This window comes from Cicer arietinum, chromosome 2, assembly GCF_000331145.2.
Source record: "Cicer arietinum cultivar CDC Frontier isolate Library 1 chromosome 2, Cicar.CDCFrontier_v2.0, whole genome shotgun sequence".
NCBI classification, from domain to species: domain Eukaryota; kingdom Viridiplantae; phylum Streptophyta; class Magnoliopsida; order Fabales; family Fabaceae; genus Cicer; species Cicer arietinum.
In genome coordinates, this window is record NC_021161.2 from 39446908 (window position 1) to 39518996 (window position 72089).

Consider the following 72089-nt stretch of genomic DNA (forward strand, 5'->3'; position numbering starts at 1 on the left):
AAAGACCTAAGCCTTTTACAACGCTTTTTCAAATAAGCGTTGTAAAAGGTCTCCTTATTTTATTTTTAAAAGGCTCTTTTACAACGCTTGTAGAATAAGCGCTGTAAAAGACCTCTTTGTTTTCTTATGTTATATGACTGTGTTTTTTAAAGGCCTTTTACAACGCTTTTTCAAATAAGCGCTCTAAAAGACCTCCTTATTTTATTTTTAAAAGGCTCTTTTACAGCGCTTGTAGAGTAAGCGTTATAAAAGACCTCTTTACTTTCTTATGTTATATGACTGTGTTTTTTAAAGGCATTTTACAACGCTTTTTCAAATAAGCGCTCTAAAAGGCCTCCTTATTTTATTTTTCAACGGCTCTTTTACAACGCTTAGTCTATAAGCGCTGTAAAAGACCTTTTTGTTTTCTTATGTTATATGACTGTTTTTTTAAATGACCTTTTACAACATTTTTTCAAATAAGTGCTCTAAAAGGTCTCCTTATTTTATTTTCAATGGCTCTTTTACAGCGCTTATTCTATAACAAAGCTTTGTGACCTCCTTAGTTTATATTCAGTTTAGTTCATGTAAATTACCTATATTTTGATTTTTTTTTTTTTTTTTGTAGTTCAGTTCAGTTCATGTAAATGACTAGTTTATATTCAATTCAGTTCATGTAAATTACTAGTTTATATTAAATTACATGAACTTAGTATAAAACACTAAGATCAAGCTAAATATAAGCAGAAAATAAATATAAGCAGAAAATCAAATACATGGCTGCTTATATAAAACAATTAAACATGTTCAAACAAATAAATTACATGAACTCAGTTCAAATTACATGACTTATATAAAATAATTAAACATGTACATTAAGATGTCCTTCTTCTTTTCCTGGTGGGATTCACATTTGTTTGTCCATTATTAACGATACGAAACGATGGATTAATCCAAATTCCCTCATGATGATCATCTCTAAGATATAAACCATCATCTCTAAGATATAAACCATCTCTAAGATACCAACATCTTCATCATTATTGTTATCATCACTTATTTTATTGGTCGATAGGACAACAGACCATTTATCATCAGCAGGATCAGTGACATAAAACACTTGTTTAGTTTGCGACGCTAAAATAAAAGGCTCGTCTTTGTATTTCACCCTATTAAAATCGACAAGCAAGAACCCTGACTCATCAATCCGAATGCCATTATTATTATCGACCCACTTGCAACCAAATATGGGAACACGAAACATTGTGTAGTCTAACTCCCATATGCGCTCGATAACCCCAAAATATGATAGATTTGCATATATTGGGTTTTTGTCTTTTGCACTTGAGACATGCATCGCTTCAGCTACGAGAGTGACTCCACTATTTTGCATAGTGGTCTGATCATCTTGTTCTTTGGTATAAAATGTGTAGCCGTTAATAACATAACCAGGGTAAGAAAAGACATGTAAACTCGGACCATTTGCTAGCCACCTCAATCTCCGTGAAATTGATCCGGGGTCTATATCAAACTTTGACTTTATGTGATTATTTAACCATGTTATAAAACTTCGATTGTGCTCTTGAGTTATCCAATTTTGATTCCTATTCATGTTCAAACGAGATAACTGATCCATGTGTATTGTAACATACGGTTGAACCTCATCATCATTGTGCAGAACATACAATTGTGCCTGCTCCCATTCTGTCCTTGATATAGTCATTATTCTCCTTCCAATTATCCCTTCTCCTGATATTCTACACGAATGACGAGACATGGGAAGCCCTATGGATTCAACATTGGACAGATATTCAGTACAAAATTCAGCAGCTTCTTCAACAATGTACCATTCAACAATACAACCTTCTGGTCGACTTCTACTTTTTACGTACCCTTTTAATATTTTCATATATTGTTCTATCGGATACATCCATCTCATATAAGCTGGCCCACAAAGTTGTGTCTCCTTAACCAGATGAACACTAAGGTGAACCATTATATCAAAAAAACGAGGGTGGGAAATACATTTCAAGTTCACACAAAGTAACACTACAAGAAAAACTGTTATTACCTACGGCAAATTTTATCTTTACCCACGGACTGTCCATAGGTAACGTAAAATTACCCACGGATTACCCACGGACACGAGTTCCTAGCTAAATCGCTCGTAGGAAAATATTTACCGACGGACAAGCCGTGGGACACACTTATTTAGGGATTGTCCGTGGGTAATATGACCCACAGAGTCTCCGTGGGTAATGTTACTCATAGATTTGCCGTAGATAGTTAGTGACGGAAAGGTCGTAAGTTACATTACCCACGGACCATCCGTGACAAAGTCTACTATTTTATATTTGATATTGATAATTTTATCCATGAATTGTCCGTGGGTAATTCTATGCTCCTGTATTGGAATAATTTTATTGGTTACATATGTTTTTTGTCATTCAATTTGAATCAAGATCCTTTAACTCCTTTAACCCTTAGTTCAAACCTGTTGAACTATCCAACCCCCAGCCCTGATTGAAACATAGTTATCGTACTAAATTGTAGCTTATAAAAAACCAAAAAAAATTGTGATGGATTATACTAAACTTGCCTTCCATGAGAAGGTGACATGCTAGTGAAGAAGACTCTAGTCTTGTTAGATTTCATGTTCATTCTCACCCATCTAACCACACTTTTCATAGCCATGCGATAGGCTTCCACTGTTGACATCTCAATAATCTCTTTTGCTTCATCTTTAAATGAGCCAAGCCTAAAAATTTCAACCAAGCCTATGACACCTAAAAATTTCAGTAGACATTATGCTAGTGCTAGATTTTTTATTGTCCTCTTCATATTTCCAGTAAATCTTGGAGTTAATTGATCGATTAAAAGGTTTGTATTAAGGCAATCCAAAACAGTTAATAAAATTGGCCATAGAAATACTGAGTTGTCAACCAAAACCACACTTTCAAAATCATTGGAATAATGGAGCAGATTGACAACAAATCTATTTATACACAAGACGATAGAACAGAAAAATTTAGAAATCGTTAGCATGCTACTGCTACCATACAAACCTCCATCTCATCCACAATGGCAGGCTTTGTACGCTCTTGATGAAACTGTCCTTTCTCTATCACCACATGCTCAAGCTTCAACTTGCTGAAAGCTCTTTTTAACATTCGACCCTGTAAATAGACCATGTCATATCCATCTCAATATAATAAGCTACCAGTCATATGTCGTTACAATTGTACTTATTATATACATAATTTCCAAGTACCTCTACTGATTGAGCAGTTGCGAGCATGTAAACATGAACAGGCTTTGTTTGACCGATTCTATGACATTTATCCATGGCATGTAAATCCATTTGAGGATTATGTAGTACAATGAAGTCGTAAGCATAGTTTAAGTTAAATGTTGTGAAGCAAATAGATAAATGCCAAACAAGAAAAGTCAAAAGTACCCAGTCACTATCATAAAGAATGCAAGTGTCAGCTGCAGTGAGGTTAATTCCCAATCCACCAGCCCTAGTAGAAAGAAGGAAGATTCGGCAATTGTTGTTTGTATCATTGAAGACCTGGATCTGCTCATAGGCAGAATGAGAATAAACAAAACATTCAAAAATTTACAATATGATTTATGACTTTGAAGATCATGAAGGGTTATGCATTATAAACTAATTATCTTATTTAAACCTAAAGCAAAACACAATAACAAAAGCACAGATCAGAAAGAAAAAAAAAACTAATTATCTTATCAGAGTGGTGTTATCCATGCATTGGTACATACCTGCCGTTTCCTATCCTCCAGTTTCACTGAACCATCAATCCTGCAAACTTCGAAGCCTTTTTCACTGAAATAATAATCCATTATATCCAACACTCTAGTCCACTGACTGAAGATCAGAACCTAATAGAAATTGGCAAAGGCAAAGGCCAATGAGTTATCTCTAACAACTTGGCAGTAAAAAAGGAAGCACAGTCACAAAAACAGCACTGTAAAGCTTACTTTGTGATTTCGTGCAAATAGCCGTTCCAACAATCGGTTGAGCAAATGGACTTTTCCACATTGTTCAATGATCTCATTCACAGGAGGATAAAAATCTATCAAGAAAGCAAATTTCAGCATAGTTTAAGTATCACGGGTCATGAAATCCGTAAACCTATCAAATAACACGGTACTTACATGAACGATCAAAAGCCGATTCTAGGAGGTCAGGATACTTGTTTTATCACACTAGTATTAATACACACTTTTATTTGTGTAACTGTGCAATGCACATACTACTTTTGGATATATCTTGATCTATATATAAACTAATTGGATATATCACAAACACAAGAGAGAGTCCTTAAACAACTTCTAATTCAACCATGTTTTCTGATATTTAACTCTTTTCACTTCCAATCCAACTAGATCCTATAGATTTCTTATCTCAAAAATTTCAATGCAGAATCCACTATATTTATCATGAGTTTTGTTATGGCCATACTCAACCTTGATAAACTTGGAAAATGAGGTTCTGCTTCTAATTGCAATTTTCAATTGGTTTTGTTTAGGAGGCATGTTCCAGCCCTTTGGATCTATGTCCAAATTCTCAGGCCAGCGTACACCTTTGAGACATTTTCTTATCCAACTAGATCCTGGCATTTTCTTTACATTTCTTATCTCCATTAGTTCTCTCAGACTCACCATTAGTTCTCAGATTCAGCAGTTAACTCACATAACAACTAGATGTAAATAAACAATGAAACTGAACACAATACCTAATATCAAGATGTAAATAAACAATAAAAATGCAAGAGTTAAACATGAACAGAGTACCTAACTATCCTAATTGAACATGAACAGCAACCAAGTAACAGACATTGGTTCGAGAAAGAAGCAGCCATTGTACTCTATGGTTAGGGTTTTCAATACAAATTGGGGCTTTTTCAAATAGACTCCATTTCAGTAAAAATTGATTTCAGAAAATGAAAAGATATTAAAGGAAGATAACTTACATTAAGAGATAGCGATCATCACGGCGGAGCGAAGCAGGGATGCGGAGGGTTCGGACAAGAAGTAGGGTTCGGACAAGAAGAAGGGAAGCAGCTCGAATGACAAACCCAGCTCGAACGGGAAGCAGCTCGAACGACAAACCCAGCTCGAACGGGAAGCAGCTCAAACGACAAACCCAGCTCGAACAGGAAGCAGCTCGAACGAGAAACCCAGCTCCCTAACCTAATGCGGGACCGGGTTCGGACAAGAAGAAGGGAAGAAAGGCTTAGGGCTCATACAATTTCTGGGTATTGGTTTACCTTATACAATTTTTGGGTATTGGTTTACGTTATGGAAAGAGAAATTTGATACCTTTAAGAAATGGGGTTGGTCTGATCAAGATGTTCTTATGGAAGAAGAGTTGATACCTTATGGAAGAAGAGTTAACATCCATTGATAAAACTAATTTAGTGATGACCTTTTGGGTCAATCAGTTTGGGGACTTTTTTTAGAAAAATTCAATCGAATTTTTTTAAAAAAATAAGACATTACCTACGGATAGGTTGTAGGAAACATAATACGAAAAATTTTGGCAAAATTTAAGTTAGGATTGTATTTTTTTTTTATTACCTACGGATATTTTAATTTTACCTACGGAATTACAGTGGTAATTAATTAAAAAAAACTTTTATTTTATACAACAATACACACGGTTTTTCCGTAGATAACAATTAATTTACCCACGGATTACGATCCGTGGCTAATATTCCATAGGTATACAAATGTTTTCTTGTAGTGTAACAACAATTTTCCTCTGCAATGTCGGTAATTTCTGAGGATCGATCGCTTTACTACAAATTTCCCTGAAGAAGAAACATAATCTAGTTAAGGCTCGTCGAACTTTTTCAGGTAAAATGGAACGTATACCTATTGGTAGCAAATGCACCATTAGAATATGACACTCATGGGTCTTCAAACCTTTTAACTTGAGGTCTTTCATACAAACCAAATTTTTAATGTTTGAAGAGTATCCTTCTGGAACTTTAACTTTGTGTAGAAATTTACATAAAACAATTTTTTCATTTCTAGATAGAGTATGAGCGGCTGGAGGTAGATATGTTCGATTTCCTTTCTTTACGAGACCCAATTCATTTCTTAATCCCATATCAACCAAGTCCAATCTTGCATTGATGTCATCTTTAGACTTTCCTGGAATATTGAGTAACGTACCAATAACACTATCAAATACATTTTTTTCAATATGCATCACATCGAGGAAATATCTTACATACAATGACTTCCAATATGGCAATTCAAAGAAAATTGACTTTTTCTTCCACCCAGTTTTGACCAGCTCTCCCGCAAAAGGTTTGCCAAATTTATTGGTCAAACCTTGTACTTTTTCAAGTATTTGATATCTAGTCGGTGCTAAAGGAGCTTTACCTTCCTCTGATTTTCCATTGAATGCATTTCTCCACCCACGATACTGATGACTATAAGGTCAAAATCTACGATGCCCAAGAAATACATTCTTCTTACAATGTTTCAACTGCATCCAATCTGTACTCTCTTCACATATTGGACATGCACACTGACCTTTAATGCTATATCCTGATAAATTACCATATGCTGGAAAATTATTAATTGTGCCGAACAACATAGCCCTCAAATTGAAACATTCTTTCCTATACCTATCATAAACTTCCACACTTGTCTCCCACATAATTTTTATATCTTCAATTAAAGGAGTCAAGTATACGTCGATATCATTCCCTAGTTGTTTGGGTCCAGAAATTAACAGAGACAACATCATAAACTTACGCTTCATACATAACCATGGAAGTAGGTTATAAATCAACAAAATCACAGGTCACGTGTCGTGTGAGATGCTTTGAAGTACTTGTGGATTCATTACATCAGTAGAAAGTGCAAGTCTTAGATTTCTTGACCCTATCCCGAATTCAGGATACTAGTGATCAATTTTTGCCCATTGTGGGGAATCTCCAGGGTGTCGAAACTTTCCATCTCTAATTCTTTCATCTGCATGCCATGTCAAGTGTTTTGAATCTTCTTCACTGCGATACATGCGCCTAAACCTTGGTATTATAGGAAAATACCACACGAATTTTGCTGGAGTAGATTCTTTCTTCTTATATCGAGAGACATTGCATTTCGAACACGCCTTAAGTAATTCATATTCGTTTCGAAATAAAATGCAATCGTTAGGACACGCATGAATCCTTTCTTCTTCACTGCGATACATGCGCCTAAACCTTGGTATTATAGGAAAATACCACACGAATTTTGCTGGAGTAGATTCTTTCTTCTTATATCGAGAGACATTGCATTTCGAACACGCCTTAAGTAATTCATGTTCATTTCGAAATAAAATGCAATCGTTAGGACACGCATGAATCCTTTCGTAACTCATGCCAATAGAGCACAAAATCCGTTTAGCCTCGTAGGTTCGACTGGGAAGTTAATTATCATCTGGCAACATATCTTTTAGGAGTGTTAATAATTATGTGAAGCTTTTATCAGCCCATCCATTACTCGCTTTTAAGTTGTACAACTTTAATATCGCCAACAGTCTTGTGAATTTAGTACAACCATTATATAATGGTTTCTCTGCATCACTCAACATACTCTCAAACATTTTAGGACAATCCTGAAGATCTTCTTCAACTGCTTTTGCAATCTCCTCAACTCGGTCTGGCTCATATGTATCTGTATCGAAGTCAGTTGAAGCATATGTCGAACCATTCTCAAAATTAATGTTTCCTTTTTTTTTCTCACCATGTCTTATCCAACATGTATAGCTTTGATCAATTCCATTTCATACTAAATGTCATTCCAATTCAACTTCTCTAACGCGTTTTCCAAAACGACATTTTAAACAAGGACAAACGACTCTATTTGGATCTTTTGCATTCTTCGCTGCAACCTCAACAAACTCATTCACTCCATTTTCATACTCTTTTGACAATCGATTGGCAGACATCCATTTCTGATCCATATTATATGACCTATATAAATGTAGTTACAAAAATAATAAGCTACTGATAATATTATACCAATATATAGTACACTTATCTAATATTGGAAAATGGAAAACAAGGTCCATTATTATGTAACAATTTCAAAACAGAAAAGATTTCAAAATAGAAAAGATCAACAAATTTCAAAAAGAAAAGATTTATTATGTAACAATTTATTAGTTTTCGTGACAACAACAAATTAATAAATATCTGAGACAACGTATCCAATTTTTTTTAAAGGAGGAGCAGTAGATGGCCGCACAGTACATAGAGGAGATGAGGGTTCCCAGAGTAGAGGTGATGAGAGTTCGTAAATTTGTTTTTAATTTGTTTTTATTTATTTAAAGTAAATGATTTGTATTTAAAGTGAATAAGTGAATGATTTTACAGCCCATTTGTAGAATAAGCGCTCAAATAGGTCTTTCAATTATGTGGCCTTTTACAACGCTTGTACCAAAAGCGCTCTAATAGGTCATTTATTTATTTGAAAGCGCATGTCTTTTACGGCGCTTGTAAAAAAAAGCGCTGTAATATGTCATTTAATTATTTGAAAGTGCAAGTCTTTTACAACGCTTGTCAAAAAAGCGATGTAAAACATTATGTGAGGGCGCTTCATTATACAGCGCTTGTGTAAAAGCGTTGTAAACATTATGCGCAAACGCTATATGCCCTACAACAACGCTTTTTCCACAGCGCTGTTATATGCTCCGTTATTTTTAAAATATATTTACAACATCGTTTGTATTTAGTAAGCACTGTAAAAGGCGCGCTATAAAATGTCATTTTTGGCGTAGTGATTGATTTTAACATCGGCCCTCGACACTGATGATATTTAGCGTCGGCCAAACAAACACTAAATATGGTTGACGCTTGAATATTTTAATATTTTATTCAACTTGTTATATTTTTTTATTGGTAAAATTAAAAACATTTTTTTTTCCGTAGCACATATCCTAATTCTTTTCTTTTACCTCACTTGTATTTCCCCCTCACCCTCACTCACTCTTTTTCACTTACACGTTTGTTCCTACTCTCATTGACGGTGCCGACCATCACGATTCCTCTTATTTCCCTAACATTCCTCTCGTTTTCCCTCACACACCAGAAAACCCCCCACCACCAGTAAAAAACATCCATCTCGTTTTCCCTCAACACTTCCTCACTCACCAACCACTACCGCGAATCCATCACTGTTACCACCATCTGTATTTTTCCCAAACTCACCACAAATCTATTAATCCTTGGTATTCTATTTGTTGTTCTCATTTTATGATTTTTGTAAAAATAAATTTATGATGGATTTTTGTTTTCTCAATAGCAATTTCAGTTTGTGAATATAAATTTAAGTATTTGCCTTTTATCAATAAAAATTTAGGTTTTATTTTTCTTAAAAGCATTTTTTGTAGAAATTTAGGTTTCATATTATTATAGGGTTCGTTTTTTTTGAAATTTTTTTGTTTACTTAAGTCACGTGTGGTATGATTTTTTGGTTTATTGTTTGCTTATATTATGTGTATTTATACTTATTTCTAACAAAATATAACCATTCCCTTTTGCTTCTCTCTTTGTGTTTATATATTAGTTTGTCTTTGTTATGTTATTATGATAATAATGTGATCTTTAAAGGTGATATGATATTATATGTAAAGAAAGTTTTTTTTTTCCTGTAGTTATGGGAATTTTCAACTTATGTGGTCTTCATCATTGAATTAGTTGGCATTAGTAATTGTTATTAAACCATGAGAGAAATTGGTAATTAAACTCTAAAATATAAATATAAGCATAACATTTTTTATGTTTCATGATAAGTTGGCATAGCAATTTATGGAGAAGAAGATGAGTTGAAGAAGATGAAAAGGTAAATAGGTTTAAGAGAAAAAATAGACTAAAAAGACACAAATTTGTGCTTTAAATGAAGTATTTTAACTTTAACCATCTATTTTGATATAAAATTCAATAAATGTTTCTCATTCGCTTATAGAGATAACTAGTGTGTATATCCATGTGACTAAATTTTATTAACAATGACAACTAATACGAAGGTGAAGTCGTACAATAAATGTTTATTTCATTCAGCTATTGTCTATATTATACCTAAAATGCAACATCAACATAGAAAGTGAAGTTGTACAATATGATGTATATGAAAAACAAAAACAGTGTACATATAAATGAACAACGTACAACTAAAACTAAATTATAATGACATTTGAAATATAAATGTTCCCAAAAGTCTACAAATCATCAACTGCCACATAATAATAGGGGAAACAGATTCGCATTATACAACAATCCCGCTAAACATTTGGAGTATCGATACATGGATTTCCTTCATCATCCAAAATTAAAATCTTCCATCATTTCCTTGACTTTACCTTAATTGTTGATCGGTCTCTTTTGCTTGTTTGGTTATTTTTAATAAGTGATACAGTAGCCTCATCAATTTGTCAACATGCCAGCACGGTTACGCCATTAAATTGTGGACCATTTACGTTTTACAAATTTAATGGCACAGGGGTGGTTTTCAAAATTGGTGTCACAATAGTGGTGTTGACAGGATAGTAAATGTATTAATTTTATGTGTTAATGATCTTAAAATAATTTTTGAATTTGAATGTATAAAATTTGACTTTTTTTTCTTCATATTTCAAGAAAATTAATAGTATTAATAAGAATTATTGAAAAATAATAATAAATGTACGTAGTAAGTTGAAAGAGTATTTATTTTTAACAACAAATGTTTTTTAAGCTATAATTTTTATTCTTTTTTGCAAATAATCCTTATAATTTGGTATACGTACTATAATTAAAGAAATTGAGAGAATCTTAACTCACGAGACACTCTTAATTTTAGTTTAATATTATAATAATTTTTAATTGTGATTGGTTGATAAAAAAATGTTCAAAATGAATGTCTATTCTAGGGATTTGGTCGTCCAATTCTCTATGATATACTCATCTATCTTACAATGAATTTTTTTTTTGAAAAGATGTTTTGATATATATTATGAAATGTCATAATTAGAAGAAATAGAAAAATGACTTTTATGAAACTCCGCATCTAAACTATTATTAATGAAAAGTAGAATAATACAAAGTTTGTCTTAATAAATTATATGTCATTCTAACAAAATATATTTGTCTAAATTATATGTCATTTTATAATATCAATGAATCATAAATATTTATTTTATTATTATGTCATTTGTCATTCTAATCTTTCAATTCTTTTAATTTGTGTTTCTCATATCATTAATGGAAGATATTTTTGTAAAGTAATATATAATTTCTCTTTTTCATATTATATTAGCTATATTTCTTAATGTGTAAAATTTTCAAAGTCACTTACAATTTGACATGGATGGATTACTTTATAAGTTGTCTAAATTAAAATGACATTTATATATTTTTTTGTTAAATGACATTCACTGTGATGCGAATCACACACTCCAATTCTATTTATAAGCATTTGTTGAAAGAAAAATCTGTTCCTAAATATAAACATTATTTAAAATTATTAAATATATTTATTTTAAAAAAATTATATCTTATTAATATTATTAATTTATTTTTAAAAAATTTAAAGTAAATACATTATATATAAAGGATCTTTTGAAAACATCTACACAAACATTGACATATTAAATTCACTAATTACTTAATTAGAAAAGTAAGATGAATTCTTTGTTTTTTTTTTTATAAATACTAAGATGTGTTCTCAGCCTATGTAGTTGATCCAAACTTAAGCATTCCTTGTAGACATGTCTTCTGCTTCAATATTAACCATACTTGTTTTCCTTCTCTTCACTTTCATTTTCACATATCTTGTATTCAAACTTTTCTTACATCCAAAAGAAAAAAGCATAAACAATAAAAAGGCACCAGGTCCAGCAAAACTACCAATAATAGGAAATCTCAACTTATTAGGCACTCTTCCCCATCGATCTCTTCATTCACTTTCCATCAAATATGGTCCCATCATGTCCTTACAATTGGGCCAAGTCCCAACTATTATCGTTTCATCTTCAAAAGCAGCAGAATTATTCCTCAAAACTCATGATATTGTTTTTGCAAGTCGACCAAAGATTCAAGGAACTGAGCTCATCTCTTACGATTCCAAAGCGTTGGCTTTTTCTGAGTATGGTCCTTATTGGCGTAGTGTGAGGAAATTGTGCACTTTGAAACTTCTCAGTCCTTCCAAAGTTGAGATGTTTCGTCCTATTAGAAAGGAAGAGTTGGGTGTTTTGGTTAAGTCATTGGAGAAAGCTTCTATGGTGGGTGAAGTTGTGAATGTTAGTGAGGTTGTAGGGAACCTTATTGAGGAAATTATGTGTAAAATAATATTGGGTCGAAGTAAGTATGAGCAATTTGACTTGAAGAAGTTGGTTCAAGAAGCATTGGCTTTGATCGGATCTTTTAATATGGCTGATTATGTTCCTTGGTTAGGTGCATTTGATCTTCAGGTATGTTTGTTTTTGATTTAACTCAAATAACACCAGTAGTCAAGAGTTCGGTTCGGTTCAATCCGTAAAATATGTTAGAAATAAAATATCTTTCAGTCTTTAATTAAAACTCGTTAACGAAAGAAATAAAAGAATTAAAATATATATGTCTTATATATATATATATATATATATATATATATATATATGTGTTGTTGTAGGTAAAAATTAAAGAAAAAAATAAAATAAAATAAAAGACAAGTTGTATACAATTTTAGAGATTCAATTTTTCCTCTTGTACAATAAAGGGGCTACGTAATTTTATCTCAATTTTGCCTTCATTTTTACTTTTGAGTATTGTGATGGTACGATTTTACTCGTCATTTTTAGTGATAAACATCCAAAAAGATAATGACTTTCTGCAATCGAAAAGTGGGGATGAAGTTGCACAATCTCAAAACTTCACTTGGAGAAAATGCAAAAAAATTCGAGAACACTTTGAAACTAAATATTGAATCAAGTCCTAAATATTTTTTTCATGCCCTTAAATTTGCCATTTATCAATTTTAGTCTGTATTCTGAAAATAGATTGTGTATTACTTCAAATAAAGAAAATTTGGATTTGAGTCTTTGTAGTTTTTGTTTAGTCTTTGTAGTATATTTAATCTTTATATCTTCTTAAGCTCTAATTCAACTCATAAATGGTGATATTGTTACATTAAAACTTATATTTTCAATTTTCATATACTTTTATGATTTTGATAAGTTTTGTGAAAGTATTTAATTAGTAATTGACGTCATTAACTTAACTCTTTGCTAGGGATTAACACGAGCTTTTAAAAGAGTGAGTAAATCACTTGATGAAGTTTTGGAGGTGATAATAACAGAGCATGAACAAGCTACTAAAATAGACAAAACTCATCGTGAAGACTTTGTAAACATACTTCTCTCAATAATGCACCAACCCATAGATTTCGAAAATGAACACAATCATATTATTGATCGAACTAACATCAAAGCTTTTTTACTAGACATGATTGTGGCAGGAATTGATACATCTTCTACCGTGATTGAGTGGGCTTTATCTGAACTTATAAGACATCCAAGAGTGATGAAAAACCTTCAAGATGAGATAACAAATGAAGTAGGAAATAAGAGAATGGTTGAAGAGAATGATTTAAATAAGTTGAATTACTTAGATATGGTTGTTAATGAAACCTTAAGGCTTTATCCTGTTGGACCCTTACTACTTCCTCGTGAGTGTAGAGAGAGCATAACAATTGATGGTTATTTTATTAAGAAAAAGACACGAGTAATGATAAATGCATGGGCTATTGGGAGAGATCCTAATGTTTGGTCAGAAAATGCTGATGAATTTTATCCAGAGAGATTTATTGACAAGAAAATGAACTATCAAGGACAAGAGTTTGATTCTATACCATTTGGTTCTGGTCGTAGGCGTTGTCCTGGGATTCAATTGGGTTTGGTTACTGTTAAATTGGTTATAGCTCAATTGGTGCATTGCTTTAATTGGAAACTTCCATATAATATGAGTCCTTCCAATTTGAATATGGAGGAGAAATTTGGACTCACTATGCCAAGAGCTCAACACTTGTATGCAATACCTAGTTATCGTTTGGTGAATGATGTCAAGCATGAATAGGTCCAAGAAGGAGACAATATTATGTATCTATTCAATAAGTTTTATCTAATAAATTTGCTATAAGTACAGTGGGCATATATAACGATGTTTGTTTAAAATTAGTGTTCAACTTGTGCGATGCACATATAAAATTATTTATATTATAGATTACTAAATCTACTTTATTTGTAAGTAAGTAATTAAATTTTAAATAAATGTGTTGCTAAAATTTACTTCTTTAATATTAAATTTTATCAATATGTAATATATAATATTAAATCAACATTCAATGGAGGCTGAAGTCCCAACAAACAAACTAACACCTAAATGTGACAATATTGATTTAGTTAGAAAAAATTAAACTTAGAAATGTTTGAATCTAAATTTTGTTGTCAATGTAAAAAATTTATTTATAGGTTATATTTATGGAAGTAAAATTACACTACAAGTTTTTTAATTTATTTAGTTGTAACAAGGATTTGATGATATTGGGTAGGAATAAGTATGAGCAATTTGTTTTGAAGAGGTTGGTTCATCAAGGAATGGCTTTGATTGGAGCTTTTTAGGTATGTATGTGTGTAAAAAGTAAAAGATTAAATATTACTTTTAATTCTACTAAATATTGTTCTTTAAACAAAAGTATGCTAAATATTGTTCTTGTGTAATTTGATCTCTCGCTTTTTAATTGCACGGTCGCCCCTAATAACTTTTCTCTTGTGGAATAAGGGTCTCTTGATTTATCTCAATTCCCTCTATTTTTTGTTCTAAATACTGTGATTGTGCAATTTGTATCCCCACTTTTTGGTTCTGAGCATTCTCAAACATCATGATTATGTGCAATTCAAAGTGGAGATCAAGATTACACAACTTCCATATTTTGAGATACTACAAGTACGAGAAATTTGAGGGGGGAAATCGTGGAACCACTATATTGCAATGTAGAAATAAATTCATGATTAAATTTTCTGTGCCTAAAAATATATACTATTTATTGTTTTAGCCCTCTCTAAGAAGTAGTTGACTGGACCAGCTAGTTATTAAATGATATATATTAAAGGCTAAATTACAATATGTGGTCCTTTAACTTAATTCTAATAACGTTTTAGTCCTTTATCTTTTTTTTTCTGACTTGGTCCTTTATTTTAATTTTAAGTGACAATTTGATATTTTATGTTTTAAAATTTCAACAATATTATTCTTTTTATACAAAAATTCAAAAAAAAATTAATCAAAACTCATAAAATTATTTATATTCTTAAATATAATACAAATTTCATCAAATTCGTAACGCAAATCTTCAAATAAACTCATATTTTCATACTTTATTTGATATTGTTATGAATAAAGGACTAAATCGGGAAGAAAAAAAAGATAAAGAACTAAAACGCTACCTGAAATAAAGTTAAGGGAATTTAGCCTATATTAAATGATGATATATTAAATGATGATAAACGTAAATCCTTTTATAAATGCTTTTAAATGTAAAATTTATTTTTTACTATCCTCTCAGTTTAAAATTTCTATATAGAAGGAAAAAATCAAAATAATTTATTTTCTAAATTCTTAAATATAGAAATAAAAATGATTGCCTTTTTAATTTTTGTTTAGGCCTTGAAATATTTTAATGTTTGAATTAGTCTTTATAGAGAATATATTTTAGAGAGAAAACTCAATATAAATCACATATTAATTGATTAAAATCAAAATAAATGTATTAATGTGAGTTGGGTTTAACAACAACAACAAAAATAATCATTCATAACATGGTTAACCATAGTTTAAATTTAATTGAGAGAAATTTTCACTTTAGTGGTTGATAGTATCTCAAACGAGATGATCTGTATTGAAAAAATATATGAAAAAAATAAACATGAAAATCTATTATGAAGACTAAAACTAAAATAAGAAGAATAAAAAAAGCTAATTTTTAATATTTTCGGAACTTAAAACATATACATTTTTAATTTTTAATATTTGAACAAAAATAAAATAATTTATGTGCTTTCAATTGTCATATCATAGAATAATGAAACAGATCGATGAAAATGAAATTGCATAATTGGATGGTTGAGTGAAAATGTTCAACTAATAATTGATATTATTAATATCACTCTGTCACGGATTAACATTAGAGAAGATGAATAATAAGAGAGCATGAACAATCTATTAATCATGTAGACAAAACACGTCATGAAGATTTGGTAGACATACTTCTCTCAATTATGCATCATACCATAGATCAAGAAAATCAACAAACTCACGTTATTGGTCGAAACTAACATCAAGGCTATTTTACTAGATGTGATTATAGCAGCAATCGATACATCTTCTATTACAATTGAGTGGACTTTATTCGAGCTTTATCAACATTTGAGTCTATTTTGAGTAAACAACTTATTCGTTAAATATTTATTAAATAAGAGTTTATTATATAAATGTTTAAGGAAGTTATTCTGATAATTATAAAACTAATATAACTAGACTATTTTTAAATAAGTTGTAAGTATCTTTTATAATTTGTCATGGAAACCTAGTTAAAATAAATAAAAATAATTTATAGATATATCATAATCATGCCCAAATACTTCAACAATATTTATGTTCTAAAATAAGCTAGAATAAGCTCTAAATCATCTCTTAAAAAGGCATCATTTGCATATTTTTAAGTTGCATTAACCAAAAATTAAGGCAACTATTAATAATAATAATAATAATAATAATAACAATAATAATAATTAAAAAAAAATGGTATTTATTTCGGTCTTACTTCGGCCTGACTTTTTTCAAAAAGAATTTATCCATAATAATTAAGGTTTTTTAAATTTAAATTTGAACTTAATCAAGACCATAGTTATAGGAAAAATTATAACAACTCAACATTTACCATATATATTTTAGAAATATATTACATAAATATTAATATTAAAATTTAGATAATATAAATATTAAAAAATTGAAACAAATGATTTAAAATAAAACATTATACTATACAACAAAAAAACGGATAGACACGAACGTCAGTGTAAATCTTTTTATTAGTAATAAGTGTTAAATAAATTTTTAATTCTATAAAATTTTAAATTTTAGTTTTTAGTCTTACAAAAAAAATTAGACCCTATAAAAAAAATATCATATTTTAATCCACATAAAATTATTTCAATTAATTCAAGTTTCTATTAGAACGAAACATATTCCATGTTCTCATATTCCGTGGTCTCACGCTTCTCTTCACATCACATATTCCATGTTCTTCACTCATGATCAACTTCTGTTTGAAGATTTTGGCCTGTTGATCTTTGCCCATGTGTGGGCGAGGTGTGAGAGGTCTGAGATTCATGTTTGTTTTGTAGGCTTTATTTGTTATGTCATGAATGTGCCTTACTCATAGTGGCCTTACGAAATTAAGCTCTATCATGAGTCTCTTATGTCAACTCTAGCCAAATTTCTCAATTACAATGCACATTAATTATGAACACTATCATTGCTTTTAATAACAAGTGCAATTGGAAGTTTGGTCAAAGTTATGGAAGTTTCAAAACGGTTATCAAATATGTTCACTTGGCTTGACAAATTTTCAAAGATAGCCTCCCAACATAAAAAGCAACTTCTCCGTAAAGGCATGTTGTTGGAACTTTTTTGTCCTAGATGTGGTTCGAATGAGGAAGACATTTCCACCTTTTTAAGGAATGCACTTGGTTAATGGGGTTGGTTCCAATCTCTTTTGGGTGTTCTTTTTTAAGGCTACCAATTTCATTTTATTTACTAGCTTGAAAATGTGATCAATCATGACTTAGATGAAGAAGTTAGTTTTGTCTTATCTTTGTGTTGTGATATTTCGTATACTAGAAACAATGTCAATTTTGAAGGATCACAAAACTTGGATAACCACAAGAATATATTGAATACTTAATTTTTAAATTGTCACGGACAACTCTTTATTTCGTCGTCCTCTTAATCTCCCCCTACAAGGCATCTTTATAAAGTTAATGTGGATGCAACTAGACATTCAATAACAAATTGGGTGTTGGAGTAGTTATTCATGATGATAATGGTTTGGTGACGGATGCAACCACTTGGTATTTTGAGACACTTCTAGATTATGATATTTGCATAATTAACATTGAGTTTGAAACTAGCCATTTAATTTACTCTTGAATTCTCTGAATATGGTCCGAGAAATGCATGCAACACCCAAAGATTTATCCTATTTTGATTTAGTGATCATTGATTTCCAAAAGAATAGCATTTCCTTTTCTTTACTTTAAATCATGTTAAATAGACATCTAATGTTTATGTCAGTCATTTAGCTCATTTTGTTTTAAACTCCATACACTCGATCTAGATTGAGAGTTCTCCTCCTTTTATTGACTCTTTTATTTAAAATATAAAAATGTAAATCTAATCAAATAGAAAAATTATTAATAGAATTTGATTTTAAACTTAAAAATGAAATATTAATAATTAATTTAAAAAACGTTTATGATTTTACACAAGGGTAGTTTTATCTTTTTTATATAATTTAATAAATTAGTATTCACAATAATAAAAATATGAAAGTTAATTGAAATTTTAAAGTAAATATAATTTGTTTACAAGGTATTGTTGCCATTTACATATAATATATATCATATCTTTATTTACATTCTAACAAATAAAATATAATTATTTGGTTACACATGATTTTGTTTTTAAAATTTAAATTGTTTATATAGTAAATTCAATGGATAGTTTTAATATAAAATTAGGCACAATTGCTTATGCGGTCCCTTAACTTAATTTCAGATATCACTTTCATTTATCTTTTTTCTTTTTTGATTTGGTCCTTTATTTAATTTTATTACAAAAATTCAAAAAATATAAAGAATAAAAATATGAGTTTATTTGAAGATTTGAGTTATAAATTTGATGAAATTTGCATTATACTAAAAATGATAATTAATTTTATGAGTTTTGTTTGAAAATTTTGATGAAGTTTTGTAAAAAAAATGGATAATATTGTTAATATTTTAAAATATAAAAGATCAAATTGTTTACTTAAAATTAAATAAATGACCAAATCAGAAAGAAAAAAAAATAAAGGACTAAAGTGTTATCTAAAATTAAGTTAAGGGACTGCATGTGTGTATCAAACACATGATTTGATAATATTTATAATGTCACTATCCTATCATATTCTATCATATTTTTATCCAATTTTATATTTTATCATATATCTTTCTATTCCTGCGAATCAAACATACCCTAAAGGATTTAAATGACAAGTAGTATGAGCAATTGGAGTGTATATTATGTCAAATTAGTGTTTGACGTGTTAAAATTAGTGACAACTTAACATAATAATATATGAGTCAAAATTGATGTCGTGTATTTGGATGACCAATAAAAATAAAATTTAGGGATATTTAAATTATTTCTCTTTTTTCGAGAACTACTATAACACTGCTTGTCACGGGGATCAAAATAGTTGTTTACTCATTTTTTAGAATTTAAATAAACTGATTTACTTTAATGTTTGATATATTTAAATTTCTTATTCTAAAATAGAATTGAAATAGAATGTGATCTAATCTTAAATTAATAGAGGATTTATAGTTAATTAAATTAATTAATTATTAATTAAAATAGTCAAATTGATATTTTAGATATATTAATAGTTATTTTAAGTTATTAGGTTTCTAGAATGTTCTTAGGTCCTATAGATTATAACACTTGGATGCTTAGGATTTATTTAGAATAGTATATATTAAGTGTATTGTTCCATTTGGGAACAAATGAAGGAGGAAAAATGCTTTCATTTTGTTAATTAATTTTCTCTCTAATTTAGAATCCTAATATTGCTAGATTCTTTCTAAAAGAGTTTATCATAGAATAGTTAAAAATTCATGTTAGATATTAAAATAGACTTAAATTCATTGACATGTTAACTTGTTCGTCTATTTATAAAAATCTACGCAGTAGTATAGACTTTTATAAAATATTAAGTCTCGTTTAGGATGGTTTTTGGTTTTCTGTTCTTAAATTAAAACTAAAAGCATTTTTGTTTTGATTTTTTCAATTTTAGTTTTGAGTTTTCAATTACAGATTTTAATTTTTAGTTATGAATTTCAATTCTTAGTTGAGATTTAGTTTTTATTTTAGTTAAATTTAATCAGTCTCTTTACCATGTCTCATATGAATTCACTGGATATAAAACAATATTGACACTTCAAAATAGTTAAAAATAAACATAATATTAAATTAAAATTTTTACTATTATAAAATTATAATTTATTTAATTTTAATAATTTTAGTAATAGTGATTGAAGGTGGAAATTGTAGAAAATGATTATTGTAGTAGTGATAGATCATTGAAGGTGGCTGCGTCGATTAAAAGAGAAAGTTGATAGTTGGAGTTAGTGGTCTGAACATGACCGACGATGACTGTAATGGTGGACGATGGTGGGAAATTGTGGTTGGAGGTGGGTGGTGGCAAGTGTTGGAGAAAGTGATGGTGGTGGTTGGAGGTGAGTGGTCAATGTGATGATAGTTTTTAGAGGTGGGTGGTCAATGATGATGGTGGTCGGAGATGGTGGTGGCAGTTGTCAAATGTGGGTGGATGACGATGATGGTGGATAGTGGTGCTAGTCGAAGGTGGGTGGTCGGTGATGAGAGATGGTGGTTGGAGGCGAGTGGTCAGTGGCGGCGGCGACGATGGTCATAGATGGTGGTAGTGGTTGGAGGTAGGTGTCATTGGTAGGAGGTAGTGGTGGTTGCTAGAGGTGGGTGACTGGTAGCGTTGGTGATGGTCATTGGTGATAACGGTGGCTAGAGGTGGATGGTCGGTAATGGTGGTGGTGGTTTATAGTTGTTGAAGTGATGATTATGTCTATCGACAATGACATACGAATCTTGAAACAACAACAAGAATTACAAAACTTATCTTTTTTAAAAAAAAATTAAAGAAAGACTGTTTTGAGATTAAATAAAAAAATCAACTCAATCCAATTTTATTGAGATTAAATAAAAAACCAATCAACTCTATTTTATCTAAACATGTTTTATTTTTGAAATTAAATTCTAAAATAAAAAACCAAAAACTCACCACCATATTAGACTTTCAAATAGTTTTTTGAATTTTGTTAGACTTTATAAAAGATTGGACCAAACCTTAACAATGAAATTAACAAATAATATATCTGATTCATGATTCAGACCTAACATTTTCGATATAAGTCCTAGGTAATATTTACAAAACCCAACTCAACGTATCTTATTCTCATCTTTACCGGTAACAGTTCTAGGTTGAGGTGTGATTGGTTAAAAAAGTTGGCTTTCTTAAAGAAAAATAAACTTAACTGATAAAAAAAAATTTGGATTCGCCAGTCATGCAGCAACAACAATAAAGAAAGAAATACTATAAACTAATATTACGTTATTCACAAGCTCGTTATAATAAGGTTGATAACATTTTAATTTATTAGCACCCTAGTGGCATAACATTAACTTTTCTTAATATTTATGTGTACAATAATATTATTGTATATATGTACACTGTGGAGAGCCAGAGAGGCATAGGTTAGATAAAGAACAAGAGCATTTTCATCTTTTATATATTCTTTGTGATTAGAGCATTTTCAATTTTGAAATTTTAAGAAATTCATTTTATATTTTTAAGTGGGTGAATTTAAATTTATGATATTTTTGTTTAGTATCTACTAGAATCACTTTTCCTTATTCATTGTTCGCAACTATATTTTAGATGATATCAAAAAAATGTATTTTTATTTTATATTTTAAAATATTAAATTTAAATTTAATTCGTGTCTAATTAAGATTGATTAAAATTGGACAGTCATCAAAAATCGAAATTTATTTTATATTCTCTCAATTTAAAAATAGGATTGCAATGCCATACAACTCACTTTTAAAATTGCTTATGCAATTTGATTAAATCTATAAAACTCAAAATCACGTATTACACCAAAATAATATTTTATCATCTGTCAGACTGTCACCACTTTCAGATGCTCTTAAGAGTAGTATTATAATATTCTAATCTAATTTAGCTGTCAATTGAGAATACTACACTCTTAAATCTCTTAAAAGGGGAATTTTGATAGTAAGTAGTTCTACCTAGTTATAGAGATAATATTCGTTAAAAAATAAAAGAAGCAATATTTGTAAAATTGCTATGTACCGTACCAACTTTAAAATCAGTAATAATACAGAAATGAAACGAATAAAGAAATGAAGGAAGACTTTGAGTAAAAGAGAGAGAGAGAGGGCAGAGAGGAGGGGAGATTAGTAATACTCTCAGTTGACAAAATTTCACATGGCAAAATACTAGATCATCAAAATCGTGCTATGTGTGCGTTTTTTTCATTTCATTTCATTGATCACTCTGTTATATCCCAGTGGAAACTCAGTGCATTAAACAGAGAGAGAGCCGTCGCCTCCTTCTCCATTATAATCATTAGCCACATTTATTAATCAATAACTGTACCATACATGCATAAATTCATTAATTATTGATAGTATATTGTGGATCCAAGAAGAAGAAAAAGGGAGACACATTCACTCCTTAATTTAATTTAATTTAATTTTGATTAACTGCATTGCATGGGTAGCTACCGAGTCTGCGTCTGCTTCCGGAGGAAGTTCAAGTCAGGGGAGGCAGAACCGCCCCACGAAATCCGAGAACTCTTCAACAAATACTCCGAAGGTGGGGCCCACATGACACCTGACCAACTCTGCCGCTTCCTCACCGAGGTTCAAGGCGAGGTAGTAAACGACAACGACCAACTCAACCCGCAGAAGTTGGTTGAGGATTTGTTGCACAAACGACATCACATTACCAAGTTCGCGAGGCATAATCTCACGTTAGATGATTTTCATCATTATCTTTTCTCCACTGATCTCAATCCTCCCATCAGATCTCAGGTAATGTGAAATTGGGAATTGTTAATTGCTTTTGATTAGAAGGTTTTACTTTTAGTCAAATGGCACTGTTATGTTCCTGTCTCGTCTTTTGGATGTATTGGATCTAGTTCTTTTCTCATGTCGTTTTAATACTAACATGTCAGTATCATGTCTGCTTTTTGTTTTAGTGTTCACATAAACTATAAGTTGTATTCGTAAGTTATTTCATTGAATGTTTGGATTTGTGGTGGGTATGGAGAAATCACACTATGTTACTATGATTTTGAAAAAAGCTACACTTTTGTTAATTCAACAAATTTGATGTCATTCCAAACATGTACTTTAGGGAGCTTATCTAAGTTAGTTGAAAAGAGTTTGTCTTAGTTGTTTTCATGAGCTTGTTTAAACACCATGTCAAGAAATAAGTCCAAATAAGGTGTTCACAAGTCAATCCAAACATAACCTATGTCTCGGTGCATTATTTTACGACATTTTCTTGTTCCTCTTTATCAGAATTTTTTATTTTTTTTGTTCATGTGCTGTGTTGAATTTATGATGCTATCTGAATTGAGATCCTCTGCAGTTTTAAAAAAAAAGTTCTAAAATATGTTACTATAATTTAATAAGAATGGAAGGTGGGATTGAACACTGTACCATTTGAAGTTCAATAGATCTTCTTTTCTTTGATTGGCAATTTTACTTGTGTTGGGTAAAAAAGGAAAGTTTTTTAAGGCATAGAAAACTTCATTCCATGTATAACTTACAATTACAAGCCAACGTTTCTTAATTTGCAGGAATGAAAATAAACACTTTGATTGTGATAGTATTAACCTATTATAGTGATGTTAACCTCTCTTGTCTAGTTCAGGTTCATCAGGATATGACAGCTCCATTGACCCATTATTTCATATATACTGGCCATAACTCCTATCTCACTGGAAATCAACTCAGCAGTGATTGTAGTGATATCCCTATTATAAAGGCATTAAATAGAGGTGTGAGAGTTGTTGAGCTTGATATATGGCCCAATTCCACCAAAGATGATATTCTTGTTCTACATGGAAGGTATTTATGCTCTTACTTATGAACACATTGCTTAGGCCTAAAGCAAATGTAATAGTGAGACTTTTTAAGTAAAAGAATATAACACAAGATAAGACTTATAAAAAAATCAAAATAAAATCAAGTTTTGTTGCATTCAAGTTTTAACTTGGGTCAAGAGATATATGTGGCCTTTATCTTGACCAACTGAACTAAATGAACATCTGTAATTAATCTGTCATATTAAATATTCATAATTAAATTTTAAGCTTTTTTTTATCCAAAATTTTGAGGCTTAAACCCCTAGTTTGGACTGCTTGGCCCTTAGGTGGCCCTGATTGCAAAACGGTTATGTTGATTTCCCTTTTCAACAAAGCTATTGTGTTTCATAAGATTATATGAGCATGAAAAATTACCACTTATTTGAAATGTTGGTTCAATTATTTCACATATATACGCAGTCAATACGTTGATGGTTGTTGGATCGAGATCGACCAATTCATATTTTAATGTAAATTTTGATTTATTTTAATAACTTGAAATTTGTACCGTTCGATCTCTATCCGACAACCGGAACATGTTGACTGCGTGAATGTGTGGATTAGAGTGCAGGCAATCCAAATCTTACGTCTCCCTATCAAAAACACCTTAGCTTCTGATAGTGTATCTTCTTTTAAGAGTGGAAGAGTTGCAGTTCTAAATTGCATTTGCAGTCGGAGTATAAAGCCTTTAGTGGTCTCCGCAATGATATCACAACTACAATTGTAGCCACATTTGTTCGCATCTTACCACAATATCAAAGTTCGCTATGTAAACGCAATTACGACTGCAACTACAATTTGGAACCATTATAAATAACTGACGGAACAAAAATGTCAATCACATGAATTAATATCTATGTACCAACAAGGATCTCCGGTTCTAGTAATCTTTCTCTTTGATTCTAATTGTTTGTTGGTAGTTCATGTTAAATTACTATAAGAGAAACTATTAGGAAAGACCTAGAGATTAATGAGCTGGAAATAGATATGCTATATGATAGAGCATTATGGCATCGTTTGAGCAATGCAGTCGACACTACTTAAGGCTTGGCTGTTGTTGTAGTTCATGCTAAATAACTAACTTTTGTATATGTTCTACTTTAAAACCTGTGCTCACATGTGAATTTAGGACATTAACAACACCTGTGGAGTTGATCAAATGTTTGAAATCCATTAAAGATCATGCTTTTTCTGCATCTCCCTACCCAGTCATAATAACTCTTGAAGACCATCTTACACCAGAACTTCAAGCAAAAGCTGCTCAGGTGATTTTAAATTTGTTATATCTGAAAGGATTAAATCACTAAGGTTCAATAAAAATTTGGAATTAAATCATATCATTCTGTTTTTTCTATATTAGATGATTACTCAAACATTTGAAGATATGCTGTTCTGTCCAAACGATGAAAATTTAACCAATGTTCCTTCACCTGAAGAATTAAAGTATAGGATCATGATATCAACAAAACCTCCGAAAGAGTACTTAAAATCTGAAAGTGTGAGGAGGGAGAGTTCCAAACAATTGATGATATCAAAATCAAAGGATTCTGATGATGATGACTGGGGAAAGGAAGTTGCTGATGTTGCGAAAACTAAAAACGATGACAAGGTGCGTTAAGAATTGCACGTTACACCAGCCTCTATTTTCTCAAGCTAATGTTCTTTTCCTTTTGTGTGCTGATTATGTTCTATTTTGTTGCAGGGTGACTTTGATACAAATCAACAGAATGAGGATGAGGAATCAAATGATGAAGACTATGAAACAAATCAGGAGAGTGAATATAAGCGTTTAATCGCTATTCATGCTGGAAAACCTAAGGGTAGTTTGAAGGAAGCCTTAAAAGTTGAAGATGATAAAGTGAGACGCCTTAGCTTAAGTGAACAAGCTCTTGAAAAGGCTGCTGAATCACTTGGAACTGATCTTATTAGGTAGTATATCTGATTTCATATCAAATAATATCAGTTATACTATTCTACCTTAAGTATACAAATGATTTTATTGTGTATGGCTTATAGTTTACTGATAAGAGGATCAGGTTGCTTGAGCAGGGTGACTAGTATTTAAACACATGTTGTAATTTGAAACCCTAAGTTTGAATCATAATAGAAATGTACTGCAGCCGTTCTGCAGTCTGAGACGTGGGCACAATCTTGTGTGTCTTTGTTTGTGTTTTCGTATCTGTTTTCTTTTGAATTAGGATTGTTGTTCTACAGATCTACTATTGCTCATCCACTTTTCAAGAAACACTTTAGAAATCTAATTGTAATGCTTTCAATTTTGTATGATAGATTCACCCAGAAGAACTTTTTGAGGGTGTATCCGAAGGGTACGCGGGTCACCTCCTCAAACTACAAGCCACTTGTTGGATGGATGCATGGTGCTCAAATGGTTGCCTTCAATATGCAGGTTTTCAATTTGTGTTTCATGTCCCCCCTTTACAGCATAGTTAGTATTCCTAATTAGAATTTTCAAGATTAAATTTTGTCTGTTTGTGTATGCTGTAAATTTCTTTATTAATCCATGCTTAATTTACTGCTACATTATTATGTTACATATGATTACGTAACATTATTGTTAAATTAATGTTGAATGTTCAATGCTTGTTCATTCATCTTGGCTCATTCTGCTTGAATAGGTAAATTTCTATTAACTTATTATACATTAGACTTAAAGACCTTGTTCTGATCACAGGGATATGGCAAAAATCTTTGGTTGATGAATGGAATGTTTAGATCCAATGGGGGATGTGGTTATGTAAAAAAGCCAGACTTTCTAATGAATGTAGGTCCAAACAATGAGGTATTCAATCCTAAAGATAAGTTGCAGGTAAAGAAGACTCTTAAGGTAAGGATATTACTGTCAAAATGAAACAGTTAGCAAAATGCACATTTTTCTTGCACGCTGTTTAATTTCATCTCACTGGGTAGGTCAAAATATATGTGGGTGATGGATGGCGTATGGATTTCAAACAAACTCATTTTGACTCATATTCTCCGCCTGATTTTTATGCCAGGGTAAGATTTTTTGTTTTTGTTGTTGTTTTATTTATCATCCTCAACTTTCTTAGGATAGTGTGTTTGTCCCAACTTGTGAAAGCTTTAGCTTGTGCTTGTTTTGACACTCGTGGGCACTTACGCTTGCGTTCAACGTGAAGCTCCAATTGGTAGCTTTGTTCCTATCGTGCAGTTACAGCATCTCCACCGCGGCTCCAAACATCTACTTAATCTTTTACCAGTTGAACTTAAACAACTTTGATTAGTTAGTCCCAAGAAATCATTTCTCTTTAACGCCGGTTGTGGAGATATAATATGAATGATTCTTCTTAGTGTAAATTTTGAAAAGTTTATTTACAGCTTATATGATCATGTCTTATTTGTTTCAGAGAGCTTTTGAAAATAGCTTGACATGTACATCAGTTGTTTTCAGTGTATTTCAATAAGATTTGCGAGATCACATACATGAAAACAAATTTTAATTTATATGAAAATAGTTTAACCACATTCGTTCATTGATTATAGCAGTAGCTTATTAGTGTTTGTAAGATAATCACTTATTTAATAAACACTTAATTAATTTGTTTATCCAAACACACTGTAAACACTTCTTGCATGTGCTAACATGTAAATTTGTGTGGCAGGTTGGCATAGCTGGAGTGCCAGATGATGTAACAATGAAGAAAACAAAGATAATAGAAGATAACTGGATACCTGCATGGGACGAAGAGTTCACCTTTCCTTTAACTGTCCCTGAACTTGCTTTGCTCAGAGTGGAAGTTCATGAATATGACATGTCTGAGACAGATGATTTTGCTGGCCAAACTTGTTTACCAATTGCTGAACTCAAACAAGGGATCCGCGCAGTTCCACTCTTCGACCGAAAAGGAGAGAAGTACAATTCAGTTAGGCTTCTTATGCGATTCGATTTTATTTAAGCTGTTTTTTCTGTACTTGGTGTATGTTTCTTTTGTTGTGAAGAAGAATGTTGTAACTTGTTTTCCATGTCAAACGTTGCTTTTGGTTGTTTGGGTTTGAATCATCTGGATTTGGCTTAAACTTTCAAAATATGTATATGCTCTGTAACTTGTTCACTTGATTATGTAAGTAAATAAAAAACAGTAATATATGGTTAGGAAAGACATCATGTCTCAAATTTTTTTGCAGTAAGTTTTTGGATCATGTTTTAATATCTTGTAGGTCAATTAGGATAAGTTTTTCCACAAGTACTTGTAGTAAACAAAAAGCTGAAATGATCTTGCAATAATTATCAATATTCTTATCAATAGTTTCTCTAATAAGCTGAAATAATTAATATCTGCAAAATAATTTATTTGAAAAATAATATGTTAGAAGTTAATTCAAAGTACTTTTAGTTCTAGCTCTTCATGGAATTTCTAATGCCTATAACCCTTCAAGCCATGCTCAGGTTTTATATAGACTGCTACAATTCATTTCCTTTTTTTAATAATTATCTTGTCACTAGTAAAAGGATGCATCCAATTTCTTACCTTATATTTCACATACCTTTTTATCCTTTCCACTCAACATGAATGCTTCTGTTCCACTTAGCTTTACCAACACATCACACTGAATATTCCTAACTTTATGTTGATTATTATCTGATGATACTTTCATCTAAGGGATTGAAATCAGTTACCTGAGTTATTCCTCATTGAACTGTAACATCAATAAAAAGCACAACAGACAAACTCAAGCAATCTCTTTCTTCTTTACATAGATAAAGTTAACAAAACATTTTACTTTTAGCTTTCTATTCACCTTCCTTGTCAACATTGTGATAGTATAAATTCTCACTTGGGCTGCAAGCCACTTTTAATACTCCTCCACTGTTATGAGTGCCATATTTGATTATTTTACCCAAATTAATAAATAATTATAAATCAAAGAAATACTAATTTTATTAAATTAATTATATCTAATATATTAATGTATTTAACATATCATAAATACAATTGACTTGGAAGTGATACATATCGTAATAATTAGAAGGACAAAAATATTACTCTAGAAATATAAATAAAGATAATAATTGAAATGTTATGTATCCGAATAAAAATTTAGTATGTTTCTTTTTTATTTATACTTTTATTCTGAAAAGAGTAATTAATATTATATTAAAAATTAAAAATAACACTCATTTTAAAACTACTTTTTTTCTCAAATGTGACATTTATAGAAGGGAGGGAGGAGAGAGTAATAATCCCTTTAATAGGACATATCCTTCACAATTTATTATCTCTAAGTGTTGTCTCCCTCTAAACAGACATCATTAATCAAACAACACAAAATAATGGCAACCAAACTTGGTTTTAGACAGGCCTCTAGGAACAAATCGATAAAAGAACACTTCAAAGTATGTTTTTGTTTCAAGAGAATGTTTAGGCTTAAGGTGGCTGAACCTCCAGAAGAAATCAACAATATATTTGATACGTATACACAGAATGGTACCATGAACATGGATGAATTGTACAATTTTTTAGTTCATTTTCAAGGTGAAGAGAGGGGTGATGATACCAAGAAACATGCTCAAGCCGTTTTCCACAGTCTTAGACATCTCAATATATTTCAAAGGAGAGGTCTTCATTTTGATGCTTTCTTCCGTTATCTCTTGGGAGACCTTAATGGCCCCCTACGTGATCAGGTAATATTTTTATAAGAAGCAATCGCCTTTCACAACACTTTTTGTGTTTTTGGTTGTAAAGCGACAAAAATTACTTTTTATTGAATTGATTCAGTAAAAAGTCAAAAGTAATTTTGTCTATTATATAACAACTAAAATAAATGTTACACTTTTGTAAAAACAAGAAATAAATCAATGTAACACTAATACATCTTTAAGGGAATCAATTTCAATCCTATAATTCTAATAATTATTAATAATATTAACATAATATTGGTTGTTTTAAAAAAATAATCAATTTTAATACAAAAATTTTTTTACTCTCACTATAAAATAAGTTCGGATTATTTGTAACTTTTGAGTAAATTTTGATTTTAATCATTTAAAAAAATTGTCTCTATAATATGAGAATATAAATAAATAATCTCTCGTTTTTCTATATCAACTAAACTATATTAATAGTACATATTTTGTCGAAGTGGCATACTAATTCTATCTATTATTTATTATATATGTTTAAAAGATATTTCGCTATCACCTCATACTATTTCTTCACGTATTTCCCCACGTATGCAAATATTTTTCACGTGAGCCAATAAGCTTACCTGTACAAATTTCTTCTACTCAGTTTCTAAATAGTTTTTTTCTACAAATTCTATATACCATCCACTATTTTATACTATATCTCCTATTTAAATATTATTTCATTTATTCAAAATATTTCAAATTAATCCCACATTATTATTTCATAACGTCACATTATTATTTCATAATATTTGTCCAAATTATATATATTTAAGAGAGACTCCGTTCATACTATTTCCTCACATATGCAAACATTTTTCTCATATCAACCAAAAAACTGAGTACGAGTTTTCTCTACTCAGTTTTTAAATAGTTTTTCTACAAATTATATACACCGTCAAACCAATTACTAATCTTGAATGTCCAACGTTGAACACCTTAATATCAAACGGTCATAAAATAATTTCTCACCACAAAGTTGCAAAATATCATCAGGGTGCCAAAGGCATGATTTGCCAAAGTTGTATATATTTTTTGGTTCTACAAAAACATTAACCCTTACAAATACCTTTTTAATTTTTGGTGTATTTTATCCTCAGGTGCACCATGACATGAATTCTCCATTGGCTCATTATTTCTTGTACACAGGCCATAACTCCTACTTAACTGGAAATCAATTTAGCAGTGAAAGTAGTACCACCCCAATAATAAAGGCTCTGAAAAAAGGAGTTAGAGTCATTGAGCTGGATTTGTGGCCAAATTCCAGAGAAGATGACGTGGACGTTCGTCATGGAGGGTATGGATTTAGTTTTCATTACCATATTATATTGAGAATAATACAAACTTTTAGTATAAGGAAGTAATATTAAGCTAAATGTATAAATTAAATAATGTGTGGAGGTAGCAGTAATAATATGAATGGACTGCTATTAACTACTATGTGGAGGTAATTTTCTTATACTTGTCAATAGTTTAATGATCTCCCAGTTTAAACACCCAGGTCAATGATTAAAACAGGTGATTATAAGCTATTTTCATTAAAAATCAAACACTTATGTCGAACAAAAAATATCGTAAAATATACCCAGGTAATTCTTTCAAATGCCTGCTAGTAGCAATACAAGGGGCTGAACAATTTCCTACAATTTTCCAATAACAAAATGACTTTCTGCACTTAAATTAATTGATCCACTTGTTTTGGTCCTAGGTCCTAAACGTGTATCTGTACTTTGTTAATTTTGTGTGCATTGCAACTTTAAGTGTTATATATTATATATAACTCAAACTAATTGACTTATTGTTTGATTTGTAGGACTCTGACTTCTTCAGTAAAACTCAGAGATTGTTTGAATGCCATTAGGGACAATGCATTTGAAGCCTCTGATTATCCTCTTATAATAACTTTTGAAGATCATATAACTCCACCTCTTCAACGCAAAGTGGCCAAAGTTGGTAGAACTCATTGAATGAATTAGGCCACTATCATAGTTTTAAATGTAAGTAACATTTTTTTTATTGAAAATTTTTTTGAATGCAGATGGTGGATGATATATTTGGAGATATGTTGTTTCGCCCTGATTATTCACATCAAATGAAGAAATTCCCTTCTCCAGAATCGTTGAAGGGAAAAATTCTAATTTCAACTAAACCACCAGAGTCTCCTGAAAATCAAGGCCAGAAGGTACAAGAGGAAGAAGTTGAGTGGCTTGAGGACAAAGATGACAGATCTAGAGTCAATGATGAGGTGATTATAATTTGATTTCATTTTTCTTATATCTTGAATCAGCTAAGGTTTCTAAACAACTTAATTAGCCTTTTTGTTTTTTTGTGATTAATTAGGATGAGTCGGATGGCGAGAGTGAGGAGGAGGAGTCTCTTGAATATAGGAATTTGATTTCTATTCATGCTTGGAAGCCAAAAGGTAAGGTAGAACACTGGCTGTTGGATCATGATCAAGTTAGGCGTCTTAGCTTGAGTGAGCAAGTTCTTGAAGATATCGCCAGAACTCGTGGAACTGATATTGTCAGGTGATTTCAATTCTTACTAAGATAGGCGAATTTTAACATAGACCATCATCTTAAATAGACAATGGTGTGCACCATAGTTATTGACCCTCCAATTGATCTATATCGCACTCTCTTATCTTGGACTCTTCGTATCATAAACATCTTCTCTAAGTTATGATATGCAAGGGTCCAAGATAAGACTGGAACATGAATTGAGGGTTAATATATGTTGTGCACCATCATGTTAAAATGTGCCTACCATCTATGCAAGAATTTTTTGGCTACTTTTACATGCTGCTCTATTTTCATTTACCATATTGTTAACTGTTACAACAATGGATATTGTTCCATTCCATGCTTTAGGTTCACCCAGAATAATTTGCTTAGAGTATACCCAAAGGGTTCACGCATGGACTCCTCCAATTATGATCCTATGACTGGATGGATGCACGGAGCTCAAATGGTAGCATTTAATATGCAGGTTAGATTTCACTTTCCATCTATTTGATAGTTGAGAGAAGAGAAAGAGAAAATATGTATTGACGCCTTGCTATGCTACTCTTATAAAGATCTTCCATTTGGTTTTTTAATAACTTCTAAAAGGGTCAAATTAAAATATAAAAAGCTGAAGGAAGTAATAATCTCCAAATGATTTAAGGATAAAAACATAACAATAACCCAAAACTATAAATATAACAGAGACGAAAGATCCAATAAAGAACTAGTAAGTGAAGGTGTTATAGAATGAAGAATAATGTAGAGTAGGATGATAAACAACATTAAAATCGTCCAATTACAACAACTTGCATCCTCTAAATATTTTAAGAAAATTATTTTCATAATAATAACACATCCTAATTTCAAATTCCCATATTTTCCATCATTGTTTTCTGTACATTCATATAATCTAGCATGGGATCTTTATCAGTATAGTTAAGAACTTGAAATTCCCATTGAACTCTTCTCTTCATTTTTAACAATTGCTAGTATTGGGAATAGAAATAAAATGGGACTTGTTAAGGAATTAAGAAATAGAAATTTTGCATTGGAAAGAATAAAATTTGAACTTTTAAAAATTGATTACACAACTTCTAATACACTTTCAATATGATATTAATATTTTTAGATCCTTAACAAGTGCACTTAGGACACTTGTTAGCATTTGCTAAATAAAAAAATGGTTATATGAATATCTTATTTATTTCCTTAAAGGGACATGGACATTTTCTTTGGTATATGGAAGGAATGTTCAAAGCCAATGGTGGTTGTGGGTATGTTAAGAAACCAGACATCTTATTGAACAATAGTGAGATCTATGATTCTAGAGTGAACCGACCAATCCAGAAAACTCTGCAGGTAAAAGGAATGTGGTTATTTATAGTTCAAATTTGAAAATGAATCTACAAAAATTAACTTCCATCTTGCTTTATATACTTATCCATCTTTAATTTAAATATGATGAGAAAACAGGTTTTGGTATACATGGGTGAGGGGTGGCAATCCGAATTCGGCCAAACACACTTCGATTTTTATTCTCCACCTGATTTCCGCGTACAGGTAATTAGACTTTTGATCATGATTAGGAAGATTTAACTTCAAAATGTAACCTTGATTTTTAGTAGGAGTGTGTTGTTATTTTTACCAAATATGGTTTAAAACTGTTAATTATTATATAAACTTATTGTATAAGAATTTATGTACAAATTTTTATAATAAAAAAGGAAATAAGTGTTAACAAGCAAATAACTTATGTGAACAAAAAGCTGTCTTTTTTTTTCAAAGGCGAAAAAGCTGTCTAATATAACATGAAAATAAGTTAAATAGTCCACTGAGTTGTTCCAATGTCTTCTTGTCAACTAATGTTACAATTTTTGTGCTAAAAAATGTACACTTTTGCTTCCCACACCCCTCATTTTACTTCCCACGCCCCTCAATTTTTTTGTAAACCCAAACTACCCTTCCCTCTTTATTCACTTAACCCTTGATTTCTATCTTCATCATCTTCATCTTCATTAACCTAACATTTTCAATATTCTTGAATCATTTTGATACATTTCATCTTCAATCATTTTCAACATCTTCATCATTTTCATCATCTTTATCATTATAGTGACTCAAATCAACTAGGTATGTATTTTGTTGGGTTTTGTAGCTTAAATTTTTTTTCAAAATATGGGTTTCGTACGAGTCACATACGTTTACTGAAATGAATTCACGTATCTGATAAAATTGAGTTTACCTAAACTTATATGAATTAAGATGGAGTTTTAAAATTTCATATGAACTAGGTGAACTGAGATAACGTAGGTGTACGTGAACTCAATTCACGTAGCAAACATGTGAATTGAATTCACGTATGTGAACTCAGTTCACGTATAGGTAAGAATTTGAAAAATCTCAGTCATACCAGTTCATGTAAAAGTGATAAAATTTGGAACAACCATTCAAAAAACAACCATTGATGAACATTCAAAAACAATCATTCAAAAAACCCTAAACCATTCAAAAAAAAAACGTTGATAAACATTCAATAACAACAACCCGAAAACGAAAAACAACAATTGCTTACTTGATTGAAGATTATATTGGGTTTAGGGTTGAAAATGATTGAAGATTGCTTACTTGATTCAAGAACGTAGATGATTGAAGATGAAGGTGTTAGGTTAACGAAGATGAAGGTATTAGATTAATGAAGATGAAGATGATGAAGTTAGAAATGATGAGTTAATTGAATAAAGAGAGAAGGGTAGTTTGGGTATTCAGGGTTTACAAAAAATTTAAAAGGCGTGGGAAGTAAATTGAGAGGTGTGGGAAGCAAAAGTGAAAAATGTATTATAAACACACTTTCAAACAAATGACACGTTGATATGCCTAATTGTGAAAACATTGTTTTGATGTGCTATTTTTTGTTTCTTTCAAATACAAAAAATTATCATTTGCTCTACACAAATAAAGTGAGTAAACCCCATAAACATGTAAATTGTATGTATCCATCTGCAGGTTGGTATTCATGGTGTCCCAGCTGATATAGACACCAAAGTAACTAGGACAATTGAAGACGAGTGGGTCCCAGTTTGGATTGAAGAGCTTAACTTTCCATTAACTTGTCCAGAATTGGCACTATTGCACATCAAAGTTATTGAGCGTGACTTTTCTGGACAACATGATTTTGCTGGACAAACATGTTTACCTGTATCAGAGTTAAGAGAAGGAATTCGCTCTGTTCGTTTGTGTAACCGCAAAGGCGAACCTTACAAGCATGTTAGGCTTCTAGTCCAATTTCGATTTTCTAATCACTAGTACAGCACACAAATCTCTGTTATGCTGCTGCATTTGTGGTTAAATTGTTATGGACAAAATATTTCAGTGTATCAAGAAACAAATGAAAATATAAATAGAGTACACTTTATCAATTTGTATTGTACATTCATTAATATAAACTATCTTAATCACTAATTAAAAATTCCCTAAGAATCTCTCATTAAATTGTGCTAGATTGGTTATTATGGTGGTTGATAGGCGCATTTCTCAAATTTTTCTCAAATTTTGCTAATTTTAAGTTCTTGATGTTGAGTTTTTATTACTAGACATCACATTAAGTTCAAAGTAAAATTCTACAAAAACATATACGAGAAGTAAAATTATTTCTTCTGGAATAAAATATAAACAAAAATCAATAACTTTTATGTTATTTAATGATAACATTAAACATAATTTTTTATATTTTTTTAATTTAATAATTATTGAGGGTAATTTAGACAATAAATTTATTTTTTTATTGGAATTATATAGATTAAATAATATTTTTTAATATGCTTAATTGGATTAGTTTTGCTTATAATTTATTTCGAAAGAAATATTTCTTTAAGAAAACTCATTAAAGATGCTCCAATTGTTCTAACTCTCCCTCTTGAAATTGTCTCCAAAATCTACACCTCTGCAACTCCTTACTCCTCTCTAGCTAATTCAAGCTCATTCACGTTATAGGTTTGGATTCACTCATGATAATATATTTGTAAGTGAAATATCAGCACTTAATAAATAAATAAAAATAGAGGAAGAGAATATAATTAAATTAAATATAAAAAAGACGGAAACAGAGTTTGCAAGGTAAGAGATTTTATATTGATAGAATTCAAATAAAAATTTGACTTTAGATAATTCATTCCCTCTAAGCATCCTCATTTACTTCTACTGTATTGTACACTGAGGGCGACCCCAAACAAGCCGTCCTATGCTTTCTCGTCAACATGTTGTGCATTCAATTAAAAAATTAAAGATGATATTATGACACAGTTTGGTAGCACTAATAACTCAATTTATAGTTTATTAAACTAGTTTATAAATTTGTTGGACTAAAAAATAGATGTTCGGTAAACAAATTTTTTTCATCAATTTATAATTTATTCTGATATGTTATTTTAAATAGCATTTAAGGTTACAGTTTTTTATATTTTTTTTATTTATAATTTTATTATTTTATTTTTATTATATCTTTAATTAAAGTGTCCTCGGTTTATTTAATTTATTTTTAAAATAACTCAAAAAAAAATTCATCTAACAAGAAATTGATTAAGGTATGTATTGTCATATTTATTATTATTTCTTCATCTTCTAATTTATTATTATGATAAAATTAAATTCATTTTTTATGTCAAATTGTAAACAGTAAATGAATTACATTGTTTTTACGATTTTTATTTAGCTTGCTAAATTTTTAGAAAATTTTTTCAAATTTATATTTGTATTATAATAAATTAATAAAAGTAAATGATGTAACAAAAAGAAAATTAAATGAAATAATTATGTCATTTTATGTCACAATTTTTGTTATTTTAAATTAAATAATTATATCTTTTTATGTTATTTTATATTGTTAAAAAATAAATTTACCAAATACTTTAATTTTAATTAATTAATTTTTCAACTATCAATCAGTTTTTCAGCTATTGATTAGTTTATAACTTGATTTTACTAAACCAAATGTATATGTACATTATGACAAATCACGGCTTATTAAAATTAAGGGTAAAATCGCTAAATTGTGATTTTTGTACCTATGATATGAGTGTCTATAAAATAAAGTTGTCTCTATGTAATTTAAGATTTCCTCAGTTTTATTATATGTGAAGATAATTTGGTAAATAAGTAGGAACAAAGACTTGGTGTGCACTCGGTTATGTGGAGGTGAAAATAATAAATATAAAGTTTAAAATAACATTTGAAAACTAATATTACATATCATAATTTCAAATTAAAATAAATTTTAGATTCAGAAATAATTGTACTTGAAATTGCTCAGACGTATCAATAAATTTTATGTATCTATAATTACGTTTTTTTCACAAGAGAATCGAAACATGTCTAAAATTACAATTTTGAATTAGGAGGCACTGAAGCCTAGTTAGTACATATATACAAGAATGGCATATAAAGAAGACAACATTGTCTTGTATAGCTTTCCTCTTGTCTGGGCTAAAAAATGTAATACACATTGCTTTTTGTGTTTGAGATTGGAGTGGTTATTGTAGTTCGAAACACAGTTTTTTTTCTTCAAATATAAGAGTATCTATCACTATGAGATTAATTCGCCCTAAACTGGACCACCCAAACACTAATCAGTGTTCACACAACGTTCCTTTCATAAGAAAAAAGGTAATAAAACACCAAGATTGCGATAAGATTATATTTTTGTTTTTTTTCAAAAGAAAGTTATATTTAGTTGTGGAATGGACTGAAACAACATCAACATAAAACATAAATAAGTAGAGAAAAACTAAAATACAATCAATTAAAGAGATGAAAGTTTATATAAGCATCTATGTGAGGTGTCTTAGATCTTCTATTATAGGATTAATATTTGTTGGAGAGTCTGATATAACACTCAAAGCAACAATAAACTAAGGGTTAGACTATAAAATAAAATAAAAATTGATATTGAATTGGCTCTTTTATCTATCATTCCTTTGATTCATTACTAGTCAATATGAAATCAATCACTCAAATTTTAACTACAATAATATTACATGAATTACACACTCTATTATAAGAATTATAGTGTAACATTTGTTGTTTCGATGATAACAAGTCTAAGAGAGCAATTTATTCTTTTGACGGTTGTTGAAGTGTGTAGATAACTTTGATAAACAAACCAAAAAGATAAAAGAAACTTAAAAGAAAAAAAGAACATTTGATGCTCATTATCATAAGTGATATAAGTAGTGAAATACTTGGTTGATTTTAGGGAAATCCCTATCTATTTTACATTAATGTTTTCATCAAATGACTTTTACAAATATTTTTTATATAACTCAAATGAAAACCATCTGACAACACCTAAAAAGGTTGATCCAATTCCAGCCAAACTATTTAGTGTATGTTTGGTATTAGGTTAGAGTAATCATGATTGTTCTAAAACTATGTGGTTGTTGTAATTACAACAAACCTACTATGATACGAAATATGCACTTACTATTTTATTGTGCTAATTACTTGTCGTTTCAATTTCATCAATATGTTAAATAGAGATATAAGGATTAGGTTTGTCATATCAATAACTATATACATAAATACTTTGTCTTTAATCACATTTGTCTATTAGAAATTTAACAAATTCAACGACTAAAAATGTATGGTGCATTAGCCAAAATTTATTTATGTGCTCTATATATGCTATACAAACCCTAAATTCTATCAATCTGGTAAGTAAAATGTCATCCTTGTTTATTTCATACTCAATGTGTGCCTTATAGAGGCCAATTACAACTCAATGACTCCAAGTATGACTTTTACTTTTAAGTAATACTATATACAACAAACTAACTCCTAATATATCTTCCTCTTAATTGAAAAATCACAAAAAATTTAGCAATTACAAATTACACATGCCAAGTCTATTTCTCAAATTGCAAAATGACAAACTTTAAGGGCTTTCTCATAATTTTTGCAAGATGGTCTTCGTTGTATCTCAAAACGAGAACTATCTCCATGATAATGTGATTGATTGTCTGAAAGACGTAACTGTTCACCTTCAGATCTTTAAACTTACTATAACTAGTGAGTTTTTGTTGTTCCAACGTAGTCCAAAAAAGAAGCAATAGTGACACCATTTTCCACGAGACCCCATATTCTATAGACTTAAGAAGATTCACCATCAATATCGCCCAATAATCATAATACCCATCAAATTTTGCGGATCGTTAGTTGGATGAAGTTGTTTGATTCTGCCATAAAAGAAGCTCAGTAAGAAGGAGACATGGAACGAGGAAGTAACAAACTTTCAAACATGTATAACTAATTTTCACCAGAAAAAGGAGCAGTTTTATTTTTTTGCTCACAGAGTCGGGGTTGTGCCTGATGCCAATTGTTAGGTAAAATGTTACATTTATTTATTCCAAACTCAATGTGTGTTTTGTATAGGATCAATTACAACTTAATGGCTCCAAGTACGACTTTTACGATTAACTAGCTATACACAACAAACTAACTCCTAATAAGGTCCACAATCCACGTGTGGATGATTTATTACATTCTTTTAAAAAATATTCATTTTGATATCTAACAAAAATTGAAACCCAATTTTATCTCTAGGAAAATTGTACATTTGATCTTTGAGAAAAATAGATTAGGTTCCTTTTGTCTTTAGAATCCAACTTGAGGTTAAAGTAATTCTCCTAAAAAATATTATTTTTTATTTTTTATTTTAGTTTCAGTTTTTTATAAATTAGAATTAGTCTTCCCTATTATATTAACATATATGATTTAAAAAAATTTTAAAGTTGAGTGAATTTTGTGAATAATTAGCAAAAGATAAAACTAAGTTGTAATTAAGGTAGTTTAGTAGTTTTAAGAGTTTGAATGATAACAAGATCATGAGTTCAACTTTCCTCTTTAACAAATTAATAATTAATTATCAACATTGATTATTTAAAAAAAAATTAAATATGCAATTTGTCTCTATAAAATGTAATAAATTTTATTTTATAGAATAAAAATTTAAATTTAAATTCTTGTAAAATGCAATTTTTTTAGTTTCTCCATTGTACTTAACACGATTATCTTTTTAAGAATTAATTAATTAATAATATTAACTTAAATATATAATTAATTCCTTACAAAATACACAAATTTTGGTATTGGTCCTTACAAAATAAAAGATTGTTTTAATCTCTGTAAAAAAAATTATTGTATATTATACAAGGACTAAACAAAATTATTTAATGATAGAGATTTAATGCATTTTATAGAAATTAAATATATATTTAAATTTAAAATTATTAACTATTTAATTGTTAAAAAAATTAACAAAATAAAACGGTAAAGACTTAAATAAAAATGTTTATATTTTACAAAAACTTAATTTAATTTTTTTTTTACAAAAATTAAAATCAAATTTCTATTTTTCAAGAATTATTTGTATACTAAAAAAACAAAAAGTAAAAAGATGAGATTGGAGATATACAAAGAACAAAAGGTCACTGTAGACTCAAAAGCTAGATAGTGATATTTTTGACTTATCTGTGTAAGTGGGCAGGGCATATGTCCTCTCAAGCTCAACCACCGAGACAAGCAATGACAAATATTTGCTTTAAAATAAGGTAAATTCTTATTACTAGAAAAGAAAGTTAAATTCTTAAGTGATAAAAACGTCAAATTCTTAAATTTTATGAATATACTTGGATATCCATTTTTTTTGTCTTCACATTACTTTAACCTATCAGTAAGTAGGTCTAGTAATTGGTCGTACTCATCTTTAAGATGGTTATTTACTTATCTATATTTTTATCTATATATGTCATATAAATAAGATTTATTATGTATTATAAAAATATATAAAGAATAGAATAATATAAGAATCTTATATATTTTTTTTTTACTTTTTTAGTTTATTTTTAATATGTTATCAACACGGTTCTCTTGTATATGAATGATGAAAAGAGAAAATTGAAGGTTATATTGTAAATATATTTATTTTTCTCAATATCTTTTGTAATAAATCTATTTCTAATATTGTTATCATATTTGTTCTCGTATTGTTTTTCTTGTCAATCATTTTTATTTTTGAATATAAATTTCTAATATTTTTATGTATTTGATTTCTTATAATTTTCACATATTTATTTCTTTTTAATTCTTGTAAAATTTTAGAAGAATTTAACATTAAATAATGCATTCTGAAATATTGCTCAAATAATGATTTTTTTCATTATTGTATATGATTATCATATATGATATAGTATCTAAAGACCTACAAATTTAAAACTAAAGGATTCTTGAAGGATTGCTTAAAGAGTAATATGTGGTTAAAAAGAAATGATTTATAATAAAGCATCATTGAATGATTGTTTAAAGAATTATCAACTTTGGAAATTTTGGTATAGTTACTAAAACAGTACTAATAATTTATATCAAGCATCCTTATAGAATTATAAAATATGTTTTTTTTTTTCATGGTTGTCATTTATAATGATTGAAATATATAAGATTTCTTTGATTTTAGTATTAATTTAAAAGAAATTAAATGAGAGATAATACATATATTTTTATGTCACTCAAATATACTCGTAAAGTAGTAAAATTGAGAAAGACTTTTAAAAATATTTTAAAAGATTGATCATAAATTATCTTTAAACAAAACAAAAATTATTAATTAAAAATGTGATGGATCACATGATAAATTGAACCTAATCCTCAAAAGTAAATGATTTTAACTATTTATGGATAACTATTAATGTGATCATCATAATTCATATAGTAGAAATTATAATTTATGTGGTATTTATGAATTACATGTGAAGGTGATAAAAAAATTTGCATCAGTGCATGATAATGGTTTGTGATTATGATCTTTTTTATATATATATAGTGTAATTATGATCTTTATTATTCATAAAAGTGGTGAAGTAAATTGTTATGTGTATAATAGTATATTACGTCACATATATTGTGGTCATACTTAATTTTACTATGTATAATTTATCTTCTTATCTATGTATGGAATTTTATATAGAAACATCATTGTATCGGAATAAGTTATAAAGAAAAAAAAAACATAAAAGGTATAGTTGACTAATTCTTAAAAAAAGTTGATTATTTTATATTCTTATCTTCTTGATTTACTTTTGAATATAATAACGTTCTAATTCACATGCATTATTAAGAAGTTTAACTTCTTTTTATTTTATGGTTCTTAAGTCTAAGCACAACGAAAAATACCTATATTGTTAAGTTGAATGTCATGTCTCAAGTCTGAATTCGATCTTCGCAGTTGTGTGAATTAATTATTGTGATATTTATTATATCTTCTAAGAGAAAAATAAAAATAAAATATAAAAACTTGGATTTCTAAGAAAATATTTTATAAGAAGAAGTAATAAGAACACTTATACAATTTTCTTTTGTTATTATTTATCTTGGTGTCTTGTACAATTGTACAAAATGATAATGATAATACTTATTAGTTTGATGACAAATTTTTACTAAAAATTACAAACAAGATATTTGTATCATAAATTTTACATTTAAGCAAATGAGTAGTAGTAATCTAGATATTTTAAACTATCATTCTGTTTTTATTGGATATGATTTAATATTCAAATTTTTATTATGAAAATTGTTTAAGTATTTTTTATCTTATATTTGCATTGTTGATATTATGTATTTTGAGATAAGTTTTATTGATAATTTGAGTTGTTAAATTATTTATCTTAACTTTATTTATTTTATAGTAATTTAGATAAAATATGTACGTATGGTTTGTTGAATTTTATCTGTTCAAGATAATTTTGTGTTTTCTTTTACTTATATGCAGAATGTTGTCTTTGATATATGCATATAATAATACAAAAGGTAAATCTAATATTTAGAATATCTATTATATGATTTTATTTGGATGATTCTTTTTACAAATTATGATTGTTAATTATTGATTTAAATGAATCCGAACAATTGAAATACATATTATTGTAAATCTAAAGTTTACATATCTTATTAAATTTGTTGTTGGTAAAATCGATTGGGTAATCTCATATCTATTATCATGCAAAAAGTAATTACATATATATGTGAACATATGTTGAAGAACCAGAAAATTAATCAATTAAATAATTATTGTGTATGACTAGTTACCAAAGAAAGTTGGCAATTTAAGGGAATGAATCTCTTCCACTTATAGAATGTATATGAGGTAGTATGTGTGGCTCAATACACCGAAGTATGTTTATTGTCAACTTACAACAAAAAGTTTGTGAGATTGTTGTGTCAACTAGTTTGACTAAAAGATCATTTTTCTCATAAGTATTGCATTGGAGTTGATATTGAACATTATATAACATATGTTCATACAAAAAAAAATGCTATTGGAGAACCATTCATTAGACGTATAATGTTGATTTTAAGATCAATACTTATAAGATTGTACCTTACAATTTTTACTTGGGAACATGTAATGTATGCCGAGATATTGTTCACATCAAGCCAACGAGCTACTACATATAAGTTATCCCCTTAATTTATTATCAATTTTGGGTTAATAACTTAATATTCCCCATCTAAAATATTTTTTTGGATGTGTTGTGTATATTTCATTTGCTCCAATATAATATACTAAGATGAGAAGTAAATGAATATTGGGAATACATATTGGATATTAAATCTCCATTTGTGATAGTGTATATTGAGTCAACTAATTGAAGACTTGTTTTCAAATGAGTTTGTTGATTATAATTTGATGAATTAATATTGTTAGTATTAGGAGGAAAGAATAAGCAGCTGAAAGTGATAATTGAAATATATTATTTCATCTTGACCCTCGTACAAACTAGTGTGAGCCAAAAGTTTAGAAGATAACTCTCATTTGCAAAGTTTGAAAAAACCAATTATCAACTGTTATTGCTCCAATAATTGAAGTCCCTGTTGGACAATGATTCATTGCCAATGAGTACCCATGCATGAAGCATGATATATTTATCGGTTCCAAATATGAAATTCTTCAAATCAAGAAAGGAGTTAAAAGAAAGATGGTCCGAGTGAAGATATGAAAAACATTTTGCAAAGCGAATGATATAGTTGAAGTGGGATTAAAGTTGTTTTGCAAAACCAAAGATTTTTGGACTTGTAGTCCGCACGTACGAAGATGTGAAGCTAATTAGCTGCGACTGATTTTTTGCGGGAAAAGAAAACGAGAATGATGGGAATTCAAAAAAAATTTCATACTTAATTAAGTTTAGTAGTACATGATAGACTCAATTTACATATGAAAAATGTATTACAATGTATTTGTATCGATCACTTGTTAATGATAATTATATGAAAATTCCTTAATGATCTAATTTTTGTGAGACGTGCAATTTAAGCTCATGAAGAGATTACTTAATCAAACGGAATAAGTTTTTCTATGCTCTCAAACAATCTAAATGCATGTTGTATATTATTCTTACTAAATATTATCAAATGAAGGATATAAGAATGACACCGCTTGTCCATTTTAAATAAAATATTTGAAAAATTAAGTCGATATAAATATTATCAAAATCCCTGAAGAACTTCCAAATCAATTTGATTAAAGAAAAAATATGAGATAAAGATATACGAAAGACAAAGATTTGTTTTGATAGAATATTATTTGAGAAAATGGTGAAACTTATCTAGCAAAAGTACTAATATAGTTCTATATGAACAAATCACATTTTTGTGTACTTCAATGGTTCTGACTAGATGTAAACAAATATCGATTTTAGAATTTGATAAAAGGATGAAGAACTAATTGGTCTTAAAGTACCATATTTTTAGTTCAATTTGGAGACAATATGAAACTTTTCTATTAACAATATACAATTCTTCATCACCTGAAAATATTGGAACAAAGTTAAATATGTATTTTGTTATCTTAGATATGTAGGTTATTTGTCTAATTCTCATAATATCATTTTAACATTATATGAGGCAAGTCAAAAATGCAGTTTGTTGAGATATGTGATTCAAATTATATATATATATATATAGTAAACGAAGAATGAGTAAAAATAAAAAATAAAGACAAATTTATAAAAAAGAAATACACAAATTTACAAGATCATATATATATATATATTTGGTCTTGTAAATTTGTGTATTTCTTTTTTATAAATTTGTCTTTATTTTTTATTTTTACTCATTCTTCGTTTACTATATAACTTTTTTTAACTGGCACTTACAGTAAAAACGATTTTAAGACATTATTAAACTTACAAAATTAAACTTAAACTAAAAAAGTTATAAAAAAAAAAAAAAAAAAAACTCTAACTTACATATACCAAAATACATGTAAGTCTAAATGTATAATGTACTCTATTTCAGTTATAGAAAGTGAGTCACGAATCATTATTGTTAGAGCGAAAGATTATATTTGAAAGAAAAGAAGACTAAACTGAAAAGGCAGGCTATAGAGTAGTGAGAAGTGAGAAGTGTACCAAAGAAAAGGCAAGGGAATAGAGAACTCACTTATTTCCAATTCCATCATTAAAAAAATCAATGCCCGCCATCTGTTTGATTATCAATAGCCAAATAAAATAAAAGGTCCCACACACACCACCAAAACTTCCATCCAACCATAATACCACCCCCATAAAGAATTAAAAAAAACACACAAAAATGTCAAAAAAATGAAAAAGCATCAAAATCTAATCTGCCACGTCACCACCATAATAAATTCAAAAAGCATCATCCAAAAACAGCATCACCACCACCATGATCAACAACACCACAAACACCAACCAAAAATCTCACTCTCCCTCTTGTTGTCATAACTCATAACTTCCAATAAATATTTTATTCCAAACTCTGAACAAATAAAAAACCCAAACCCTCACTCAAACCTTTATTATATTTCTTCAACAATCATTCACCATCATCTCTTCACTAAAGTCCAAACCCCAAAAAACCTGGTACTTTATATATCAATTTTTCAATACCATTATTTTATTCCCAGGGTGCGTCCATTTCATAATAATAACAATATTTTTAAATTATTGCTATTATTGGCGATTGATATTATTTATCTATTTATTTATATATATGGTTGCCGGCGATGCCGACGCCGGTTAACACAGCGAGGCAATTTCTAACCGAAGAAGCGGCGCGTGCACTAGACGACGCAGTAACAGTAGCACGCCGTCGCAGCCACGCGCAAACAACATCACTCCACGCCGTCTCAGCCTTACTATCGTTACCGTCTTCCTCCCTCCGCGACGCATGCTGCCGTGCTCGAACCAGCGTTCGATTAACCTCACAGCCATCATTCTCGCAACGCCTTCAGTTCCGAGCGTTAGAGCTTTCCGTCGGCGTATCTCTCGACCGATTACCGTCTTCAAAAGCATCGACTGCGACGGAGGAGCCGCCGATTTCAAATTCTCTCATGGCCGCAATCAAACGGTCGCAAGCAAATCAACGCCGTCATCCGGAAAGCTTCCATCTCTTCAATCAGCAACAAGGAACTACGTCGTCTTTGTTGAAAGTTGAAATCAAACACTTCGTTTTATCGATTCTTGATGATCCAATCGTGAATCGCGTTTTCACTGAAGCCGGTTTTCGAAGTTGTGATGTTAAACTCGCTTTGCTTCAACCACCGGTTCAATCCTCTTCCCGGTTTTTTTCTTCTCGAACTATTTCCCCGCCGGTTTTTCTTTGTAACCTTGAACCGGGTCGAACCGGTTTAACTTTCCCTTTAGGGGGGATAGATGAGACTTCAAGAAGAATCGCTGAGGTTATTATGGTAAAAGAAAACGATAGAAAGAGAAACCCTTTGTTGTTGGGTGTTTATGCAAAAAGTGCTTTTAAGAGTTTCATTGAGTTGTTACAAAAGGGTAAAGGTGGTGCTTTGTTTCCTCCTGGTATGGCTGGGTTAAGTATTGTTTGTGTTGATAAAGAGATTATTGAGTTTGTGAAACATGGTGGGAGTGAAGAGAAGATGGGTTTGAGGTTTAAGGAATTAGGTTGTGAGGTGGAGAAGTGTTTGGGTCCTGGTGTTGTTGTTGGGTTTGGGGAGATTGAGGTTTTTGTTGGGGATTGTGTGAATGATGGTACTGTAAAGTTTGTTGTGTCGGAGTTGACTAGATTGTTGGAGGTTTATGGCGGGAAGGTTTGGTTGATGGGTGTGGCTGAAACTTCTGATGCTTATTCTAAGTTTTTGAGTTTGTTTCCATCTGTGGAAAATGATTGGGATTTGCATTTGCTTACTGTGACATCTGCTACTTCTTCAATGGAAGGACTCTACTCTAAATCCAGGTCAGCCTTTAGGGATTTTGTTTTTCTGTTGTTTTACTTCTTTCTATGCATAATAATTTGAAAATATGGAAGTGATTGAATGTATGGTGTTGGAGACGACTGAATATACATTCAATCTGAAGAGTCAGTGCTAGATAGACTTCTATTAATTGTAGTTTCTACTTGTCTTGATTTTGGTTGAAGTGAATACATTGGTATTATACATAATAATATGAAAAATATTTCAGTGTCATCTTGTATAATTGGCAATGTATGTTTCCAATGGTAACTGAGGCCATAGACAAATAAATGTATTTGATTGTGACTTGGCTGTGTTGTGATTTGTGAACCAAATGTTCTGGTTTTTTGCTATTTTTGATTGCTCTCTTCTGACTTCTGTCTTCCTTGTTAATCTTCCCCTCTGTTGCTTTTTTTAGAAGGGTTTTTTTGTTGCAGTGGAATTTTTTATGAACACGTTTTACACTCTACTTTAATCTTCCTCACTTAATTCCAAACTTGAGTATTATGTTTACTTGGTTTCCTAAATTTAGAAGATGTTAAGATAAATTTATTTAATTTTTTCAATATGAAAATTAAAATGCGTCCCGTGCAATTTGCTGTAATGTACTATTTGCTGGACAGAGGTCAATCTGATAGGATTCTATAATGAAAGATACACTTTTGAGTTTTTCTTACTTTGATGTGTAGAACTTTATCATATGTATTAGGAAACTGAAGAGTACAAACAAATTGAATGTAATTTTCACTCTAGATACCCTTTCTTGTTAAGCATTTTCAGAACAAATTTCTTTAAGCATGGATTCTTAGAAAGTTTGCTGTTTTCAAACTCTTATTGGGAGCCCAGAAAATTCATTAGTTATATTGGCCAGAATATACTTCAATTTTTGTAGAGGAGGCTTTGAAATTTGAAGCCTCTCCCATTGTGTGCACTTTAGCTTCTGACTGTTGTGCCAATTGGATCTCACAGTTCCATGCTCATGCTTACAGCTTGATGGGGTCCTTTGTTCCCTTTGGTGGATTCTTTTCTACACCTTCTGAAAGCAAAAATCCCATAAGCTCTTCAAATGTATCTTTTACTCGTTGCGATAAATGCAATAAAAAGTATGAAGAAGAAGTTGCCGATGTTTTGAAGGTAGATCCTGCTACTCTAGCATCTAGTTTGTGTTCAACAAGCTTGCCTTGGTTGAAAAAGGTTGCTGATGTGGATACACATGGAGGACTGGATGTGGCAAAGGTTTGTTATGATTACCAAATGTTAGATAGCATTCTGTGACATTCACATGCATACGCATATGCATGCAACATGTGGGGGTAATTATTATACTGATCCGCTAATATGATTTAAGGATACCAATTATGCTAGCTTACCTATACTGGTTAAAACAATTTGGTGGCCGTAAAGTGAGAAATCGCTTTAGAGGGTAAAGTAAGTAGTTATAGACTATAGTCATTGATCTGGATAATGGTTGAGAACTTAAGATTGTGATCATATGCATGTAAATATGGTCATAGAAAAGAATATGCATGTAAATGTATGACAAACTATGAAGTTTAAATGTCAACAACTAATTTTAGTAGAATCAATAGCTATATCTTACTTATTCTACTCTCTTAAGTTACTCGTTCACTTTACAGGAGCCAAATAAGGTAAAAAGAAGCGTCTAAGCAATAAAAGAAGGCGGTAATTTGATGTTTGTTTATAACAAACTAGATAAAGTTACAATGTTTCTATTTTCTCCCTCTGAATATTCTTTTGTTGAGCCTATGGGCTTTTGATGATCAAATTTAGATTTATACCAAACACGTGCTTACTGAACTCGATGAATTAGACCTTTCTAAAAGTTTAAAGCTAGATGGCATATTGTACATCCACCAGTACATTGGCCTTTATAGCTTTGGTCATACCATATAAATCTGCAGATGCTGAAAGAACTTTTTTGCTATTAGTATTAGGACACAAGAAAATCATATTTTTGTCAAAAAAAGAAAATCATATATTTTCTTTTTAACTCATAAAACATCTGCAAGTTATTCTAGAATATTTTACCTATAAAATGATGTTGAGAATTCTATATTTTTTCATGGAGAACTGTAAGATTTGTTTCTTGAGTTTATATTTGCTACTCTATTTAAATTTCTTGAATCAACTTTCTGTCAATAATCATATTTTGCATCACTTGCAATATTTTATTAGTTCAATTTATATGTATGTATTTAAGAATGAGCTCCATCATCCAGTGCAGACTAATGAAGAAAGTACAAGCTTGAATGAAAAGATATTGGGATTTCAAAAGAAATGGAATGATATTTGTCAACATCTTCATCAAACAAGGTCTCAAGTTCCATCGCTTGAGGTTTTACGGTATGGTTCAAGTTTTAAGGAAAGCAGCAGTAAAGATCCATCACTTAATGAACTCCAATGTTCCAGTCCATTTTCCTTCATGCCTAAAGAGTTGCATGGTACTTTTCCATCAAAACAGCTATCACCTATTCCACTACATACTGATACAGTCAGTGTCAATGTCAGAACTGATCATGTGCCGAAAGTTTTAGAGACTGAGCAAATTGACGGGGAGACTCCTTCGGTTGCCTCTTCACGTATGGCCAATATGAATGTGCTTGATCATAAATCATCTTCATCCCTAACTCCGGTCACCACAGATTTAGGATTGGGAACTTTGTATACATCAACATCAATTCCTTGCAAGCCCGTTAGCCCAAAATTTCAAGCTAGATCTTCCTGCTCTTTTTCAAACTTGGCAGAAAAAATGGATTCAGTGGATTTTAAGTCTCTTAATAAACTTCTCTTTGAAAAGGTAGGCTGGCAGGATCAGGTCATATTTGATATCAACCGAACTTTGTTCCTTCATAAATCTGGTGAAGGAAAGAGTAGAGACTCGCATGGTAGAGCAGACATATGGTTTGCTTTCCTCGGACCAGATAGAATTGGAAAAAGGAAAATTGCTTCGGCTCTTGCAGAGACTATATTTGGAAATTCAGAAAGAATAATCTCTGTGGACCTAGGCTTCCACGATATGTTTTACCCATCAAACTCGGTTTTTGAATGCCAAAAATCAGTTTGTTATGATGTGTTTATGAGGAAGACAGTGGTGGACTATATTGCAGGGGAGTTGAGTAAAAATCCCCATTCTGTCATCTTTCTTGAGAACGTAGAGAAAGCTGATTTTCTGGTGCAGAGTAGTTTATTGCAGGCAATAAAAAGAGGTAGATTTCCAGACTCACATGGAAGGGAAATTAGCATCAACAATGCAATATTTCTTTTAACCTCGACAATCTGTAAAAGCAACAGCTCTTCTGCTTTGGAAGAGGATAAATTGTTTTCTGAAGAAACAATTCTCAAAGCCAAAAGATGTCAATTGCAATTATTACTCGGGGATTCATCAGAGGATGCCAAAAGGAGTTGCAGTACAAATGTCAAGATTGTGCCAATAAAAGGGTTTTCCGAATCATCATTTCCAAATAAAAGAAAGCAGGCTGATACTAGTGACTTCAAAGAGGGAACAACAAGCAGTAAGATGCAAAAACAGGTATCCAAGAAATCAATGTGCTGTCTGGATTTAAATATGCCTCTAGAAGAGGGCGAAGAGGGTACAGACGACAACGATCATGAACACGAGAATGTAGCAGAAAAATCAGACTCCTGGTTTAGTGATTTTTTCAATCAAATGGACGAAAAAGTTGTTTTCAAGCCATTCAATTTTGACGTGCTCGCTGAACAATTGATAAAAAACATTAGCAAAACATTTCAAAGGACATTCGGTTCAGAGTTTCAGTTAGAAATTGATTACGAGGCAATGGCACAGATACTTGCAGCTTCTTGGTTAGCAGACAAGAAAAATGCAGTGGAAAATTGGGTTGAAAATGTTATTGGCAAAGGCTTCGTTGAGGCTAAGCAGAAATACCACCCTGCAACTAAATATGTCATGAAACTAGTTAACTGCGAATCGTTTTTTGTGGAAGAACCAGCTCTTGGAGTATGCCTTCCAGCTAGCATTAACATAGAGTAAAGTTTTGCTTACTGTGTGTTATTGTAATTACATGTAAAATGTAGCTTTTAGATATGACTTATGGTAGTTGGTAGCAGTATTCAGCTGATTAATCTCACATTTTTTGTTGTGCCAATCATTGTGTTATAATCTATGTGATACTAGAATGTGTAACTTTCTATGGTATACCTAGTTAAACATGTCTTTTCTCTTTATCTTTCTTTATCCATCCTCTTTCACATCTAAAGCAAGCTTTCAATGTCAGTTTGAATTCTTTCCTACGCGACAAAGATGTTTCTTTTGGTTTCTTTCTTCTTCTCTTCCACTGTTTTTTATTTTATTTTTCTCTTCCTTTCTTTCACATCCTTTCCTCCGTTTTTTTCCTTCAGTGTCATCACTAATCATCTTTCCCTTGTATAATTTCTTTCTTCTCTTCTGTTATTTGTTTTTTTTTTCAACCCTCTGTTTATTTTTGTTTAGGGAATAAAAAAGGGTAATGCTAGATCTTGATGACTATATATGGTGATAGTGATAAGGAAGTTGTTATTGATGAAGGTTTGGAAAACGTGCTTCAAAGGGCTCTATTGAACTCTTTTTCAAAAACCTGCTACTACAATTCAAAGAAAAACAGGAATTGAAGCAATCAAGCATAAGAGATGTATGTGATAAGGAGATCATGGCACGAGTTACAAAGTTGGTTTGTCATTAACTATGGTTAAGTTGGAAAGCTTCATGACATGCTTGTTGATGTCGGAAGTTTTGGACCACACTTGAAGCCTCCATCTTACCATGATATGAGAGTTCCGCTTCTTAACAAGGAGCTGACACACTAAAGAATTGTTGGATTAATACAATTATTCAAGGACTTTGAGCTTATTGGGGTATTTTACCAACAAAAGAGAATTAGTGAGGCATGCAATAACTCAATTTGCCACATCCTTCCTTTCAATGAAAAGGCTTTCACAAAGAAAAATCAAATCTGAAAAAAAAAAATTGTTAACGAATTTGACAAATAAAAAAATGTCCACAGAAGTCAAAGAGAAAGAAACAAGAAAAATTATAGTGATGCCACCTTTTTGAAATAATATAGTGCATACATTCAATGTGACGACTCATCTTGTTTAGGTGTTTTGTCTTCGTCGATAGTGAGAAAAACCAGCCATGAGTTATATTTATTAGGCAATGGAGGAGGATAAGGAAGTTATATATGAGATCTTTCAAGGTACATGAAAATAAATATAGAGGTTTTTGAAATTATCGATGATAGTCAGACTTATCAACTTTATCGTTCATTATATACAGTTGACCACTTTCTAAACCCATAACTCTTTTATGCCCAACCTTTTTATTCAATATGATTGTGGTGACCATCTCATGGTGACCAATGAGATGTATGCATGCAGTGAAAAGTTGGTGCCTACTGCAAAAGCAAGAAAACATATTCTAGTGAAATTGTATAAATAAAATAAGTAGTGGTATGTTTGGAAATAAATTTTGCAATTTTATAAAGGAATACAATTTGACAAGATGAGAAGTGGATGATTTTTTTAACTCTTCTAAATTTTAAAGTTAGTTCGACATTCCACTGCATAACATCTTTGGATCTGTATTCTAATGCAACAGTGGCAAATGTATAAACAACAAACTCCCAATTTACAACAATTGGCTATAAAAGGCTCCACAATTTAGTGTATGTCAAATATAACCAAGCATGACTCCAAAGATACAACTATAGGAATGAAATTGACCCAATTTCACTTGGTGACACAAATGACTCATGTCACCAATGGATGGTTGGGATGATGGATAGTTGTGAAGATTTAAGCTGAGAATGAAAGGGTCTTTGGGGATGAGAATTATGAGCATCTCCTTAATTGGGAAGCTTTTTATAGGGCTTCAAGAGTTGGAGAGTCTGCATGATATACTAGGCAAACAACTAAAGAGAGAAAAGAAGTCTTTATCTCTAGTGTTGTTTGAGTGACATCTAAAAAAAAAGAGCCTAATTATTGGTTCTTCATCCAAAAAGGGAAAGCAACAAGTGGTTGAAGTGCAAAATGATCTAGTCTTGGAAGAATCATAAGAATAATGTGTGGACATTGAATCTAAGGATTCAATAAAAGTTGAAAGATATGACTCACTAGTCTGAAAATAAGGATAATATTTGTGTTAGTGTAAGAGAGGAGAATGAATAGATGTTTTTATCTTTGACATTAAATCCTTTTTTATTCAATTATCACTAGTTAGACTTATGAATTATTAGTTGTTTCGAATTATTGAGATTTTAGGTTTTACATCACTTTTTAATTTCTATTTATGATGAATGCAATATGTACATGAGATGGTTTATTAGTTGTTTTGAACTATCAAGATTTTGAGGCTTATGTCAATCACTTTTTAATTATTGTTATGCAGCTTTTATTTGTATGCATCAAAAGGAGAAGTAAGATAATTCCATGTAGCTCCATTTTATTTCATCTAATATCCCAAGGAGACGGGAAGTCCTTTAAGTTAGAACCGCTGTAAATTATTCTTTATTTTCTGCAATAATCGTTATTTTTGTAAAAATATTTTACCTTAATTGCAGTTTTGGTCCCTTTATTTTAGCTGAATTGCGAAAGTAGTTTTCCATTTTGTTTCTCCCCAGTTTTGGTCCCCCAAACAGAATTTTGGTCCAAAACTTGATGAAATTTCAGTTTTTAAAGCCGTGCACCATTTATGATCATAGATTTCACGTGCAATTGTTGCACATGAGATCTTGAGGCATGTTATGACTTAAATAAATGAAATTTCATCAAGTTTTAGACCAAAATTTTGTTAGGAGACCAAAATTGGGGAGAAACAAAATGGGGGGACTACTTTCGTGATTCAGCTAAAATAGGATGATCAAAACTGCAATTAAGCCAAATATTTTTCTTAAAAAGAATGACATTTTTATTTTTAATGTATCTTTAATTATTATTTTTAATTGTATTTTTTATTAATATTATATTCATCACTCTTAAAGTTAGTATTCTCCATTTTATATGTATGGTAATGAGAATATACAAATGATTAATAATATTTATTTATTAAAATAATTATTTTTTCTCCTTCATTTAATATTTTTTAAATTTGTGTGAAATAGTCAAATGTGGCACTTTATGTGAAATAGAATGAATATTTGTATTAAATAATGTTATTGGAACATATAATTTGACATAAATTGCGACACAAATACAATATCGTATAAAATATAGAGGTCAAGTTTTGGTTTTCATAAAATGATAAATTATTGTATTTGTGTCTCATTTTGTGTCAAATTTTATGTTTCAATAATATTACTCATCTTTATTTTAAAATACGTACCGTTGTAATTAAGTGTAATCAATCCACTTTTTTCTAACTCAAGAGAAGACTGATTAGTCTATTTATTGTTTAGTCCCCATTTTTAATAGTTTAAATTTGGTCCAGTATTTTTTTGTTTTTTTACTATCAAACGATATTTACTCATTAAATTTATAAATTATATTGATCGAAATAAAATTTTAAAAAATAAATATACGAACAAACTCATAGATATTACGCGACAAAATAACTATAAATATAATAAAATCTATAAATATGATAAAGTTAAAATACCCAAAATCATGGTCAGTCGTGAGTTTATTCAGACAAAATAACTGCATATAGTTCAATTTTTTTTTATGAGAATTATAAGAGTTCCAAAAAATATTACTAAAAAAATAAAAATTCACATGTACTATAAACTCCACTGGCCATTCACTAATGAAAGTTCTTGATCAAACTAAAGAATATATAAGATTAAAAGAAATGGACACCCACCGATATATTTTCATAACAAATGTTATTATATATTAGTGTTATTTTGTGAATATAGATAAAATAACTGACTCTTTATTGCTCCACTCTTTAATTCTTCCACATCAACCACCAAACAAATTACTTTCCGGCTAGTCGAAATCTCCTTATTGAAGTAAGGCCAAATGACGGAAAAACAATCAAATATGAGTCATTTGAATTTTTCTCAAGTCTGCTAAGGTTCACAAAGGTCGTGAAGACATAGAAATGTGTCAAACTTAGTATAAATTGATAATTTGGCAGTTGCTCTCGTATTCCACGTTTTTAGTGCCACTAAATAGATTTAACAACTAATATGAAGGCATTATCCGAGGAAAAAACACATTCAAATATTGGCAATGAAATGTGTCGTGAAACTAGGAACAACGAATCAATTGTGGGATGTCATGCATTACTCGCATAAATAAATGAGCAATGCTACATTTTTGTAGGCCACGATATCATGGCTAGTAGGACTAGCATTTGTCTATATGTAGAAATGCTTGTAATTTTAAACACGCAAAATCAATTGAACAATCTTTTTACGCATTTTTATCCCTTTATCTTTATGTTTTACTTTATTTTTGTACATTTCTTTGTACATTGTATAGTTAAGAGTTATTAGCCAATTCTTTAATTAATTTTTAAATTTAGACAATAATATGATCAAACATTATCACCCACTCTCTTTTGTTTTTCATCAAACAAATCTTAAAAAAAACATTTATTTCAAGATGTCTCAAATATTTGTTTTTTGCTCATTTTTTTTATCTCTGATATAATCAAATATAACATATTTTTACTCTATTTTAATGATATATATTCTAAAGTATCTTTCAATTAATATAAAATTTATTTTTCAGAATTATCCTAATACCATAAAAAGTTCCAATATTATTTGCAAATCAAGGTGAATGACAATTTATAAACAAGATAAGCTATCAATAGACATGGACACTTTTTACTAAAATAAAAACCGAGAAGGGTTTGCATAGAAGACTCCAAAATGAACGATAGGACAGAGCAATAAAAGAGGTTATGATGGTGAGGTTTGTTTGAAGTAACAGTCGGTGACAACATACAAACTTCTTTTTCTCTAAAAAATACAAAACGTGAAAGTCGTAAGCATCCGGTATACCAGGTTGGGTCGTTTCATTGTACCCATCCTAGATTACAACTGACACGTGTCATTCACTACTCCATAAACTTTAGATATTATGCGCAGCAGCCTGGCCCACATGTCTTTGTTTTTCCAACTTTTCTCTTCTTTCCTTTCTTTTTCTGAAAATAATAATAATATTTTATTAAAATATTTTTATTAATTATTAGATATTTATCATTATAACTAATATAAAGTGAAAAATATTAAAGTAAAAATGAACGAGGAAACATAAAAGAAAAAATAACTAACCTTTTTCTTTGTTAAACTAGAGAAAATGTGATTTTTTTTTTTAATGAATCTCTATCTCTAAATATAACAGTTTCTTGAGAAAATTTTTTGCCCTAATTTATTGAGATTTTTTAATTGTATTAATTATTCATTTACTAACATACCTCTCATTAATTTGTATATTCTTTTTGCAACCAATAATAAAAAATATAATAAAAATGTTAACAATTTTTTTCCTCAAATATAAAATAATAAAAAAATAATATCAATTGTCAACAAATTTTATATTCCTATCAATTTTTGTAATTTTTGTAATTTGATATTTTATATTCCTATCAACATTTTTAATTCTTGTAATTTAATTAGCATTCAGGCAAACACTCATATGTCCATTTGTCCTCTTTTTTCACTAATGTTTATATATATATATATGGTTATATATATATATATATTATATAATTTTGATTATAATTTAAAAATTATTTATATATTATATATTTTTATATATTTATCAATAATGTAGTATATATAATTTGTGGTGTATATATATATATATTTATTTGTAAACAAATTTGATTGTAAACTATTAACATAAATCATATTATTATTTGTTGATAAGTTTGATGGTAAATAATTAGTCAATTAAGCATTGTATTAGGCAAAAATTGTAAGAGGTAATTTTGAAATTAAAATAATTATACTAAATGTAAAAGGTATCACCTTTTATATTAGTTATGGATATTGTGTATTAAAAAGGTAAAGCAAGTATTGTTTAGAAAAAATAAAGGTGTTGGAAGATAAGAAAATTTAAAAAGGACAATTTAGGAATAAAAAGTAGGCTAAAAAATATCCCTTTATCTATAGGTATAAGTATTAATAATATGAAAATAATCCAGTAGATTCAAAATAGATGGATAATAATAAAGTAATAAATAGATTCAATATGTTCTAGATAGAAACTTTTTAAGAGGATTGTACGTATCCATGAAAAGAAAAATGAATTGTAATTTTTTGTTTTACAATTAAAAAAGATAAAATAATATATTTTCTTGAATTTCTTTCCACTCAAATGTGTAATTTTTTTGGGTGAAATTAGTCAAAATTAAGATTAATTCCATAAAATAATTATATTAATTTGACATTCTTACTTATTTCAAATTACTGTTTTAACTAAACAAAGTATAAATTATAAGTCATACATAAAACGACTTATTACTTAAGATTCTTTTTTTTAAAGAAAGTCTAAGTAAAAAAGTTGTTTTAAGTTTATGTCTTTTAGGTTTGATTCCAAAATTTAGTTGTATGGAAAAAATATATTAAAGTATAAATAAGAGCTAATAATATGGATTAAACAAAACAACAAACAAAAATACTTGCGGAAGTCTTGTATATATTTTAAACTAGTATTTTAAAATCAAACTGACATAACTTATCATGATTTAATTGATTCAATTAATTTAAGTATAGTTAAACTAGATGACTAATATATAAAAAATAATATTAAAAATTAAATAAAATAATAAAAATAAAAAATAGTAGAAGCGATCATATTTTAACTCTAATTTAATTCTGTTCAATTAAATTAGAGTTTATACGAAATTGAGTCAACCAACAAATTGATTGGTTTTTAATTCAATTAATCAATTTGGTCTATTTTAAAAAAACACAATTGTAATTTAAAGTAATTATAATTGAGACATTTATAAAATAATAAGCAGATCAATTTTTCATTGATTTGAGATGTAAATGAAACTTGACAAAGAAAAATACAATGTAACACATTAATTGACTTAAGGATATTGATATAAAATGAACCTAAACCGTAGATATCAAACCAAATAATATTTGTTGAAAAACATCAATATCTTGAATGAAATTTTGAGTAATTTTTTTTTTGGAATTAAGATTTTGAAAAATTATTTAAAGTTTGTTCGTAATGTATATCATAAGCATTTTTTAAATTACAAATACTTGATCATCAAAATTTTAAAAATTGATTGACATGTATCTATATACTAGCTAGTATGTATTTACAAAGACTCGAAACCGATACTACAATAATCTCATAATTAACAATAAAAAAGAAAGAGAGAGAATTTGATGCAATAATGTTTTCAACAAAAAATCAGCAAAGGAAAAATCCAACAAAAGGAAAAGTTGGAAATGAAAAAATATTATTTTCCTAATCCAATGACATATTATATTATTTTTTAATAGAAGAAATGGAATTGGTAAGAAGTATTGAAACTATTGAGTTCCACTTTTTTGACCCAAACAAACCAAAAAGTATTTGCAGAAAGAGAAGTCTTCCACTCCCTCTTGCAAGTTTTATTGTTCACAAGAGCACGCCAAAAAAACCAGAGTCTAATTTCTTTGTTTCGTGTCTCTTTGTTTTTTAAGGTACAATACTTTTATTCTCTAACGTTGTTTTCACTAATTCATGATTTTGGGTATTTCAATTTACGCTTAAAAATTGTTACTTTATTAGTTTCTTTGAAGCTGTAATGTTTTTTTTTCCTTAGTTGCTAAGAAATTTTCAGAAAAAAAAATTGGTTTTGGTTTAAGAGTTAATTGATGGAGGAAAAATACATTAACCATGTTAATGTTAATAAAAAAAACATTTTCCTTTTATTTCAGCATGGAAACAACATAGGACAGGTTGTTTTGTTGTTATTTAGTTTATGTTTGCAACGATTTCTTCTTTTTCCTTTTACCTGTATTCATGCAAATTTTTATCATTATTGTTACATAACCATAAATAACTGAAATATTGAACCTTTTTCAATTAAAGCATATATGCTTGTTGTAAATTTCATTGCTGTTTGTGATTCTGTAACTTTTAATTGTTTTATTGTTTGCACAACAATCACCTGTATCCAGAAAATGAGAAGAGTTATTCCCTTTTAGTTGATTTTATCTGTTTTCACTTTTGTTATGTTAAACTGAGTTTCTATGGTATAAATTTGAAACATCATGGTTGGTGAAAATTGCAATAGCATATTGAATTTGTTCTCTTGTGTGGTTTTTCAGATCCTGTTTAGGTATTGAAGGAAATTATCTTCGTGTGCAGTGGTTCTAAGACGAAAATATCTGACATTGATTTCGTCATGGGGTATGAGATTGTGAATAATGAAGGGTTAGGGCAGCATCATGAGGTTTCTTCTTTGCTTGAATTTTCAGCTGCGGATGATTTGATTAGTTTCAGAGATGCAGTTGAAAAGGAGGGCTGTGATGTTGATGGGGTCGGTTTGTGGTACGGAAGGAGGGTTGGTTCGAATAAATTGGGTTATGAAGAGAGGACACCTCTCATGGTTGCTGCTATCTTTGGAAGCTTGGGTGTATCGGCTTATATTCTTGCAACAGGTTACGTTGATGTTAATCGGTCTAGTGGGTCAGATGGTGCTACAGCTCTTCATTGTGCTGTTGCTGGTGGTTCTGCTGCTTCTGTTGAGATTATCAAGCTTTTGCTTGATGCATCAGCGGATGCGAGTGCGGTTGATGTTAACGGTAACCGACCCGTTGATTTGATTGTCTCTGTGGCAAATTCTATCTTCAATCCAAGGAAGAGGATGCTACAAGCTCTTTTGGAGGGGATCGGTGGTGCTGATTGGACATGTCTTACGTTTCCGGAGGAAATTTCATTTGGCCATGTTGATGAACAGCAACGGCAAGATGTAAACATGCCTCGTGTTTCGAAAGATTATCCTGTTGATCTATCTCTTCCGGACATAAATAATGGGATATTTAGTACTGACGAATTTAGGATGTATACATTCAAAGTGAAGCCTTGTTCAAGGGCTTATTCTCACGATTGGACCGAGTGTCCCTTTGTTCATCCAGGGGAAAATGCAAGGCGACGCGATCCAAAGATGTATAATTATACCTGTGTTCCTTGTCCTGAGTTTCGGAAAGGATCGTGTAGCAAAGGGGATTTGTGTGAGTATGCTCATGGTATTTTCGAGTGCTGGCTTCATCCTGCGCAGTATCGAACACGTCTTTGCAAGGACGAGAGTTCGTGCACAAGGAGAGTTTGCTTCTTTGCTCACAAGCTTGAGGAGCTTCGCCCTTTGTATGCTTCAACAGGTTCTGCTATTCCATCTCCTAGGTCATATTCCGGTAGTGCTTCTGCATTGGAGATGGGTTCGCTTAGCCCGATTGCACTCGGCTCTCCATCTGTCATGATACCACCATCTTCGACAACGCCTTTGACTCCATCTGGAGCATCTTCTGCTGTTGCTGCTGCATCCATGTGGCAGACACAGTCCAATGTTTCAGTCCCTACACTTCAGCTTCCAAAAAGCAGGTTTAACACTGCAATAACTGCTGGAGATTTTGATTCAAGTATGGCAATGCTTCAGGTTGAAACTCAGCGACGCAGGCAGCAGCAGCTAAAGATGGACGAGATATCTGGTCTTTCCTCTCCTTCCAACTGGAAAAATTCCATGCCTAACAGTCCTTCTTTTCAAGTTTCTTTGAGTGATCATACCGAAGACATTTTCGGGTCTCATGATCCATCGATATTGCATAATAAATTCCATGGTATCTCACTTGATGCTGCAGGACTACCTCAGTTACAATCTCCAACAGGAATCCAGATGCACCCGAGTATGAATCAGCAGCAGCAAAACTATTCTTCATGCCATTCGCCAACCTATAGGTTTGATCGATCCGGTGAGGCAGCCGCAGCGGCTTTGAATGCAAGAGCTGCTGCCTTTTCAAAGCGAAGCCAGAGCTTTATCGAGCGCAGTGTGGCGAACCGTTATTCCGAGCTTCTTTCTCCGCCCAATCCTTACGCATTTTCCAACTGGGGATCACCAGATGGAAAATTGAATTGGGCCATACATGGCGAAGAACTGAATAAGCTGAGGAAATCATCTTCTTTTGGATTTCGAAGCAGCAGTACTCCTTTAACTACGGCTGCCACTCAAGCACCGGAGAATGACGATGAACCAGATGTATCTTGGGTTAATTCGCTTGTGAAGGACGTTACGCCGCAGGAATCTGGTCAGTATAAGGCTGAATATCAGCAAAGGAAACTGCAATACAATCTTAACAATGGAACCAATGCGATTCCGGCTTGGTTGGAGCAAATGTATATGGAGCAGGAGCAAATGGTGCATTGAATGCAATTTTAGAAGTCTCAGTGTAGCTCCTTACAACTCTGTCTACAGTTAATTTATTTGATGATATTTTTTTATAAATTGTTTATAGAATTTAATTATTTAGATGATAATTTGTATACTTTATGGGAAAATAGTCCATACAGAAGTTGTAGGCTGCAAAAGTTTCTGCTCCATCAATTATCCATTACTAGGGTAGTTGGTTCCAATTTTTTTCTGATTTTTTTTATATGGTCTATTGAGTTGTAATATTTAACTTTACATTGACCAAATTACAATGATGTAGTGAGGTTAATATTCAATATATTGAGGCTGAAGAGGTAATAAATAATTTATATGTCAATTCTCAATTTACAGATCACATTTTGGTCTGTGTTTGTTTTTAGGGTGTTTTTTTTTTGTAAGCAAATAACTATTTTCATTTGTGAGAGGCTATCATTAGAGTCTCTGACTACATAACATTACCAAATGAGTCTCGTGTTAGACATTAGATCTTAAAATATATTTTTTATTAGTTAGTTTAATCTATTTTCTGTTAGTAAATATAGTCCATACATTATTAACATAATAGGCACTAAAAGACATTTTTGCAAACTTTAAAAAAGTAAAGTAACATTTGACACATTTAGAATCAAAATTGTAGCCATACACAGTTATGTTTAAGTGGGTCCAATCTAGTTGTAGCTTAGGTGAGCTAAATGCTGCTATTCTACATGTGTCACTTGTAACATCCCAATAACATTGACTTTGGATGGATTCTACTAGCATGTTGGAATTTAAGTTCACAAATTGGCTTTAATGTAATAATGTGATCTTAATGAATTAGATTAGATATAGACATGCAAAGGACAATAAATGTATGCAAGTCTATATAGTAATTGTCATGCAAAAGGTTACGATTACAATTTGACGATTTCACACTAATTAAATAATATGATAAAAAAAAATTATTAATTATTGGTGTATTCAATTTATCATAAATGTAAAGTAAAATATATAATTTTAAAGTAATGCATATAATATTAACTAAAAAGTACAATTTAAAAAGATACATCAAAATTACATTAAAAACTAAAAATCGGTTTAATTTTTATTTATTAAAATTTATGTTAATTTTATGAAAGAAACAATTATATGTATTTCTAAAAATAATAAAAATATCAAATAATAATTTTTATTATTTCTAAAAATACAACATTCTTATCAAACATTTAATTTTCTCTCCACTGCAATAATTTATTTTATGAGTTTCAGATTTTTTTATTAATAAACTAAAATTAATATAAATTTTTAAAATAAAAAAAAAGTATTTTACAAAATTATCTAAATCTAAAAATGACAATTTTCATGACATCTTTTTTCTCTCCTTCAAATTTAATAATTGTTATATGATTGTCGAAATATATATATATATATATATATATATATATATATTAAATATGGTGAATTCTATTATAATTAATTAATACATTTATAAAGTTTATGATTAAAAAATAAATATACGGTTCCACCATATGAAGTGACACTACTGCGTTTGCAGTTTAACATGTTTCTTTTTAGGATATGACATTGATATAGTTCCATTTCCTGTTATCATCTGTATATTTCAATTGATATGGTTCCGTGATAATGAATGGCAGAGCACTAAGGAAAATGTTTTCTCTAATGCTTGTCGTATTGGGATTGGCTTTTATCGAACTTAGCTTTCATCAACCCTTTTTCTTGGAAAATAAAATAATTCCACACATTGAAATTTGTTAATATAGTACAGTGTGTTTTCGCCATGCCATGCGGTCATAAAAGTTCATTTTTATTGAATTAGTTTCGCTTATTTTAGTTAAAAAAATAAATTAAATTTAAACCAATTTATGTTTTGATTATATTTAGTAAAAGCAACTTGAATAATAATTTTTGGTGTAAAAGTGGTATTTTGATTCAAGAATTTTAGTAATAATTTTAAAGTTAAATACCACACGTGGTCCCTTAACTTAATTTTTCGTTTTAATCTTTTATTTTATTTTATTTCAGATTTAGTTATTTATTTTAATTTTAAGTGAAAATTTAATTTTTTACGTTTTGAAATTTCAACAATGTTATTATTTTTATTATTAAAATTCAAAAAATTTATTAAAATTTTGGACAATTTTCATGACATCTTTTTTCTCTCCTTCAAATTTAATAATTGTTATATGATTGTCGAAATATATATATATATATATATATATATATATATATTAAATATGGTGAATTCTATTATAATTAATTAATACATTTATAAAGTTTATGATTAAAAAATAAATATACGGTTCCACCATATGAAGTGACACTACTGCGTTTGCAGTTTAACATGTTTCTTTTTAGGATATGACATTGATATAGTTCCATTTCCTGTTATCATCTGTATATTTCAATTGATATGGTTCCGTGATAATGAATGGCAGAGCACTAAGGAAAATGTTTTCTCTAATGCTTGTCGTATTGGGATTGGCTTTTATCGAACTTAGCTTTCATCAACCCTTTTTCTTGGAAAATAAAATAATTCCACACATTGAAATTTGTTAATATAGTACAGTGTGTTTTCGCCATGCCATGCGGTCATAAAAGTTCATTTTTATTGAATTAGTTTCGCTTATTTTAGTTAAAAAAATAAATTAAATTTAAACCAATTTATGTTTTGATTATATTTAGTAAAAGCAACTTGAATAATAATTTTTGGTGTAAAAGTGGTATTTTGATTCAAGAATTTTAGTAATAATTTTAAAGTTAAATACCACACGTGGTCCCTTAACTTAATTTTTCGTTTTAATCTTTTATTTTATTTTATTTCAGATTTAGTTATTTATTTTAATTTTAAGTGAAAATTTAATTTTTTACGTTTTGAAATTTCAACAATGTTATTATTTTTATTATTAAAATTCAAAAAATTTATTAAAATTTTGAAACAAAATCCATAAAATTAATTATATTTTTTGATATAATACAAATTTTATTAAATTCGTAACTCAAATATTCAAATTAAATAGAATAGTAGATAAGGATTGGAGAGCGATCAATGAACGCGGGAGGAGTGTTCAATTATTTTGTTCCATTTTATGTAAGAAAATCAGGATTGATAAAATTAAAAAAGCAATGAGAGAGAGAAATAAATTACTTTATCCTATTAATATGTTTGTTTTACATATTCTAAATTTGCAATGCTTTCAAAGGGTTACAAACAAGTTGATCTATAAGCTCATCTAACAAGTGATTTAAAATCTCTGATTCAAAATCAGCACTTATACTTTCAAAATCACTTTGTTTCCTCTTTACTTCTTGCAATTGATTTGATCCAACCAATTCATCTTCAACTAGCCTGCAAATTTTACTCCAAATATCTACATACTCTTGGTTTTGTCTCTCTTTTTTCTTTGTTCCTTCATCCATGTTGTTCTCAATTTCCTTAACTTCATTCTCTTCATTCATCAAATTACTATCAGAATGTAGAATGAAGAGCTGGTCATTTTCAAGTACCGGTGACAATTTTCTTCTCCAACTTATACCAACATCACAAAGACCTCCCTCTGCAACAAGTTTATGTGTAACTTTAGTTAGCAAATTATATGATTGGTTTAATTTTATAAAAATTGATTTTGAATGATGTAATTTTATAAAATATACGTAGAGTCAAAAGTTTAAAATTCCAACTCCATGTTGAAATTCATTTTAATGTGTGTTTTGTTCTACTTAAATACAAGTCTACAATTGATTTTGCACAAATTGACTTCAAAAATTTGATTTTGATAGTAAATAAGTTGAATACAAAATAATTTATATTAATTATAGAGAAAGAAACTTTAAATTGTAGTTTCAAGTTAGAATACAAATTTTAAAGTTAAACTTATTTTATTTAAAAATATCTAAACATGTTCTAGATTTTTAGAATCAATTTTGAACCATCATTATTTTGAAAAGCTAAATTCTGTATCTGTAAAAGACATGTAAACCAATTTAAAATCTTGAAAATCACTTTTGTTTCTAATTATGGAGAAATCAAACATATACTAGATAAACATGTAACTTAAAACAAAAATGAAACACAAATTGAAGAAAGAAACAAACCTGTTCCAGAAGCATCACGCTCAAAATCAAAGACAGAAACAGGACTAGAATCTTCTGAACAGCATTCACTTTCAACTTTCTTTTCTACACATGTTTTCCCCTTCTTTCTCTTCTTCACTTTCTCACCACCATTTCCAACTTCTTTAAACAAACTGTTCTCAAATTGAAATTCACCATCACTTCCCACATTCACACAACACATATCAGAAGAACCTCTCTTGTTTTTCTCTTCTCTTTTCACCTTCAACTCAACACAACCCTTTTCTTTTCTTCTTCTCCCTTTGGACTTGAATTCTTCTTTACTTTCAAAACTGAACACCAAAAAGTTTTCATTTTCAACCAAATGAAAAGCTGGTGGAATTGGAACCTCACCTATCTCTTTCTCTGCTATTGAATTCAAACCCATTAACCTTGCAACTATTCCAGGAGAAGAAGAAGAAGAAGAAGAAGAAGAAGAAGAAGAAGAAGTATTAGTCTTCAAAATTTGAACTTTTTCACTTTCAATGAAGTTTGAGTGAAATTCTTTAATTTGATCTGATGGGTGTGTTGGAAGACCACCAGAACAGAGAACCCTGTGAAAAATTGTTGTGAGACACCCTAAAGAAGCAGTTTTTGAGCTTCTAAAAAATGGGTCAAAGCTAAATGTTGATGATGATGACGGTGATGATGATGAATAAGATGATGCCAATAGCTTCATGTTAAATAGTAATGATTTAGTAGAAAAAGAAAGAAACTGAATTGGGTTCTTTTTCTTTTTGGATTATGATGAAATGAAACTCTTCAAAGATAAAAAGCAATGGAAGAATCTAAAGTGTATAATAAGATTTGAATTTTGATATAAAAAAGAAAAGGGTCGCGGGCTTTCTATTTGAATGTGAGAGAAGAAGAAATTTTGGGACACTTTAGCTTTTTGGTTATTGACAAGTCATGTTTTTGTTGATGATTTTGTCTTTTTTATTTGCTTGTTTGGACCAAACAAAACACATGTCTTGGGGCAGGTTATGGGACACTTTTACTGCCTCCTTTCAAGTTCAAAATGCAATTGGAGAGAAAAATCACTGGGATTTGGATTTTCTTTTGTAACTAAGTTGCATCATATAGTTATAGATTTGAATCATTCTATCTTAATTTAAAAATTATTATGTTTAACAATAATTTTATGGTTGTGTAATTTGATTAGTCTTGTCTCAAATTAATATAGGGAATTCGGAATAGAATTCTACACACTCACCGCATAGACGCAATAAATGATTTAAACCATCCAATCTGAAATGGACGTATAGATAAAGTACCATTGAAATTACTGAGATGTGTTTTGCATGGAATTAATCCTATCCCTCAATGTGGAATGTGGTGAGTGTGTAGATTATTATTTTTCTTTCACTTTATTGATTTTGATGATAGATTTAGATTAGAAAGAATAGTGAGGATGGAAGAGATGTTTTGTATGTAGGCAGTGATCGTATAGTTTGTAGTTTTGTGTGGAGGGAGAGACATTTGACAGATTGTGTTTGTTTTTTATTAACTGATAATGTCAGTGGCATGATCAAATTCTTTTGGGGTTTAATGCTGAAGATGTTGTCTTTTGGTTTGTGCTTGTTCCAACATAGTCACTATTTTGCTTTTGTGGGATGGAAGGTTAATGATTTGTTTTAGAAATGGACAATTGAAGGAAACAAAAAGTAATTATAACTCATGCACGTAGTACAATTAAAGGGAGAGGAATGGAAGAAAAAAATACATTTGATATTCATAAGGATTTTTGTGTTTTATTTATTTATTTATTTATTTATTTGCAGAAACAGAATTATATACGATATATTTTATATAAATAAAGTATTTTTATTGTGTGAAACTTTATATTATAAATTTTTATTCACCCGTTCTACATAGTTGGGGAAAGAATGCATAAAATGCGTATACTCAATTGATTAACAAAGACAATATTCACTCCATTGATTCAAAATATGATGCAATCCAATTTAATTTTCATCCCATAAATATCAAAGAGGACTTTTTCAACTTCTGAAAAAAAAAATTGTAAGGTTTTTAAAACACAAATTCTCTTTGAAATAATCTAACCATAATCATTCGAGTTCTAAAATCACCATGTTTCAAAATTTTTGTTAAAAAAAATTGCTATGGGCAGTTTATTTCTATTTCATTTTCTTAAAAATGTCTACAAAACAGATATAAATAATCAGAGTTCTCTTAACCATTAACTCGTTGTCAACAATTTCAAAATTTCAATTATTTTTTAGACTGAAAGAGCTAACATCATAAACATATGATCATCAAATATTTATCACAAACATACAAACTTGGAAATCAAAATTTCAACTTTACAATCCAAATGACTTGAATCAATTTAAAATTACAAGCAAACTTTAAAACTCTCATTTCACAATTTTTAAAATAAATATCCTTCACTTTCTCGGTTGTAAATTTTTTGCTTCTTGTGATCCTCTCTAAGTAGTGGAGCGATTTTATATTTGAAGGTTTTGTGAAAGGAAACTTATAAGTTGCTCAAATATGAAATCAAAGATTTAGGTTCATGAGAGAAAAGGAGAAGATGAAGATGTGTTTGGAAAGAAAGGAAAGTGATACTAAGATGATGGTGGCCGTGTGACATCTTATATACAGTGGAGAAAATTTTAAAATTTTCCTTCTTTTAATTAAACTAATCTCATTTCTAAATTAATCTTCAAAAATTTATAATTAAAAAAATTACTCATCTCAAATTTAATTATAAATTCTCACAATTATCTTTTTACTATGCTTGGTCATAATTATATCATATTACTCATCTCTAAACTATGTCAATCCCTTCGGTTGACAATACATTCCATTCTCGAAAAATAATTATAGACAGATAATTATTTTCATGACAAAATTAATTCAATTATTAAAATAATTGAATTTAATATTCTTCAATCATAAAATATTACTCATATATAAATAAAGTATTCAACCATCCAAGAACTCAAATAAAAAATTATCTTAAATCGAAGATGTTTTAAAATTTGAAAACGGTAAAATTGTCTATCAGTTTTGAAAGTTAAAATTTTTTCAATCTCAACCTAATTATTTTTATAGATGAGCTAAATAAAAATATTTCACTTATTAAAATACGATCTTTTCACTTTTATTCATAAATAATAAGGACCGATAAACTCAATTGAAATATATTACATCACGTCAAAAAGAATCACCATTATGTTTTTTCGTTTGACGATAATACTCAGCGAATTTCCCTCTCGCATAATAATATCATCTTTTTCGTAGCTCAGAATTTTGTTATGATGACGTAAGCTCGTTTTCACTTGGAAATTTTGAATTTTCTTAGCTAATTCACTAACTTGAAAAATCTTCTATAAAATATCCAGGACTCTTAAGGTTCCAACTCCCTCAAATTCGTCGAAGTTAACGCACACAATCAAGCTAATCCAACAAATGGGGTGATACGACATTCGTGGCTACAGACATCAAGACCAAGTTCTAATATTTTTTGACAAAAAATGACCCTTAATTAGATGAGTTGTATGCAAAAGTGAACAACATACTATGATGTTCAACAATGCTCAAAGAAAATGTCAATCCTCGTATATATACTTGTTCAAATAAGATGCTTTTTTTTATATCATTTGAAAGCTAAAAATAATGTGTATAACTCTTACGAATACCATGAAGATAATTAAGGTGTTATAAGTGTCATCTAATTATGTTTAAGACTTAGAAATATCACATTTAAGAAACTTCATCCAACTGTACTATTGTTATTCCACATTAAAAAATCAACTTTCTTATACAAATTATTTACAATTTGACTATTGATGTTCCACATTATAAAAATACTATTTGATTCTCCTATAAAAAGAAGGGCATATCTAGACCTGGTTGATGACCCAAACCAACTAAATCCCTGATTTACACTGTTTTGACCAAATCAACCTAAATCTCACTAGGTCAATGACATGTCCGATCGAATAGGCTATTCGGGTCAGTCATACCACTAATTCTTGGTTTGAACGATCATATATGACCGAGATTGGTTTTAGTTTGGTCGCAAAACACTCGTTAAATCCAACATACATATATATTAAAGTGTTAAATAATTTTTTAATCTATATAAAAGAAATAATTTTTGTTTTTAATTTTTTATAAAAGAAATATTTATTTTTTATTTTTCAATTTTATTTTATCAAAACTAAAAGCAAAATATTAAAATCTTATAGGAACTAAAATTTTATTTAAACCTATATTTAGAGATAATAAATACTCTATCTCGTATTAAATATAAGTGAAAAACTATTCATATTTATTTTGTTTGAAATATAAACAACTATGACTTAGTTTCACTCTTTAATGACATTTATCCTAAAATATTCTTCAATTAATATGATTTTTGTTTTTCAATGACTGTTTTATTCAGTGTTTGAAAATAAATATATATTTTTATGACATCGAGAAGATTAATTATTTTTAATTTAATTTTTTAATAAATATAAATTAATTTCTAAGAGATGAATGCTCGTGACTAAATTATGTATAATATTGGGAGTTGGAATTGTGTTAACTCTTTGGACAATTGAGCCGTGTTGTTTAGTTTCTTGTTGAATGCTATATAATTTGGTATGCTACGAACCATAATGCTATTCAAGTTGTGCTTGTGCTTTTAGAGATAAACATGGTCTTTGAATATTTGGGTTATCAAGAATCTTGGATCCCCGAATTCACTCATGGCTGAGTTATATGGTTTTATTTGGACTCTAAATGTTCCTTCGAGTAAGGTTATCAGAAAGGTTAATTATGTTAAATATGATTCTAGATTTATTGTACAATTGACTCTCGTCCTTTTGTAATGATGGTCTAATCTTAAAAGGATCTCCCTAGTGTAGTTGAGATGTACGTGTTTGCCACCTTTATTGAGATGCATAATTTGTTGCAGATTGATTGACAAACTTTGCTCATTCTCAAACCTTGGTTTTCCTTATTAATTCTCCACCTTTTGCATGTGGCTTGCTTATTTTTTTATAACCAAAAGGGATATATATATTGGAAGTTGTAAATAATTCAAATGTTAGTTTTGGGCCAAGTTAAGTGGTTTCACATTTGTACTCATATAAATAACTTTGTCTGTAATGTTTTGAGACTAATGCCATTGTGAAATACATAGTAAAATTCAGAAAATAACTCTCTTCCATAACTTCTCTCCTTTCTCCATCATTTTCTAAAACACCACAATTTCAATTATCAATTTTCACCATTGATTCACCCTCAATTCTTGATAGTGTTCCAACATCTGGCATCAAGAGCAAGGTTCAGATCCAATTCCGCTGCAATCATGTCCGTTTCCAATGACAAAATCCCTACCAACCTTCCGATTCTTGATTCGAAGAATTATGACAAATGGCACAAACAAATGAAAGTTTTGTTTGGATATCAAGATGTTCTTGATATGATTACCGATGGCATTACTCCTCTTGGTAAAGAGGCTACAGCAGCCCAAGAAGTGAAATTCAAGGAAGATAAGAAGAAAGATTACAAGGCCCTTTTCTTGATCAATTCTTGCATCGATAGTGACAATTTCGAAAAAGTTGGCGATTGCGACTCGGCGAAGACAACTTGGAGTATTCTTGAGAAAGCATATGCTGGAGCGGATAAGGCGAAGGTGGTGAGGTTACAAACTCATAAGCGGCAGTTTGAATTACTTCAAATGGAAGACAAGGAAACGATTACGTGACGCGTGTGACACGCTTGGGGAATCAAATGAAGTCGTGTGGTGAAGCCGTTTCCGAACAGAATTTTGTGTCGAAGGTATTGCGTTCTTTAACACCAAGATTCGATAATGTTGTGGTGGCGATTGAGGAATCGAAGGATCTCAAGACGATGACGAAAGATGAACTTCAAAGTTCATTGGAAGCTCATGAACAAAGGATGGACGAAAGAGGAAACGATAAAGCCAAAGCGGAAGTTGCTTTGCAAGCCCGTTTCAACGAGAAGAATAAGAAATCGAAAGGGAAATGGCCTTCTAGAGGAAAGAAAAATTTCCAGAATTTTGATGGAAAAGAGTCACAAAATTCAAGGAAAGGTGAGGGCAGTTCCAAAGGTGGTGGTCAAGACAACTACAGGCCGTTCGACAAAAGTACCAA

General features: G+C 30.0%; 6 protein-coding genes across 8 annotated transcripts; 5 read left to right on the plus strand and 1 right to left on the minus strand.

Annotated features, from left to right (window-relative positions):
* The first annotated feature begins 11696 nt into the window (after positions 1–11696).
* Positions 11697–14304, plus strand: LOC105851633 (cytochrome P450 CYP736A12-like). The gene is made up of 2 exons (XM_012712979.3): positions 11697–12454; positions 13254–14304. Exons 1-2 carry the CDS (start codon positions 11753–11755, stop codon positions 14094–14096), a joined length of 1545 nt encoding a protein of 514 aa, XP_012568433.1. The 5' UTR covers positions 11697–11752; the 3' UTR covers positions 14097–14304.
* A 7964-nt stretch (positions 14305–22268) lies between these two features.
* LOC101502612 (phosphoinositide phospholipase C 4-like) lies at positions 22269–28193 on the plus strand. The gene is made up of 9 exons (XM_004490543.4): positions 22269–22994; positions 23842–24038; positions 25185–25320; positions 25416–25664; positions 25758–25984; positions 26345–26462; positions 26748–26900; positions 26984–27070; positions 27694–28193. The coding sequence occupies exons 1-9, from the start codon at positions 22674–22676 to the stop codon at positions 27985–27987; spliced, it is 1782 nt and encodes a 593-aa protein (XP_004490600.1). The 5' UTR covers positions 22269–22673; the 3' UTR covers positions 27988–28193.
* Positions 28194–29252: 1059 nt separating this feature from the next.
* On the plus strand, positions 29253–35637 carry LOC101502929 (phosphoinositide phospholipase C 1-like). The gene is made up of 9 exons (XM_004490544.4): positions 29253–29714; positions 30818–31014; positions 31531–31666; positions 31756–31962; positions 32058–32245; positions 32588–32705; positions 33437–33580; positions 33695–33781; positions 35225–35637. The coding sequence occupies exons 1-9, from the start codon at positions 29364–29366 to the stop codon at positions 35522–35524; spliced, it is 1728 nt and encodes a 575-aa protein (XP_004490601.1). The 5' UTR covers positions 29253–29363; the 3' UTR covers positions 35525–35637.
* A 10221-nt stretch (positions 35638–45858) lies between these two features.
* Positions 45859–51707, plus strand: LOC101503259 (protein SMAX1-LIKE 6-like). Its single transcript, XM_004490545.4, has 3 exons — positions 45859–47485; positions 48473–48719; positions 49729–51707. The coding sequence occupies exons 1-3, from the start codon at positions 46290–46292 to the stop codon at positions 51511–51513; spliced, it is 3228 nt and encodes a 1075-aa protein (XP_004490602.1). The 5' UTR covers positions 45859–46289; the 3' UTR covers positions 51514–51707.
* Positions 51708–58884: 7177 nt separating this feature from the next.
* On the plus strand, positions 58885–62189 carry LOC101503577 (zinc finger CCCH domain-containing protein 66-like). 3 transcript variants are annotated; one of them, XM_027331960.2, is made up of 2 exons: positions 58885–59119; positions 59790–62189. In XM_027331960.2, exon 2 carries the CDS (start codon positions 59827–59829, stop codon positions 61840–61842), a length of 2016 nt encoding a protein of 671 aa, XP_027187761.1. In that variant the 5' UTR covers positions 58885–59119; positions 59790–59826; the 3' UTR covers positions 61843–62189. The 3 variants fall into 3 exon arrangements, with proteins under 3 accessions (XP_027187761.1, XP_004490603.1, XP_073221638.1); XM_004490546.4 differs by having other exon boundaries at positions 58888–59119; positions 59750–62189; XM_073365537.1 differs by lacking the exon at positions 58885–59119 and adding an exon at positions 59173–59377 and having other exon boundaries at positions 59750–62189.
* A 2785-nt stretch (positions 62190–64974) lies between these two features.
* On the minus strand, positions 64975–66791 carry LOC101490994 (uncharacterized). The gene is made up of 2 exons (XM_004490589.4): positions 65938–66791; positions 64975–65399 (listed from the first exon to the last, which is right to left on the minus strand). The coding sequence occupies exons 1-2, from the start codon at positions 66632–66634 to the stop codon at positions 65023–65025; spliced, it is 1074 nt and encodes a 357-aa protein (XP_004490646.1). The 5' UTR covers positions 66635–66791; the 3' UTR covers positions 64975–65022.
* Between the last annotated feature and the right edge of the window lie 5298 nt (positions 66792–72089).

What these genes read in the sequence shown, in the direction of transcription:
- LOC101503259 (XM_004490545.4), top strand. Translation starts at nt 46,290, where the DNA reads ATGCCGACGCCGGTTAACACAGCGAGGCAATTTCTAACCGAAGAAGCG. An exon ending in GGACTCTACTCTAAATCCAG is followed by an intron (nt 47,486 to 48,472) that starts GTCAGCCTTTAG and finishes TCATGCTTACAG; the next exon opens with CTTGATGGGGTCCTTTGTTC. An exon ending in GAGGACTGGATGTGGCAAAG is followed by an intron (nt 48,720 to 49,728) that starts GTTTGTTATGAT and finishes CATCCAGTGCAG; the next exon opens with ACTAATGAAGAAAGTACAAG.
- LOC105851633 (XM_012712979.3), top strand. Translation starts at nt 11,753, where the DNA reads ATGTCTTCTGCTTCAATATTAACCATACTTGTTTTCCTTCTCTTCACT. An exon ending in TAGGTGCATTTGATCTTCAG is followed by an intron (nt 12,455 to 13,253) that starts GTATGTTTGTTT and finishes ACTCTTTGCTAG; the next exon opens with GGATTAACACGAGCTTTTAA.
- LOC101503577 (XM_027331960.2), top strand. Translation starts at nt 59,827, where the DNA reads ATGGGGTATGAGATTGTGAATAATGAAGGGTTAGGGCAGCATCATGAG.
- LOC101490994 (XM_004490589.4), bottom strand. Translation starts at nt 66,634, where the DNA reads ATGAAGCTATTGGCATCATCTTATTCATCATCATCACCGTCATCATCA. An exon ending in GCGTGATGCTTCTGGAACAG is followed by an intron (nt 65,400 to 65,937) that starts GTTTGTTTCTTT and finishes AACTTGTTGCAG; the next exon opens with AGGGAGGTCTTTGTGATGTT.
- LOC101502929 (XM_004490544.4), top strand. Translation starts at nt 29,364, where the DNA reads ATGGCAACCAAACTTGGTTTTAGACAGGCCTCTAGGAACAAATCGATA. An exon ending in ATGGCCCCCTACGTGATCAG is followed by an intron (nt 29,715 to 30,817) that starts GTAATATTTTTA and finishes TTTTATCCTCAG; the next exon opens with GTGCACCATGACATGAATTC. An exon ending in CAATCCAGAAAACTCTGCAG is followed by an intron (nt 33,581 to 33,694) that starts GTAAAAGGAATG and finishes ATGAGAAAACAG; the next exon opens with GTTTTGGTATACATGGGTGA.
- LOC101502612 (XM_004490543.4), top strand. Translation starts at nt 22,674, where the DNA reads ATGGGTAGCTACCGAGTCTGCGTCTGCTTCCGGAGGAAGTTCAAGTCA. An exon ending in TTCAAGCAAAAGCTGCTCAG is followed by an intron (nt 25,321 to 25,415) that starts GTGATTTTAAAT and finishes TTTCTATATTAG; the next exon opens with ATGATTACTCAAACATTTGA. An exon ending in CTTGGAACTGATCTTATTAG is followed by an intron (nt 25,985 to 26,344) that starts GTAGTATATCTG and finishes TTTGTATGATAG; the next exon opens with ATTCACCCAGAAGAACTTTT.